This window comes from Setaria viridis, chromosome 1 (genome assembly GCF_005286985.2).
Source record: "Setaria viridis chromosome 1, Setaria_viridis_v4.0, whole genome shotgun sequence".
Classification (NCBI taxonomy): domain Eukaryota; kingdom Viridiplantae; phylum Streptophyta; class Magnoliopsida; order Poales; family Poaceae; genus Setaria; species Setaria viridis.
The window spans coordinates 10,846,514-10,917,453 of NC_048263.2; the positions used below are offsets into that span (position 1 = coordinate 10,846,514).

Sequence of the window (70,940 nt, forward strand, 5' to 3'; positions counted from 1 at the left end):
CACTTCATGATCCGCCCTGTGGCATCCTGATTCCGAATCACCTCGCCGAGAAGGAACGATGAGACGACCGTCACTGGGTGGGAGGTGAAGTAGTGGCGCAACTTCCTCTTCGTGATGAGGACAGCATAGATGAGCTTCTAGATCTGCGGGTAGCGAGCCTTGGACTCGAACAAGACCTCGCTGACAAAGTACACCGGGCGTTGCACCTTGAGGGCGTGTCCGTCCTCTTCTCACTCCACCACCAGGGCCGCGCTAACCACCTGAGTGGTCACCGCGATGTAGAGCAGGAGTGGCACCCCGTCGGTAGGCGGGACCAGGATCGGGGCCTTCGTCAGGAGGTTCTTGAGCCGGTCAAGCGCGTCCTGGGCCTCGGCGGTCCACACAAAGCGGTTGGTCTTCTTCAGGAGTCAGTAGAGAGGGATCCCCCGTTCTACGAGGCGCGAGATGAAGCGGCTCAGGGCTGCCAGGCATCCCGTGACGCGCTGAACTCCCTTTATGTTTTGAATCGGCCCCATGTCGCTGATGGACTCTATTTTCTCCGGGTTGGCTTCGATGCCACGCATGGAGACAATGAAACCCAGCAGCATGCCCCTCGGAACCCCAAAAATGCACTTTTCAGGGTTGAGTTTAATACGCTTGTCTCTTAGCCTTTTGAAGGCTAGTTCGAGGTCGGGAATGAGTTGGTCGTCCTTCTTGGACTTGACTACGATGTCATCTACGTAAGCCTCAACGGTTCGCTCGATGAGGTCCCCGAAACACTTAAGCATGCATCATTAGAACATAGCCCCCTCGTTTTTAAGGCTGAACGCATCTTAACGTAGCAATAGGGGCCGAAAGGGGTGATGAAAGAGGTCACGAGCTGGTTGGACTCTTTCATCACGATTTGATGGTAGCCGGAATACGCGTCAAGGAAGCTAAGGGTTTTTCACCCTGCGGTTGAGTCGACTATCTGATCTATACGTGGCAAAGGAAACGGATCCTTTGGACACGCCTTGTTGAGACCGGTATAATCAACACACATCCTCCATTTCCCATTCTTTTTTCGTACAAGAACAGGATTAGCTAGCGACTCGAGGTGGTACACTTCCTTGATGAATCCGGCCGCCAAAAGCTTCTGGAGCTCCTCACTGATGGCCTTGCACCTCTCCTTGTCGAAGCGTCGCAAGCCTTGCTTCACCAGTTTGGAGCTGGCCTTGATGTTCAAGGAGTGCTCGGCGACTTCCCTTGGGATGCTGGGCATGTCCGAGGGTTTCCACGCAAAAACATCGCTGTTCGCGCGGAGGAAGTCGACGAGTGCGCTTTCCTATTTGGGAGATAGGGTAGCGCCTATCCATATGGCCCTGCCGTCGGAAGTGCTGGGGTTGAGGGGGACCTCCTTGATGCCTTCGGTGGCCTCGAAGGAGGTGGCGGACCGCTTGGAGTCGGGCGGGTCCTCGGCGCTCTCCGTGAGCTGGACCGCGGGATCCTCCGCGCAGGTGATGGCTGCGGCATACTCGCAGCACTCTACATCGCACTCGTATGCCTTCTGGAAAGACGTGCCGACAGTGATGACCCTGTTCGGCCCCGGCAACTTGAGCTTGAGGTAGGTGTAGTTGGGGATGGCCATGAACTTGGCGTGGTAGGTTCTGCGGAAGCCCACCACCTCAAAGGTGAGGATCTCCTTCCTGTAGTTGGAAGGAGTCCCAAAAGTGATGGGCAGGTCGATCTGCCCGAGAGGCATCGCCCGTTTCCCCCGTATCATGCCGTGGAACGGCGCCTCGCTGGGCCGAAGGCGGGAGCAGTCGATCCCCAAGGCGTCGAGAGTCTCGGCATAGAGGATGTTGAGGCCGCTACCCCCGTCCATGAGCACCTTGGTGAGGCGCTTTGTGCCGATGATAGGGTCGACGATGAGTGGGTAGCGTCCTAGCTGCAGGACGCGATCCGGGTGGTCGGATTGGTTGAAGGTGATGGCGGATCTCGACCAGTCGAGGAAGGTTGGTGTAGCGGGCTCGGCCGCATAGACTTCGCGGTGCTCCAGCTTTCGGCGGCGCTTGGAGTCGTAAGCTGCAAGCCCACCGAAGATCATGAAGCAGCCGTCCACCTTGGGAAAGCCATCTTCTTTCTCCTCACGGTCCTTCTTTTCTTCCTCGGGCTTCTGGCTCCGGTCGCCCTTCACTGGGTTGCCTACAAAATAGCTCTTCATGAGGTTGCAGTATTTGTAGGCATGCTTAGCAGGGAACTCGTGGTTCGGGCACGGTCCTTCGAGCAGCTTGTCGAAGAAGCCGGGGGTGACCTCAGGGGGCGGCTGTCCCCGCTTGCGGTCAGCAACAGCCACAAGGGGGGCCTCGTGCCACTGCTTGTTCTTCTTCTTTTGCTGGCGGTTGGAGGTGCCTTCGCCGGCATCCTCCTCCCGCTTCGCCTTGCCTTTGGAACGATCAAAGATCGCCCTGACGGCCTCTTCGCCCGAGGCGAAGCTGGTGGTGATGTTGAGGAGCTCCTCCATGGTCCGCAGGCCCCTACGTCCCAGCTCGTGGACCAGGGGCCGGCAGGAAGTTCCTGCCAAGAAAGCTCCAATGATGTAAGCGTCCGCAATGTTGGAGAGCTCGGTTCGCTTCCTGGAGAAACACCGAATGTAGTCCCGGAGGGATTCGTCCGACCCCTGGCGGCAGCTCCGGAGGTCCCAGGAATTGCCAGGGCGCATGTACGTGCCCTGGAAGTTCCCCACGAAGATTTCCTTCAGGTCGTTCCAGTTACAGATCTGACCCGAGGGGATGTGTTCCAGCTAGGCTCACGCCGAGTCGGCCAGAAACAGAGGGACATTGCGAATGATGAATAGGTCATCATCCGCTCCACCGGCCTGACATGAGAGCCGGTAGTCGCTGAGCCACAGCCCGGGGTTAGTCTCCCCGGAGTACTTGGCCACATTCGTGGGCTGCCTGAAGCGCACCGGGAATGGCACGTTCAGGATGCATGCGGAGAAGGCCCTGGGCCCTGCTGGGTTGGGGCTCGGGCTGCGATCTTCTTCGCTGTCGTAGCGGCCACCACGGTGGACGTGATAGCCATGATCCACTCCATCTTCTCTATCCGCGCGGGAGTGCCTCCGCGTGTCCAGAGTGTCGCGGGTGTCGCGAATGGGGTCGACGCGTTGGTGGACGGACTGGGCTCTGCCTCCTGCTGGCGTTGTGCCCGCGTTGCCGGGATGCGAAGCTCTCCATCGGCTGGACGGTGGCGCACTCGAGCAGGTTGTGCACCTCTTGGTGCGCCTGACGCTCCTCGAACGTCGCCAGCTCAGTGAGTTGTCGGAGCAGGGCCACCACTGCGGCGATGTTCTGGCTGGCGCGGGCGAAGAGCTGAGGGCGATCTTCATCCGCGCAAATGCGTCGCTGGACGTCGCGCGCCAGTTGTCGTGCTCCGTCTTCGTTGCGGGGGCGCTCGACCTCTTGGTGGGGCGCCGCACGCGCCTCCGGCTGTCGTGGCCGCACCGGGACCCTGGCAAGGGCCCCTGTCGTAGTTGCACCGCACGGTGGAGGAGTGCGCTGCCTCCCTTTGGCGCCGTCGTCGTTGGACCCCTCGGAGCGTACGTCGGCCATGAAGTACTCGCGCGAGGGGTGGTGGCTCCCATTGTCGGAGCCGGCGTCGGAGGCTGTCCTCGCCACGCCCACGAGCTCATTGCTCATGGGTGGCACGGTGGGTCGCCGTGGCATTGCGCAGCCCGAAAGGCCACTCCTCCGAAGGGGGCCCCATGGCGCGCGCCCGGCCACTCACCACTATCCCGGCGGCGGAGCCGGGGACGACGGGGCGAGCGGGCAGGACAAGTAGAGGGATCAGCTCAACTCCCTCCCTTGTGGTGAGAAAATCCAAGCTACCGAAGCAGATGAGGGAGCCGGGAGCAAAGCCGGCGTCACGGCTGGCCATCTGAAGCCGGTGATGTACGCGCAAAGGTCCCCTACCTGGCGCGCCAACTGTCATTGTCGAGATTAGCAGATCAAGACTACGGCTAGTACATTTCTTTTATGCACGTAAGGCTTCGGATGGTGGCGTGAGAGGACATGGGGTTAGACTGGTTCGGGCAAGGAAAGCCCTACGTCCAGTATGGGGAGCTGCTCGCGTTACTCACGCGTGGTCTGTAGTAGGGGTTACAAACTAGCGAGAGAGGGAGCTGGTCCCAAGTCTCTTGGGTGTGCACTGATGCTCGAAAGGTGAGTGTGTGGGTTCTGTTGGCTTGAGAGAGTCCCCCCAGTCTCGGGGCCCCTGGTTCTCCTTTTATAGTGCAAGGAGGGTACCCGGGTTACAGGTGAGTCAGGCGTGTGGAGAAGTAAAAGAGATAACCTAAGTGAAATAAAAAACTAGGAAAAGGACAAGTCACCGGGTCGCCGCCTTCTGCCCCGGCCTTCGTCCCTTGTCAGCGCGACCATCGGAGGAGGGCGGCTGTCGACAAATCCTGTCGACGATCCTTCGGTCGACCGCCGCCACCGAGCATGATGATGGTGTTCGGCTGTGGCAATTGTGCACGTTGGGGAGACGGCTGACCCTTGTTGTCCTACTTATGACCCGTGGAACACGGACGTCGGGTCCCTGCCGCCAGATGGGCCGAGCACGAGAACGGGCGGCGCTCGCTCCTGTGCCGGGCGGCGCATCCAATGAGTGCCCTATGGCGAATCAGGGGGAGCTGCGGCCACTGTAGCCTGTGCGGTCGTGGCTACAGTGTTCCGCCCGGGTACTTGTGGCAGGTCACGTCGAGGGGCGCGAGCGCCTTTCTGCGCGCTAGAGCCGCAACGCATTTATGGCAAGATCGGTGGGGGGCCCATGAGATCTGTGCCCTCGTCTACCGGTCTGCACCCGAGGCGGACCCTTGTCTTGTGGGCTCGGATGAGTCTGAACCCCTACGCCCGGGGTCGAGCGAGGCGGAGCCATGCAGTGAGGGGTCGGGCGTACCCGACTCTGGGACCGTGGGTCGGGCGAGGTGGAGTTTCTCCATCGAGTGGTCGGGCGTGTCCGACCCCGGGACCCTGGGTCGGGCGAGACGGAGTGGGATGCTCCTTGCCCATGCCGGGTCGGCGGTGATCGTCATTACCGCAGGTGGGCCTGGGCCTTCATGATTATTGTTTTAAGGGGTATAAGGAGGTCGTTAATATTTCCCCTCAACAGATAGCTTGGATGGATCGATTGCCTTCCGCGAAATCGCATTGAGAAACGCGCATAGCTTTACGAGCGGCAACCGAACATTTTCTGGTAGAACACCCATTAGTGCAACCAGAAGCAACTGGGTCATCAACATGTGGCAGTCATGGGCCTTGAGATTTGTAAACTTCTTTTCTTTCATATTTATTATTTCCTTTATATTCGAGGAGTACCCAGACGGGACCTTCATATTATTCAAGCATTCAAACATGGTATCCTTCTCTTCCTTGCTAAGAGTGTAACTAGCAGGATGTAAGTAGTGCTATCCATTATCTCTCTTTTTTGGATGTAGGTCATCTCGTTGCCCCATGGCATTCAGGTCCTGTCGTGCTTCCAATGTATCTTTCGAGGTCCCATAAACACCCATGAAGCCTAGCACGTTCACGCAAAGATTCTTCATCAGGTGCATCACGTCTATTGCGTTGCGAACCTCTAGGATTTCCCAATAAGGTAGCTCCCAAAATATTGAATTTTTCTTCCATATGGGTGCACGTCCGTTATCGTCATTCGGAACAGGTTGGCTACCATGACTCTTTCCAAAGACTACATTTACATCCTTTATCATCTCGAAGACACGCTTTCCATTACAGTGTGCAGGTTTTTTACGATGGTCTTGTGGCCCTTTGAAATGCATCCCGCTCTTTCTCAGCTGGCGGTGAGCAGGGAGAAATCGATGATGACCCATATAGACGACCTTCTTACAGTGCTTCAAATACATGCTGTCTATGTCATCTAAACAGTGGGTGCAGGCCCGATATCCCTTATTTGTCTATCCTGAAAGGTTACTCAGTGCAGGCCAATCATTGATGGTTACGAACAACAATGCTCGTAGATTAAAGATCTTTTGTCTATCCTCATCCCACACACGTACACCTTCTTCCTTCCAGAGCTGCAAAAGGTCATCAACCAACGGTCTTAGATACACGTCAATGTCATTGCCGGGTTGTTTTGGGCCTTGGATAAGCGCCGGCATCATAATGAACTTCCACTTCATGCACAGCCAAGGAGGAAGGTTGAACATACATAGGGTCACAGGCCAAGTACTATGGCCACTACTCAACTCACTAAATGGATTGAATCCATCAGTACTTAAACCAAACCTTATGTTCCTTGCTTCATTTTCAAAGTCTGGGAATGCTCTATCAATTGATCTCCACTAGGCCCCATCTACGGGGTGTCTCAGCATCTCATCTTCCATATGTTCTTCTTTGTGCCATCGCATCAACTTAGCATTCACCTTGTTCCTGAACAAGCGCTTCAAGCGTGGTATTATAGGGAAATACCACATCACCTTCGCGGGAACTCTCTTCTTGGGAGACTGCCCTCGACATCACCAGGATCATCTCGCCTAATCTTATATCGCAGCGCTTCGCAGACGGGACAAGCATCCATTTTCTCCTATTCATCACCACGATAGAGGATACAGTCATTAGGGCATGCGTGTATCTTCTGAACATTCAATCCAATAGGGCAAATAATCTGTTTAGCTTCATATGTTGTGGACAGTAATTCATTATTCTCAGGAAGAACCTTCTTGATAATGTTCACATCCCCTGAAATGCCTTATCGGACACACCATTTTTCACCTTCCATTGCACAAAGTCTAGTGTCGTACCTAGTTTTTTATGGCCCTGCTGGCAATCTGGGTACAACAATTTTTTGTGATCATCTATTATGCGCTGCAACTTTGCTGCTTCCTTCTCAGTTTTGCAATCTCTGTCTACAACTCATAGCACCAGACCAAAGTCATCAGTAGGGCCATTTTCTGCAAACTCATCTTCATCAGCCTCGTCCATTGTAGTATCTGCAAAAGCTTGGCCTGCAACCCAGTCCGGAATGCTGTCATCCTCCTCCTCCTCCTCACCATCTTCCATTACAACCCCTCATTCAAATAGTTAGGCATGAAACCGTATCTAAACAAGTGGCTGTGAATAGTCCCCCAGGAATCCTTTGAATAGTCCTTCTTGTTATTGCATTGGAAGCATGGACAACATACGAACTCATTCTCTGGCTTGTTCGCTTTGGCCACTTTGAGAAAATAATGCAAGCCATCAATAAACACCTTGCTCCGCCTGTCTGCATTATACATCCATTGCCGGTCCATCTGCATCGTATTACGCATGAAAATGGATTACAATTGACAATGGATTATGCGTGAAAATTGATTACACTTGAAAATAGATTAGGCTTGAAAGTTGATTACACTTGAAAATGGATTACGCGTGATAATTGATTACACTTGAAAATGGATTCACGATTGAAAGCATGTCAAACGTTGTAGTGCAAATAATGCTGAAAGTTTAGATATAGATACAAATACACATATTTAAATTAAAGATCCAAACAACATGATACAATATAACAAGCCATCCACTGGTTATTATCTAGGAGGACTTTAAGCATCCTTGGGTGGTGAAGATGAAGGTTCCGCTGACCCAGCCTCATCCTGTGGTTTATTTGTGCCACCTGAAACGGTAGTACTAACTGGACGTGAAACACCAGGGACTGAGGGTGGAGCATAACGACCACCAAAAGGGGGTTCCTGACTCGCGGAAACAGCTTCTTCATGACGTTTCTGCAAATAATGAAGCATTGCTTTTTCCAACGCGCTCATTTTCTTCGGCTTATGCTGAGGGCCAACTATGATTTTCCCCTTGCCAAAATAGGAACGACGATCGTCTCCACCATCGCCACTTCCTCCAGTAGCAGAAGCCATCTATGTACAAAAATTCTTACCTTAGCACTGCAGAAGTTGTTGAACTTGAAGACCGTAATCATCTCGCGAGCATGTCCTCAACTGGGTGGCATCGCACTTTGTCATGAAAGAGCTTTGATTTTACGGAAAAGGGGACACGGTCATGATGTCCGTATCCACTCTTTCTCGTAAAATCGAACCTCCTTCTTGACATATGTTGCTGCTCGGCGGAGAACATCCTCGTAGAGATGAACACGGTATGCAAGTTCAACAAGTATGGATTTGAAAAATCATATTGAATTTGATAAGATAAACCGTCTAGACAAGGTAGCATCATTCTTAACCCACTACAAGAATACATACTATATATAACACATCAATCTCCCTCACATTCCAGCTCAAAATACCTCTCCATTTTCTACTTCATCACATTCTAGCAAATAAACTTTCCATCTCCAAAGCATAAATCAAAGCGTAACAAGAGGATGAAGTAGCAAACCTTCACAACACTTGTGTTGGCTGAGTGAAATTCCCACGAAAATAAGGGAAAAAAATTCGGGCAGCACCTCCCTTGCTTCGGCACCACCGGAGAGTGGTGAAACTCAGCTCTCTGTCTATGTGGTGGACTGGCTCGGGCTGGAGGAGGAAGAAAGGCCTCTGTCTTGGTATATAATAGGGATGAGTTTTTATCCCGGTTAAAAACTCCAACCGAGACAAAAAGGAACACCTTTTATCCCGGTTGAAAGTTTACTCCCGGTTGAAATTACCAACCGGGAATAAACTATTTGTCCCGGTTGGTGTTACCAATGGGACAAAAGGGTGGCCCTTTTATCCCGGTTGGAGCCTCCAACCTGGACAAAAGGGTCACCCTACCGACGCTCCGGAATTAGCTGTTGCAACCGGGACTAAAGGGGGGCCTTTAATCCCGGTTGCAAATATCAACCGGGAGTAAATCTCCCCTCCATTTTTGCGTACTGTGGCGCACCCCGTTTGTCCTGGGCCAACTTTAAACCGGGACAAAAAAGGACGCATTGAAACTCAGTTCTCTACTAGTGACACGTGCTGGCCGGAAGATACGTGTACGCGTATATGGCCGCATAACCCGTCCTCGTGCATTAGCTAAACACCATGACATGCTAGTAGGCTGTACGTGGGCTGTTGCCAAATTATGGGCCGCCATGCACAAGAGGCACCAAACGTGCTGCTTATCTTAAACACAAACACATTACTATATTAGTGGTAAGTGTGATCGGCAACAGAAAACTATAAGGCTTGTTGAAAACTAAAGGCCCATGCATACTCATATTTTCAGCTTTGCCTGACTCGTGACTCATGATGACTCACGCAAGCATGGCCGTCTAGTAGGGCCCAATAGAGAACGATGTCATCAATATTTTGATTCAAAGCTTTATGCACGTTTAGAGAAACATACCAATATCTCGTGCCCGTACATTAAAGAAAACATGTTCATGATTGAGGCACGCATATTTACAAGCAGTGTATAAGCTATATTTTAATATGTGGACACAAACAATAGGCCCATGCGTCAATTGTTACAAAATCTCATCAGGATGATATTTTCATTTTGTGTAATTTTTTTTCTGTTCAGAGATATGGACAGAATATGGATGTAAGAAGAACGGACGCCTATTTCTGTGGAGAACTTAACAAATTCATTAAAACTGCGGAAAATAATGCAATGGTCAATAAGACAAAAATGGTGGCTTGTCCATGCAAAACTTGCAAAAACATGAGAGTATTCAGCAAGCGAACTACAATAAGATTGCATGTGATGGTTCGAGGTTTCATTGAAGACTACATGATCTGGATATATCATGGTGAGAAAACAACCCCTCAGGATCCGCTCGATGAAATCATGGAAGATGTCAAGTTTGATAGAATGTTTGATGCTTACGATTCTTTTGATGGGGGTGGCGGTGATGATGATGGTGGTGGCTCCAATGGTGATGATGACGTTGATGAGGGTGGCGATAGTGATGGTGGTGACAATGGCAGTTATGATAGTAGTGGTGATGATGAACTTGATGATGATAGTGATTTCCTAAGCCAGTTGTTGTGTCACACCAAAGCGTAACTATTGGTTGGTAGTGTAAAGGGGTTAACAAACTTCGAAACGATGAAGAAATCAGCGGAGGAGAATGTGTACGAGCGTTCAAAGGGATGTCCAAAACACTGGACCGTGCTTCAGTTCATACTTGAGTTGTTGATTCTAAAGGTTAAGCACAGCTAGTTCGACGATAGTTTCAATGATCTACTGCGTATCATTGCTTGGTTGCTTGCAAAGCCAAATAGAGTGGCACCCGCCAGCACATATCGAGCAAAGAAGCTTGTCAGTCCATTCACGATGGGTGTGGAAAGAATTCATGCATGTCCAAACCATTGTATCTTGTACTGTGAGGATACTTTCAAAGGCTTGAACAAATATCCTGTATGTGCAAGTCGGTAAAAAACAATTCCAGTTATTGTGATGACGACAAGCAAGGTCCAACCAATGGGAATAAAAGGAAGAAGAAGGGTGCAAGGAATATTGTGGTCATTTCTGAGCAAGAAGACACTACTTTAGGCATTTCTGAGAAGCAGAGTAGAATTCCTGCCTTGGTTATGTGGTACCTCCCTATTGCTGATTGCCTTAGGCGTTTCTTCTCAAATCGAAAGGACGCTGAATTGATGCGATGGTGGGATTTAGATAAGCGGAGGAAGGGTGATAGAAAGCTTCGACATCCATCCGATGCTCACCAGTGGAAGAAGTTCGATGAACGGTATCCACAATTTGGAAATGATCCAAGAAATGTTCGATTTGCATGAAGTATGGATGGAATGAATCCATTCGGTGAAAGGACCAGCACTCACAGCACATGGCCAGTGATCTTGACAATGTACAACCTACTAACATGGTTGTGCCAAAAGACAAAGTACCATTTGCTATTCATCCTTATACAAGGACCAAAGCATCATGGCATCGATATAGATGTATAGATGTTTTCCTTGAGCCTTTGATGCAAGAGATGGAAACTTTATGGAAGGATGGTATTGACATCATTGACGGTTTTACACGAAGGGAATTTAATCTAAGAGCAACTATCTTCGTCACCATCAATGATTACCAAGCGTTGTTTGTCTTATCAGGACAGGTGAAAGGTAAGAGAGGATGCATGGTGTGTATTGGTGACACTGTATGGTCTTTCCTAGAAGGTTCTACAAAGGTAGTGTTGACGCCAGATTTCGTCACTAGTAAAATCGGCGCCAAGAAGAGAGGGAATCGGAGAAGCACAGTTGGGAATCGGTCGAATGGTGCTACAGTGCGAGATCGGCCGATGACTTTTTATCTCGCTTCAGGTCGAACGTGCCGGAGTCCCAATCGGTTGCCTTTTGCCGATAAGGAATCGGCCGATTAGGAGGATGGGTTAATTGGGCCTGTATGGGCTTGGAAAGGAATAAAAGGATGAGGTGAAGATCAGCCCATGAAGCGTAGAGTAACCAACCTAGCACGAATTGTGCTTGTAAATATTCGTTTTCTGTTTGAATTAGGGATAGAGTTCTAGTCGGTTAAGAAGTCATCTGTACGGGGCTATAAATAGCTACCTTTGTAAATCTGTAATCATCAACCAATCAATACAACAAACTACTTTTTCCTCGTACTTACTTTCAAGCAGGCGACTCCGCCAATACTTTCCTCTTTTTCACGAGTTCGTGCGGGTTGGCAGGGCTGCATCAGTTTGATCTCCGGCCGATTCTGTAAGTTTCGCTTATCGAGTAACATCTAAGCTTTAACTTCGGGCGTATCGCTGTTGTTTCGTTTAGATTTATTCACTAGTTATCGATATTCACTAGAATCATAGGGTTTTACCTGTTTTTCTAGTTTTATCACCAGTTATCCAGCTAGGAATCGGTAGTGTCGGCTTCCTTTACGTTCTGCCATCAAATTCATCTATTGCCGATTAGATCTGTTCCTAGTGTTGTTATCATAGCTTTGTAGTTTTCTGTCTACAAGGCTACAATGATCGGCTGCTTTATAGCCGATTCCTTTATTAAGGCAAATCGGCCGATTCGCTGATAAGCTCTCTTGAGATCGGAAACTTAGCCGATCGTGATTTCTGAACCTGACACGTATCCTTCCTTGCCAATCAACAGGTCAGATTGGCTGGCACGCCGCGCGAACCGCACCAGGGCAATCACCCGAACAGGAGCTAAGCAGATTCTCCCGGGTCGTGTGTCGGACGTTGGGATTCGGTTGACCGATTTCTAGCGCCAACACACTTTTGGCACGCTCGGTGGGACAAATACAACCGCCATCATGTCGAAAGCTGCTGAAGTCTTCGAAGAAAACGTCATCGAGGTGACGGAAGCAGATCTGAAGGACGACCAGAAGGAAGAACTGGATAAGTATACGGCACAGTTCCGGAAAGCTTGCCTACAGTCTTTCAGTCGCTCCAGAAGCGGGGAGACTATCAAGAAGACTCTGTTCCCTGCTCCCCGCCAGATCACAATTTCTGAGGATTCGGACAAAATGGCCGATATGATTCAACAGTCCATTTATCACGCCTTCGTTGATCAGTCCCCAGTACTTTCAAATATGGTGCACAACGCCGTTGTCAACTCCTTCGCTGGTGGGATACCTCAAGGATACAGGGGACCGGCATATTTTCAGCCGATTCCACCAAACCAGAATTATTCGAATTCGATTTCACAGCCGATCCAATTTTCTGTCGGGGGTTCAGGTGCTTCCTCATCATCAGCTCCTATGGGGTATAACTCCATCCAACTGTCTTCTGCACCATTCCCTCCAGTTAGCCCATCACCCTGGGGGGCACCTTCAGCCACGGCCGGTCAGAATCAATCGGCCAGTCAAGGAAGCCCTCCATTCCAGGCATCTTTCCAGACGGCCACTCGGCCGACCGTACCGCCATACCAGCCTGTCGCTCCAGAGGTCAACAAGACAGCAGAGCTCATGCTATATGATGAAACGAGTGGCCCATTCAAACAGCCGACCTTTACTACGCAGCCGGCTTTCACTCAGATGCCACCTGCTTTCACTCAGCCTCCGTTTATTCCGCCTCCGGTTTACCAGCACGTGCCAATACCTCAGCCAACGGTCCACTAGCAACAGCCAGATTGGTCGGCACGTATTGCGGAGGTGATGCAAGAACAATTCGGCTTAAAGCCGAAAGTACAAACTTACACCTACAGAACACCATACCCGTCTACATATGACCTATTGCCGTTCCCCCATCGGTATAAAGTTCCTGACTTCACTAAGTTTTCGGGGATGGATGACACTTCGACCGTGGAGCACGTGAACAGATTCATCATCTTCCAATGCGGAGAGGCAGCTACGCAGGATGCCCTACGGGTACGGTTGTTCTCATCATCTTTGTCTGGTTCGGCCTTTCAATGGTTCACGACATTGCCGCCAAACTCGATTATCACATGGGCCGATTTAGAAAGACAGTTCCACAAATACTTCTACGCCGGGGTGCATGAGATGAAACTGTCCAATTTGACCAGCCTCAGGCAAAGAAGTGACGAGCCGATATCCTCGTATGTACAGAGGTTTCGGGAAATCAGGAACAAGTGCTATTCCCTGGCGCTAAACGACGCGCAGTTGGCCGATATAACTTTTCAAGGCCTTCTGCCCCACATCAAAGAAAAATACGCCTCACAGGAGTTCGAGAGTTTGAGCCAGATTGTCCACCGATTGTCTGGACAGGAGGTACGCTCCTTTGACCCACGGAGGAATTTCTAGAAGAAAGTGGCATTCCTGGAAGAGTTAGAGGACGAAGAAGACATTGAAGTCGGACTTGCGGAGTGGATCAAGGGGAAGAAGCCGATATCATGCCCATTCGGCAAAAAGGAGCCGGAGGTTTTCGGCTTTGACACGACTAAGGCCGATAAAATCTTCGACCTTCTCCTCCAGGAAGGACAGATTATGCTCTCGCCATATCATACAATACCTTCTGCCGAACAACTAAAAAAGATGAAGTACTGCAAGTGGCACAACGCCACATCCCATGATACTAATGAGTGCAAAATCTTCAGGCAGCAGATACAGTCGGCCATTGAGCAGAGCAGACTTAAATTTGAAATGCAGACAAAATCGGCCAAGCCAATGAAGATCGACCAGCACCCCTTCCCCACCAACATGGTTGATACGGGAAAGAATTCACTCCAAACAAAAGTGCTGACGTCCGAATCGGCTAAAAAGAGTGGCCTCGTCGACCCCAGAAATCAAGCTACGCCTGAAGATGTCAAAGGGAAGCGGCGGATGGAGGATGATAGTGGCGAATCAGAAGAGCCACGCATTACTTCCCAGTTCCTGCTCCAGAAGTACCAACGGCAGCATGAACGCTCAAGGTCCCGGGAAGAAGCAATGCGACGGCATGAAGATCATTGGAGGTGCCCGTTTTTCATCCACTGTTGGGAAAACAACCTCAGGCTACCTTCAGCCGATAATTGCCCAGAATGCAACGGTCCATATCGTGGCAATCGGCCGTTCAACAGGTCTCGCTCCAGAGACGGAAGGCCAGAACCGATCAGCAGGAATTGGCGTAACCAAGATGACCAGCGCCCTCCCGTGCGTGATCGGCTGGGGGGCAGAAGTGACCGATATGATCGGTCGGAAGATAGACGCCATGACAGGCAGGGGGGCAGGACTGATCGGCATGACCGGTCAGAAAACAAGGCCAACGTTCACAGCCGGCTCGAAGAGATGGCCGATACTCGGGTGACAGACGAAAACCCGTTAGGACGCGAACCGGAGTGGGAACGCACCAAGTCAGGGGGCAGACCAATAAACCCCAGGTGGTGTCCCGAAGGATTGACCAAGTCTCAAAAACGAAGAATCCAACGTCTCCGCCAATGGGAACAGCAAGAAGAGGAAAGCGCGACGGACAAGAAAGAAGGAAGGCCTCGGGTGTGGCGCCCCAAAAGAAACGATAAAGGGGACGACGAATCGGCGGGTGACGAATCGGCAGCCGAGATCGGCATGGTTTTCATATTGCCGATGGAATTCATGACTCCCGCCGATCAACAGGATATATCGGCGATAGAAGAACAGACAGCACAGTTGGCTTTGGAGCCAATGATGGCCATGTTCGAAAAGCCCGAAGATGACGAATGACAACACATGAAGGCGCTGTTCCTTAAAGGGCATGTTGACGGCCGCCCCCTCACTAGACTGATGGTAGACGGAGGAGCTGCAGTCAACATCATGCCATACGCCGTGCTCCGGAAGCTTGGAAAAAGCGATGACGACTTGACCAAGACGGACATGATGCTCAAGGACTTCGAGGGCAACGTGTCAAACGCTCGCGGCGCTCTCTGCGTTGACCTCACTATCGGCAGTAAGACCCTTCCTACCACCTTCTTTATTATTAATGGCAAGGGGTCCTACAACATGCTACTCGGCTGGGACTGGATACACGCAAACTGCTGCATCCCGTCAACAATGCATCAATGCCTCGTGCAATGGGTCGGCGATAACATCGAGGTGGTCAACGCCGATTCCGCGTACAGCTTCGCGACAGCCGACATGCAGCAGTGGAGCTGCGAAACCGTCAGGTGCATATCCGGCAGAGTATGGGAGACCGATTTCCTGAAGGTCACCGATTTTGGCCTACAGCCGATCCGAGCAGTCGGCTCCGAAGACTCAGAGTAGATGGACCAGTTCGCCCGAGAAGATGGGAAGCTAGGGCACGGGTTCACGTCGGCCGATTCTTTAGAGATGATAGACTTAGGTGATGGTACCAAACCAAGGCCGACTTATATTAGTGCAAATTTAGACCCAGAATACAAGTGTAAATTGACAAATTTGTTAAAGGAATTTAAGGATTGTTTTGCTTGGGAGTATCACGAGATGCCCGGTTTATCGGCCGTACCAACAACCCGCACGGCGCTGCAATCCTAAGATTCTACCAGACATAAAAGCTGAAATAACTCGGCTAATCGAAGCAAAATTTATTCGGCAATGTCGTTATGCCGAGTGGATCTCCAACATTGTACCAGTGTACAAGAAAAATGGAAAGCTACGCGTTTGCGTTGATTTCAGGAATCTTAATCAGGCCACGCCGATGGATGGTTACCCCATGCCGACGGCCGATGTACTGATCGACGCCGCCGCGGGGCACAAGATTATTAGCTTCATGGACGGAAACGCTGGGTACAATCAAATACTTATGGCCGAAGAGGACATACCCAAAACGGCCTTCAGATGCCCAGGTCACCTTGGCTTGTTCGAGTGGGTGGTGATGACTTTTGGCTTGAAGAACGCTGGCGCTACATATCAGAGAGCCATGAATTACATATTTCACAAACTCATTAGCATTCTAGTAGAGATCTACATCGATGATGTCGTAGTCAAGTCCAAAGGTCACGAAGAGCATCTGGCCGATTTACGAAGAGTGCTAGAGTGTACCAAAAAACACGGTCTTAAGATGAATCCCAATAAATGTGCTTTCGGCGTATCCGCCGGACAGTTCTTAGGATTCATGGTACACGAACGAGGGATAGAGATCAATCAGAAGACCATAGCGGCCATCAACAAAGTCGTAGCCCTGCAAAACAAAACCGAATTGCAGTCCTTAATCGGCAAGGTGAATTTCATCAGAAGATTCATATCTAACCTATCTGGGCGGATTCAGGCGTTCACACCACTGTTGAAGTTAAAGCCTGACCAGGAATTCATATGGGGGGAGGAGCAGCGCAAAGCATTGGAAGATATCAAGATATACTTGATATCGCCACCAGTACTGGTTCCTCCTCAAACTGGTAAGCCGTTTAAGCTATACTTATCAGCCGACGAAAAAGCTATTGGGTCGGCTCTAGTCCAGGATTTTGAAGGCAAGGAACGAGTAATTTATTATGTCAGTAGACGACTTCTGGACGCTGAAACAAGATATCCTCCGGTGGAGCGTTTGTGCCTGTGTCTTTACTTCTCATGCACCAAACTCAGGCACTATCTACTGTCGGCAGAATGCGTGGTCGTTTGCAAAGACGACGTAGTAAAATACATGCTATCGCTGCCGATCTTGAAGGGACGAATCAGCAAATGGATCTTAGCACTGTCAGAGTTCGACCTGCGGTATGAATCGGCAAAAGCTGTTAAGGGTCAGGTCATGGCCGATTTCGTCGCTCACCACTGCGGACCGGAGATTGCCCTCGTAGAGCCGGCACCTTGGACATTATATTTTGATGGGTCATCATGTGGGGTCGGATCAGGAATCGGCATCGTGCTCATATCGCCTCGGGGGGCAAGCTATGATTTTTCTCTACTGATAGAAGTCGCCGCTACTAACAATCAAGCGGAGTACCGAGCTGTGTTGAAAGGCCTACAACTTTTAAGGGAGGTCAAGGCCGATTCTGTTGAAATCTTCGAAGATTCCATGCTTATTGTGGATCAATTGACCGGAAGGTCCGAGTGCAAAGATGACGTATTAAGAATTTATTATGAAGATTGCCTACAGCTCTTAAAAGAATTTAGATCGGCAGTAATCGAGCACATCCCAAGGGACCACAATGAGGGTGCCAACAAACTCGCCCAGCACGCATCTGGATATCGGCCAATTCTAGGCGCTATGGCTCTAGAACTCGCGGCCGATGACTGGCGAAAGGAAATTGCCGATTACCTGAAAGATCCGTCTAAAAAGGTGGAACGACGAGTACGTTTTCATGCTACTAAATACGTACTGCTCGAAGACGACCTATTCTACCAAACGATCAACGGTGTTCTACTCAAATGCCTTGGGACAGAGGAGGCCAAGACTCTAATGGGAGAAATCCATGAAGGGGTATGTGGGGCACACCAATCGGCCCATAAGATGAAATGGATGATCAGGAATAATGGGTATTACTGGCCAACGATCCTCGAAGACTGTTTCAAATATTATAAGGGTTGTCAGGATTGCCAAAAGTTCGGAAATGTTCAACGTGCACCCGCATCGGCCATGAATCCTATCATCAAGCCATGGCCGTTCAGGGGATGGGGAATAGACCTTATCGGCCAAATTTACCCACCATCAAGCAAAGGGCACAAATTTATTCTGGTGGCTACTGATTACTTTACCAAGTGGGTAGAGGCAATTCCGTTAAGAGCCGTGACATCGGCTATCATGGCCGACTTCGTAAGGGATCACATCGTCTACCGATTCGGCATCCCTCAGACTATAACGACCGATCAGGGAACAATGTTCACATCAAGGGAATTTGAGGAATTTACGACCGATATGGGGATCAAATTGTTGAATTCGTCTCCGTATTACGCCCAAGCCAATGGTCAGGCCGAATCCTCCAACAAAGGGATAATCAAGTTAATCAAAAGGAAAATCGAAGAACAGCCAAAGAAGTGGCATCTATGTTTGACTGAAGCCTTATGGGCGTACAGGATGGCTTGTCATGGGGCTACCAACTTATCTCCCTATCAGTTGGTGTACGGTCACGATGCAGTGTTACCATGGGAGTCAAGGGCGGGATCGAGGCGCATTTCGCTCCAGGACCAGTTAACGGCCGAGGACTACTCGTCACTTATGAAAAGGGAACTTGACGATTTGGCTGGCCAACGATTAAGAGCTCTGATAAGCATTGAAGAAAACAAAAAGAAAGTAGCCAGGTGGTACGATAAGAAGGTCAAAGTCAAACAATTCTCCCCTGGGGACTTAGTATGGAAGTTAGTATTGCCGATTGGGTCGAAAGATCCTAAATTCGGAAAATGGTCCCCTACATGGGAAGGGTCGTATAGAATCGGTAGATGTGCTCCAGGGAATGCTTACATCTTGGAAACAATAGAGGGAGAAGAATTTACTAGAGCTTTGAACGGAAGGTATTTAAAAAGATACTACCCCAGTATATGGGTCGGAGCATAAGGGATTAACTGTAATGCAATCACACATAGCCGATACAAAACGGTTCGAATACATAGTCGTCCAAATCAACCGATACATTCATTCGGTACGGGCGATGGGTTACACGGCCGACAAAACACGAGTCGCCCTTAGAACAAAAAATACAAATAACTAATTGTTCTTCTTCTTGTGCACCTTCCCAGTCCGATCCAACTCATTCATGATGCGGAGGTATGCTTCTTCTATTTCTTTCATTGAAGCCTCCGCTTCAACTTGACGAGGGAGAGGATGGCTCCGATCCATGGGCGGGCGCGAAGTTCCTGCCACTGCATCTTCAAGGACGACTCGCGGAGGAAGCGGATGGCTCCTGTCGGTTGGGGAGCACCGGCCGCCATTACTCTCCACAAACTCCAGGACCACACGAGCCTCCGCGGTGACGTGGTCTCGAAGTTCATCACGATGAGCCCTAATCAGCTCCATATCCTCTGACGACAATGGGTCCTCAGAGTGTATGAGCTCAATGGCACGTATGAGCTCAGGGCTAAGACGTTGGGGCTGAAACAAAGAAAGGTTAAAAAGGGGCGTCCTCTTCCTAAGATCTAAAAGGAGAAAGGGGAGTCGAGGCCAAAGTTTCACCTGGTTGACAGAGGAGGAAGAAGCCGATGAAGACATGACCGAAAACGCGCCGACGAGAGGAGCAAGAGAATAAGACCGAAAGCCAAACTGGTGCTTTCAGAAGGAAGTGCCTAGGCCGGTACTTATAAGAAAAAGAGGTGTGGAAATTTGGTAGGGATACGTCCCATCGGAAACGAAAAAGGTAATAAATAGGAAGGGCGTCACGAAGGATGGTCAAAGCAGATAGTAAATGTTCGTACAAAATAGTCAGTGTTTTTACAGATTGCCCAGAAGGGTATCGATAGCCGTGATTGCCCGATGCCGGATCTGATCGGCAGAGTCAAGGACCCGTTGGTCTTCATCCGCCGATCCGGGGACTTCTGATGCACTGTGGTGGAGTTTTAGGGCCTCGTGGGCGAAGCGCTGCCTCTCTCGTGTCAAATCAGTAATGACAGAAGGGAGTTCTTGGAGCCTTTTCTCTTCGGCACTGATTGCCTTGGTCACTTGCTCCATCTCCTTGGCGAGCTCCGCCCTTCGACGCTTGAGACGGTCTATTTTACCGATGATCCCCGGGCGGGAGTCCTCCAGAAAATGGATACGTCGGTGCGCCTCTTGAGCTTGACGCTTGAACGCGTCCTCCTCTTCACGAGTCTTGGCCAGCTTGGCCCGATCGGCCATGTGACGAAGGGCTCTAAAGACCGGGATCCTCATAGACTCAATAAATGCCGCCGGTGCCAAGGCTTCCTCCGCCTCTTCTGGTACTCGCCCGCTGACGTCACCGAAGAGCTGCCGAATCGGTGAAGCGTCTTCGACTAATCGGCCGATGTCCCCTTGAAGGAGGGATCGGATACTAGCAAGTTTGGCTCGTACGTCGTCAGGAATGGAGCTCAAGGTAATTTTGCGGGAAGCGACTTCTTCATCGTCGGAGAGGACAACCGCAAAAGAGAAGAGGCTGTTGTCGGGGGTGTCTTGTTCCTGAAGATAATAAAAAGGAAAAATGAATCGGCTGGGAGTAAGAGCAAATCGGCTGAGCAAAGCCGGAATGTAACTTACCACTTTGAAACGAATTTCTTCATGCTGCATTTGGGAAGTCGTCACACCTTGCTCAGGGGCTTGCGCCATGGGTTCGTCAGAAGAGGAAGACTCCACAACAATCGGTGCGGTGCTTGGACCAGCTCCCCGAGAAAAGACCGGTGGTTGGGGAGCGTTTGGTGTGCCGATGACCTGTGTTAGAGAATTGAATAAGTGTATTATGCAAATATCAGGGAAAATCGGCGAAATAGTGCTATACCTCAACGGACGGAAGCGGGGGCGCGTCAATGGCCGATTGGGCTGCTGCCGATTGTTGAGTGTCCATGGGAATACTCTGTACAGTCTAAGATAAGGAGGGTTAATATCAGAACAACAATCGGGAGAAATGAAGCTTGGGTTTACCTGAATGGCCTCTAACAACAATGATGCGGCGGCTGCCCCAGCTTGTACGACGGCTTGGGTATCGGCATCTTGGATGACCTGAGAGGGTGGTGCAGCCGGAGTCTCTGCCGATACGAGCACAGGAGGATCCGCCGATTCTATACGAGCTCGAACTCAGCGACTGGTCTTCTTGGTGATCCTCTTCTGGACTTGTTTCGATCGGCCGGCAATCACGTCTACGGACGGAGCATCATAGCCGATGAGAGGATAAGTGGTGTATGGATGATGATGCTCTATTATCCGACCACTCCGGCTGTGTGTTGGGGGCGTGCGATTCTCGGCCTGAAAAGAATAAGTAGAACCATTAGTATTCAATCACGTTGAGAGGAGTAAAAATCGGCTAAGGAAAATACCTCGGCGTTCGGGTCAATGTTGGCTGGATCCAGGAGGTTGCAGTATGCCGATGCTGAATTGCAGAAGAGAAATTGCTTCCAATCGGCCCACGAGAGTTTGAACGGCTGGACAGCGAAGGGAGCTACTAGCCAGTTGTTCAGGTCAATGGTACTGGAGTCCGGAATCCGGTCTCGTAACCGACTGTAATCCAGACCAGATGTGAGCTCATCTCTAAACTTGATTCGGCCAGCATAATACACTTGAATCGGCAGCTGACCCATGCCGAACTGACGTGCTGCAGTGGAAGGGTTGTAGAACTCATACGTAGGGGCATCCTTCCCCGAGAAGAAGTTGGCTGGCAAGATTCCTGGCTTGATTAACTCATCATAGAGCTCTTCATCAAATCGGCCAGTGGTCGAATCAAAGTAGGTTGGGAGTTCAAAGACCGGGTCATCCCGCTGATAAGGAAACCAAATGGTTACATCCTCATTAAAGCCGTTATAGAAGCATCGAAAATACTCGGCTACCTTTGTAGCAAAGTACGTGCAGCCTGGGAAAGCTGACGCTGCTTCACCAAAGGACATGCATCGGCGACGTTCGGTAGGGTCTTCTGCCGATTCGATGTTGGGGAACATCATACGGTCCACCCTTTGCTGAGTGATCTCGCTCATGTAAAGGTTCAGCCACAAGTTGATGAACCACCAGGGTCCGCCTGGATTTCCGATCGGCTCTCCCTTGGATAGTCTGATGCCGATTTGATGGAGCATGTGGTACGCCGCCCCTAGCAAATGTTTCCCAAGAGGGACATGGTTTCCCCTGGACAGTGCTTCAGCTAAAGCCTGGGTATTGGTTGACGGGCCGGCGGCTCTTCCACAAAAGAAATGTTTTTCTAACCACATCATCAAGAAGGCCGTATGCTCCCTATTCTCAACAGACCCGGTTCTTTTATTGCTTCGGATGAATCCCTTCCACCCGCCAATTCCCCTTGTGTCCAGCCGATGTGACGTTGCGGCTAAAAGGTGGAAAGGTGTGTCCGGGGAAGAAATGTCAAGGCCGGTCAACAGGACCACATCGGCCAGTGTTGGGGTCATAGGTCCGTGCCCAAATAAGAAGGCATTAAGTGCATCAGACCAAAAATAAGAAGCCGCTATTACCAACGGCTCATTTTTCTCCATCTGGGACAAGGACAGGTTGATGCACTGGCCGATTTTGAGCTCCTCCCATGAGACGCTCTTTGACGCGGCTACCCGTTGGTACCATTCCCTCCAACCTGGGGTTTCATTCGGCCAGGACCTAAAAGTACCCAACCAGTGGTATAAGTCCATGTCGGACAGTTTGAAGGGTATCCTGTGGGTTTCCAAATTGATAAGATCTATTGGATCTGGGTTCCCCATAGGTCCGAGACAAACAAGGCCGGGATTTCCCGTAAGATGGATGGTAATGCGATGCCTAACTGCCTAAAAAAGGAAAGGGGAGTGTAAAAAAAAGTAAGAAACAGATCTAAAGTAAATGCATTACCGATAGAAGAAGGATTCGGTATTTACCTCTGGGATGAAGTTCTGAGTGATCGGCGTGGTCGCCGGTGCAGATGCGGACGATGGGGCCGCGATGGGGATCGCCATTGGGATCTCCGATGAAGCTCCTTCTTCTGTGGATGGAGCAACGGCCATCGCCACTACCGCCGGAGACGCTACTTCTGGAACGTCGCGCGCTGGAGAGCTGCCGGAAGGAGCCACCATTGGAAGAGAAGGGGAAAAGTAACAGGAGGATGGCGCTAGAAGGCTCCGGCGGCAAGGGAAGGATGCTGAAGAAAGAAGAGGGCGCGCGCGCTGGGAAAGAGAGACGTGAGCTTGAAGATGAAGTGCGAGGTGAAGCGCTATTTAAAGGATGCCTGAAGGAGGGTAAAAACGGAATTTTCACCACGCCGGCGTTTCGAGTTTTTTGGGAGTAGTGGCTGTCGTGGGCGCCCGTTTCGAAAAGATTGCAATCATCAGCTGGAAGACCGCGAAACGGAAGGATATTTTCACTGCGGCCGTTTCGGAGAGGAGGTTATAAAGAATTTCGAAGTAAAAGACTATGTTTTACTCCGAAACTAGGGGGCATGTGTTGACGCCAGATTTCGTCACTAGTAAAATCGGCGCCAAGAAGAGAGGGAATCGGAGAAGCACAGTTGGGAATCGGTCGAATGGTGCTACAGTGCGAGATCGGCCGATGACTTTTTGTCTCGCTTCAGGTCGAACGTGCCGGAGTCCCAATCGGTTGCCTTTTGCCGATAAGGAATCGGCCGATTAGGAGGATGGGTTAATTGGGCCTGTATGAGCTTGGAAAGGAATAAAAGGATGAGGTGAAGATCAGCCCATGAAGCGTAGAGTAACCAACCTAGCACGAATTGTGCTTGTAAATATTCGTTTTCTGTTTGAATTAGGGATAGAGTTCTAGTCGGTTAAGAAGTCATCTGTACGGGGCTATAAATAGCTACCTTTGTAAATCTATAATCATCAACCAATCAATACAACAAACTACTTTTTCCTCGTACTTACTTTCAAGCAGGCGACTTCGCCAATACTTTCCTCTTTTTCACGAGTTCGTGCGGGTTGGCAGGGCTGCATCAGTTTGATCTCCGGCCGATTCTGTAAGTTCCGCTTATCGAGTAACATCTAAGCTTTAACTTCGGGGTATCGCTGTTGTTTCGTTTAGATTTATTCACTAGTTATCGATATTCACTAGAATCATAGGGTTTTACCTGTTTTTCTAGTTTTATCACCAGTTATCCAGCTAGGAATCGGTAGTGTCGGCTTCCTTTACATTCTGCCATCAAATTCATCTATTGCCGATTAGATCTGTTCCTAGTGTTGTTATCATAGCTTTGTAGTTTTCTGTCTACAATGCTACAGTGATCGGCTGCTTTATAGCCGATTCCTTTATTAAGGCAAATCGGCTGATTCGCTGATAAGCTCTCTCGAGATTGGAAACTTAGCCGATCGTGATTTCTGAACCTGACACGTATCCTTCCTTGTCAATCAACAGGTCAGATTGGCTGGCACGCCGCGCGAACCGCACCAGGGCAATCACCCGAACAGGAGCTAAGCAGATTCTCCCGGGTCGTGTGTCGGACGTTGGGATTCGGTTGACCGATTTCTAGTGCCAACAGGTAGTTTACCTTGGGTACACACGCTTCTTAGTGGAAGGACACAGGTACCAAAGTAAGAAGTGCTATAATTTTTTTTGGCCGCAATCGCATGCCGATTAAACGGTGCTGCAGCTCCGACATTCCTTTCAGGTAGCTTCCGCAACTTTTGAGGAACAGGATCCCATGTTACCTTGGAAAATGATCCTACAAGATTTGGATTTAGACGAGCAATGTTTGGAATTAGTTGGTTTATTAGCATACAGGACAGAGAAGAAAGCGGAGGTAAGTTAATGGAAATCTAGGAATATAATTGTGCATGGCTTTAAGATTAATGCTATCACATTCCAACTGTCAAGGTCTAAATGTTAAGGCCATGCTAAGTTCAAGATTATCACAAGTTATGGTTATTGTACACTGAGTCACTTATGCAGGAGATCATCGCAAGCTAGAACTTCTATTATGTGCAATATACTTTGTTCGATAATGCAATTATGCAAGGTGGTCTAGTATGCAGTCCCCTCCGGTTACAAATTTAGCCATTTAAGTAGACTTATAACAAAAAATTAATTTCCCATATTAGAGAATATTATTGGTAGAGATTTTGTGGCCATTTGAGGAACTTTATTACTGCCTTTGTTATCACAAATATAAGTCCTTTTAGGACATTAACACAGTCTCCAATATGGTACTTCAACTAAAAATATCTATAAAATATATTATCATTAGAGTAAAGTGCATGACCGACTGTGTCACTTAGGTCCCTACACTCTCAAATTGCTTATATGAGGAACTAAATATAGCCCCAGGTGTAATTTAGGTCCATATCCTCCCAAAATGTAGATATGATTCCTAAGCTTGGCTTTAGAGTATCATCTAGGTCCTCATACTTTGAAAATGCAGTGTCATCCCACCTAAAAGATATGATAGGATTAAGTATTGTGATTTCAAGCACGACATTACTTTCATTACCTCCAATTCTAACTAGTTTTGTAGCCCCTTCAGCTTATCCTCATATTTTTTTGCCCCTTCAGCTTCTCCCCATATTTCATTTGGTAATTCATGGTCTCCAAAAATCTCTAGTTCTAGTTTGGCAAGTTTAGCTATAAAGTTAAGTTTGAATAATCTTCCAAAAATCTAGTTTGGCAAGTTTAGCTATAAAGTTAAGTTTGAATAATCTTCTAAAAATAGAGTACGACTTTCATGTACGCCTAGAAAGCTAAGATGTTGCCTCCAAAGTGAAATATCGTCAAGCTTCCTGGATTCAAACCCATAAATATTCTGTACACATGGCAAGCTAAATTCACTTTAATTGATTATGATTAACCTATATTTATAAAAAATAACTTCTATCAAATTGATTGGGATGACACCACATTTTGAGAGTATAGGGACCTCGGTGACACCCAAAGTTATGTTTAGATATCTAGATCTGCATTTTGAGAGTATAGGGATCTAAAGACGGAGTCAAATCTACAATTTGAGAGTATAGGGACCTAAGTGACACAGCCGAACAAATTTAATGACTGATCATGCATTTTACTCTTATCATAAATAGAAGGAGTTGTTTATTATTAAAATATTATGATAATAAATCTAGTAATGTCAATCTTCTATTTTTATTCTATAAAAAATTTAAGATATTGATTGTTGAAAATTTACAAGTTTGACATAAGACAATCATAGATGGACATACATTTGTGATAAAAAATGTAAGTTTGTATAAATGATTTAGCTTGCATTGACTTGGTATCCCTTGTTTTGCTTTGCACATTCCACAATAAGTGTGTCTTTAAATGGTGTGATTGACACAAAAGGACTTTAAATGTGTCGCAACATCATGGAGTTAGTGTCTTGGAGTAGTAAGATCTGTTGAGCTTCAAAATCATCAATTTATATTTTTTTTTGTTTGGAAGTAGTTGATTAAAAAAGCAACGTAAATAATTCTTATTCAAAGATAAGCATACAAAAGAAAAGCAAACCCCTCTTTGCTATAATAGTAAAGTAACATCAAACGAAGCTACAACACGATGACTAGCACAAGTCATACAATGTGTCCTCCTAAGTGTGCAATGGCAATCATGGATGTGACACCTTAGTTTCCTATGTATTGGAAGGACAACACTTTCCATTGAAATTCCTGTTGTTGGGGCACACCCCACACAAATGTGTGGTACTTGCCGACCTTCTTGTATTCATCTGCCATTTTCAGCACCAGGAAGTAGTTGTTTCCAATGCCAGCAGGCATCATGCTTGCCCAAAGCACATCAACGAGATTAAGGTATTGGTTATTCTTTGTCAACTGCTGCACAACAGATTTCCCAATCTGCCAGTACAAGGCATCATGGAAATTGTATATTTGTTGCCACCCTTTAGTCCAATCTGGGACACTATATGATGGTGGTGCTTGCCCTTGAGTTTGGCCTGTTGGGGGTGCACCAGGGGAACTAGGTGATGGTGATGGTGGTGGCTGGTTGTACCCTGGTGAAGTTGCAGGTGTGATGGAGCTCATTGGTGGCGATGGCGGTGGTTGGTTATTAGCTTGATTGGTTGGAGGTGAAGCAGACGGACTAGTTGGTGATGGAGGTGGTTGGCTATAGGTTGGAGATGTAGCAGGTGGACTCAAAGTTGGTGAAGGTGAATAATTGGTTGGAGGTAAGGTAGGAGGGCTAGATTGTGGTGGCGGTCCAAATTGTGGAGGAGACAAGGTAGGAGGGGTTGAGGGTGGTTGAGGTGGCGGGTTATTTGGCTGATATGTTGGAGGTGTTGTTGGGGTATTTGAGGATGGTGGAGGAGAACTAGATTGTTGTGGTGGTGTTGCAGGGGGGCTAGATACTGATGGAGGTGATTGGCTGTTGGTTGGAGGTGTAGCAGGTGGGCTCAAAGATGGTGGAGGCGAATAGTTGGTTGGCGGTGTGATAGGGGTAATTGAATATGGTGCGGGAGAAATAGATTGTTGTGGTGGTGTTGCAGGGGGGCTAGATTGCGATGGAGGTGGTTGGCTATAAGTTGGAGGTGTAGCAGGTGGGCTCAAAGATGGCGGAGGTGAATGGTTAGTTGGAGGTGTTGCAGGAGGACTAGATTGTTGTGGAGGTGTGGTTGGGGGACTAGATTGTGATGGAGGTGGTTGGTTATAGGTTGGAGGCATGGTAGATGGATTTGAAGGTGGTGGTGGCATAGAGGGTGATTGTGCTAGCGGCGGAGACTGCTGTGGTGGTGTGGCAGGAGTACTAGATGGTGGTGCTGCAGCAGGGGTGCTTGTAGGTGATGGAGGTGGACTTGATTGTTGTGGTGGTGGAGATTGTTGTGGAGGTGCAACAATGGGACTTGGTGGTGATGAAGGTGGTTGACTATAGGTTGGAGGTGTAGTAGGTGGACTCAAAGTTGGTGGAGGCGAATGGTTGGGTGGTATGCTAGGAGGGCTTGATTGTGGTGGTGGCGATTGCATTGGAGGTGTAGCTGGGGGACTAGATTGCGATGAAGGTGGTTGGCTATAGGTTGGAGGCGTGGCGGATGGATTTGAGGGCGTCGGTGGTGTAGAGGGTGACTGTGGTTGCATTGGAGATTGTTGTGGTGGTGTGGTAGGAGTATTAGACGATGGTGGAGGTGACTGGTTATTTTGCTGATATGTTGGTGGTGTGGCAGGGGTGCTTGAAGGTGATGGAGGTGGACTTGATTGTTGTGGTGGTGGAGATTGGTGTGGAGGTGCGGCAACAGGACTTGGTGGCGACGAAGGTGGTTGACTATAGGTTGGAGGTGTAGCAGGTGGACTCAAAGTTGGTGGAGGTGAATGGTCGGTTGGTGCACTAGGAGGGCTTGATTGTGGTGGTGGTACAGATTGGGGTGGAGGAGTGGTAGTAGGGCTAGAAGGTGATGGAGGTGGCTGGTTATTCGGCGGATATGTTGGAGATGTAGTAGGGACACTTGAAGACGGTGGAGGAGAACTAGATTGTTGTGGTGGTGTTGTAGGGGTATTAGCTACCGGTGGTGGTGGTTGGCTATTGGTTGGAGGTGTAGCAGGTGGGCTCAAAGATGGTGGAGGTGAATTGTTTGTTGGAGGTGTGGCAGGAGGACTAAATTCTTGTGGAGAAGGAGATTGTTGTGGAGGTGTAGCTGGGGGACTTGAAGCCGGTGGAGGAGTTTTGTCACTTGGAGGTGTGGCTGGTGGGCTAGACATTGGTGGTGGTGGTGACTGTTGCCCATAGGTTGGGGTTGTGGCCGGGGGACTGGATTCTGATGGTGTGGGTGGCGAGCTTGGAGCCACTGGAGGAGGTGGTGATGGGTGGTCATTACCTGGATATGACGGAGCCTCTGCTGAGCCACCGGATGGTGATGGTGGCGAGTCTTGCTCATCATCACAGTCGGTGTTCTTCGGAGGTCCATGACCATCACCATGCGGGTCCGGACCATGGCCTGGCTTTTTGCAGTGTGGTTTCTTCACCGGCCCAAGCCCATTATCACCGTCACCTTTGTTGGAGCTTTGCCCGCCGTCACCTCCGTGGTCGTTCTTGTCACCTTTGCTGGAGGTTTTCCCTGCATCGCCTCCCTGGGAGTCCTGATCACCTTTCTTGGAGTCAGAACCATGCGCCTTGTCCCCAGACTGCTTCTCGTCAGCTCGGGCTATGTGGACGGTGAGGAGGAGGGTGAGGAGGAGAAGAACTACTATCGATCTCATGGCGTAAGATCGCTGTCCTATAGGCAGGGCAGCAGTTAGCTACCAAGAGAGGTTCTTCTTACTGGCTTGTGTTGCATGGGCAGGGCGATACCTCTATTTATAGTAGTGTGGCTGGCACTTACCTATAGCTTGCTAGGGTTTGCTCGATCCAATACGACCGAGTTACAGAATCTTCTCTCTTCTCACCGGCCTTGCTTTTGTTAATTCAGTATCAGCTGCCCAGCTTAATACAATCACCAGGAGTTCACGTCGATCACCGTAGAAAAGGAATCTTAAACTTAACAATGGCCTTCCATTACATGATAATTTATCTGCTATTTCCGTTGACATTTTGCAGCGCGCACTGATCTCCGCGCGCACAGAGCATCTAACCTAAGGGATCGTGCCAGTCAATTGATATTTTCTGACATGGCTAGATCAGAAAACTGAAACTATCTATGCACCGGCTTCCCAGTGAGCAGGTTTACCTCCAATACAATTCACTGAGCAAGATTTAAGTTTGCTTCAGAAGAATCCTTGGGCGATCTAGTGTGATATACTCCTAGATCTGATCTTAAGTTGTTAACCTTGGAAGGTCGAAATTAAAAACTTAACCTGGAGGGATCAAGATGTAATTAGTATAATATATCTGTAGCATAGATCAGCACACGAACCCAGAATGGACGGCACAGTGAAGTCGCCTCCCTCTCCATGAATCATCCCATATCACGTGAGGCACTGGATCTTGTAGCCATTTTGCAGGTAGAGATAGAATCTATCGAACTCAACACCTAATCCTTTCTGACAGTTGAAAATAACTCCCTCACGTGAGGCACTGAGTATGTTTAGGTTGCACTGAGTATACATCATATCACTTGATCCTCTTAATACCGAATTGGTTTTTCCTTCCATCCCTGTTGATTGAATGAATAAAGCCCGCAGGAAATGGAAACATGGGCAGTGTTTGATCAACTATCAGGCCATTATATTTCTTTACATCTTTGCAGGGAAAAAGAGATGAAAAATAAGGGAGAAAGCAGCAACGATTAATATGGAAAATGGAGCATGTCACCATTTCTTGGAATCAATCCATTGATCTTTCAGGCACACTTTGTCTTGACTGTATCTACAGTTATGCAAAGGTGCAGATTCCAAATGTTCGAAGAAAGACCAGGTAATTTACTCCCTCCATCCTAAAAAGAGAGCTCTTTTAGTTTTGGCCTAAGTCAAACTTGATCAACTTTATATAAAAATGTACCAACATTTATGATACCAAATAGTGTATCTATTTGGTGTCATAAATATTGGCACTTTCTTGTTGATCAAATTTAAGATGGTTTTACTCAGAATAAAACTAAATGAGCACTTACATCTGGAACAAGAGGCGTAGTTTTGGAGTGTGAAATCTAGAATTTCTAGGGAAACAGCCTACCTTGACCTTGGCAAGGTTCAATAGTTACTGACGTCATAGTCCACATGAGGTAAGTTAGCTCTGGAATTAAGCATCTTTGCATCGGGCTCACAACGATGATGCATGTACATGTGGTTGGATTCGTCCAAGCATGGTATTCGGTAACTATTCAGCGGTTAAAAATGACAAGCCTTAGAGACCGAACAAGAGACACGGACATACGGCCAAATGCGTAAAAGAATATAGCATGAAAGTCATACGCAACAGCACTGGGGCTGGTTCAGTCTCAAACGCGGGATCATAATTCACAACTAAATACAACAATTTGGAAAATGAATCGATTTGAACCAACACTTTTGCATTGTGTTTCAGCCCAACTAAAAGGTGCTAAAAATCACAGTTTTATTGTCGTAAATTAATCAACACTTTTGCATTGTGTCTCAGTTCAGGTCCCAACTCCGAAACTACTGATCCTTCAGCTCGTCAAGGCATCTGGGTTGTGTGGGCTCCTGAGCACTCTCACCATGCTCAGCAGGTTCTCACACGACGAGCCGCCAGGGCTGGTGCTCGCCGTCTCCGCCGTCTCCTTCCACTCGGCCGCCATCTCCTCACTTCCCATCACCTCCTGACGTGCATGGCAACCTGCACCCTTGTAACACTGGTAGAGAAATGACCTTCTATCCAGCTACATATGTCTCGGTCATTTTTAACCCGGGATTAAAGGAGTTTTAGTTCTAGGTCAAACGGCCACCACCGACGGAGGCTCTTTAGTCGCGGTTGGTAATATCAACCGAGACTAAAAAGTCCCTTTAGTCTCGGTTGTAACGGCCATATCCCACGAGGAAATTTGGTGGGGCATTTAGTCCCTGCTGGTAACACCAGCCAGGACCAAAGGCCATCCATTTAGTCCCAGTTAGTATTTTCAGCCGGGACAAAACATTTAGTTCCGGTTGGAACCAACCGGGACTAAATGCTCGCCCTATAAAAATCAGCTTCTTCCTCCCAGAGCCTGAGCCACTCGGACCGAGAGCTCGGGCTCCTTCTCCATAGCGACCAAGCAAGCTTACGGAGGTGCTATCCGGTTTTTTCCCTCAATTTTATGAGGATTTCACTCGTCCAAAATATTATTATAAAGGTTAGCTACTTCATCCTCCCTTCATTTATTGTTATTATGCTTTGTTTTATGCTTTAGAGATAGAGAAAATTGAGTTTTTTAGAATGAGGGAGAATGGAGAGATTTTTTATTTATACATACTTTTGAGCTAGAATTTTATGGATAGCTTGCTTGTTATCTATGCTTCATATTAGATAAAGAACTTGATCAATATTAGGTATGAGAAAAATACTGTAAATGTGTTTATAATATTTAGTCTTTGCAATAAACATAAGGTAAATAAATTAGGTCAAAGAAATATAATTTTGTCCTTGCTACAATTTTTTCGATAGTTTGCATGTTAAATTAGAGTGATATTAAAATTACACCAGTCAACCTTCATATCATTCACTAGTTCGATAAAAAAATGTTAGAATTCTGGAATAAGACAACAAAGATACACTAAAATCTACAGACGATTCATAGTAGACTTTATGGAGTTAAGAATTCTAAAATAATGGTAGAATAAAAGAACTTCGTGTCCATAAATTCTGGATAAATATCATAAAGGAATCTTGCAATTGTAATAGTTGTCCAAATACTTTTTGGAACCATATTTTCATAAGGCTTGTCCCAGTGGAAGGTTTCATTGCACTATTTCCAAGGATGCCACATCATCCCATGAGGTGTATTCTCATGAATAAAATAGGGAGTCCCAGTGCACAGTTTCATTTCACTATTTCATAGGATGCCCATGACATTTAATTGTGAGGCATGTGATTGGATATGATTAGATAAAATGAAACTCTATAGCTCCCAATGTAAGTTTCAATAGGTTTCATAGTCTTGGAAACCGTGTATACACAGTTTCATCCTGATGAAACTTCTTGCCTCTCTCACTTCATAACTACCATGCCATATCATCACCTATGCTGATGTGTCACCATATTTAATGTACATGAAACATCTATGAAACTTCCACTAGGATTAGCCCAGTACTTGGTCCGAGAAGCTCGTCGTCCAGCCGGAGGCCGACGTCCCACACCTCGCAGGAGTACATGCAGTTGGTGTACTGGTCCGAGACCCTCGGCCAGCACACCATCGGCACGCCGCCGGCCATGCTCTCGGTCGTCGAGTTCCACCCGCAATGCATCACGAAGCACCCCACGGCCGAGTGCCGCAGAACCTGCTCCGACGAGATTCTCCCTGATGCACCATAGGAATGGTTGACCGCTCACCGCGAGGCCCCATGCGAACTCGCCAGCTGCTCTGGCGTCACCACCGTGAGGCTGCCGAAGTTGACGTACGGAGTACACGACGGAGCGCCGCTCCTGCGTGTCCTCTGTCCAGCCAGGCCAAGCACTCGGTGTCCTGCTTCCAAAGGCTCTGATCTGAGGCCGGTCGAATAGTCGTCGCTGTTGAGGTTCTTGTTAAGGATGGAGCCTAGGGGGCCGATGGTGTAGATGCGCGGCTACTCGGCTCGGAGCGCGGCGAGGACATCGGCCTCGAGGCCATCGAAGGTGTTGAGGATGAGCGCGCCGGCCTGGGTGCACTTGTTGGACTCCTCGTCGTAGAAGCGGAGACGGATCGAAGTCGTTTGGGTCGGTGGTGCGGATGAAGCTGGAGAAGTCGCCGAGGCAGATCGGCGGCAGGCCAGGGATCCAGTCGATGACCGTCTTCTCGAGGTAGCCGTTCGTCAACAAGCTCTCATCTGCAGGTGATGAATCAGGATTATCAAGTACTATATTCGTATTGGTGAAAAGGCTACTACAGATGCTTTGCTTACCCTTGAGCGGCACGTATCCTCTTTCCTGCAGCTCCCGGAGCCTCATGTGCGTCATCAGCGACGCCACGCTGGCTGTCCAGAACACCATGGTCGGGATCCCGAGCTCCTTCGCCACGCCCACCGCGAAGCTCATCAGCATCGTGGGCAGCACACGCAGGTTACCGGCGGCACGCCCGGCGTGGCGTTGAGCCGCGTGATCAGGTCCCTGAACGGCGCCGCGCAGCGCGTGCTCGTGGACAGCGCGACGCTGCGGCCGTAGTCCTGCTTTTTGCCACGGTCGGCGTCGGACAGGCCGTCCGGGAAGGCCTCGAAGCGGAACCCATCTTGGCCACGCACGGCGCCGGCGCCTTCGGTGTCCTGGACGCGGCGGTGGTTGTGCTCGGTGTTGACGAAGGTGACGTAGGCGCCGTGGCGATGGAACAGCTTGGCGAGCTGCAGCGGCGCCGGGTTGATGTTGCCAGCGCCCGGGTATGGCACAACCACGACGTGCGGCCTCGCCATGCGGCTAGCTAGGCATTGATTGGTGGCTTGGTGCGTACCTTGCGGTGGACTTAATCAAATGGAATGGCCCGTCCGATCCCGTCGCTGGAAGCCGAGGAGAAAGGAAGGATACTTAGTTATGCTTGTTTTTGAGCAGTCTTAAACTATATCAAGATGGGCTTCGTATAAACTTTTCAATTGTTACACCTGCCGGCCGCTTGATTGTAGTCTTGAGCGAGCTTGTATGTGAGGTCCGTGATCATACCTTTTGTCCTCACTGCTGTCTTGATCAAACAGTGTCGTCTGTTTCTGTTTAATATAATTGGCAGCTCTCCTGCCGGTGCGTTTAAAAAAACAGTAATGCTTGTGGACCGGAATATATTATTATGTTCAAATTTTTCCTTTGAATATATTATGTTCGAATTTTCTTTGTATCTAAATTCCCTTCATTTGAATCAAAAGACTTCACCGATAGTAACGCACGGGTATGCACAATATATAGCGGTGATACTCTAGTATCAATGACCACACTTCATTGTTAATATTAGTATTTCACGCTGCATAACGAAGCATCAATGACCATTTCTTCGTAACTTTGTTTTCTACTAATGGAGGTGCACGTGCCATAGGCATGTGTATAACTAAAATATGATAAACAATTGTTACAAATAAGACAATCAATTGTCAAAGAAATTAGAGTAATCAATAAATTTATTATATTTTATAACAGATATACATATCAGTGTCGGCGTTGTCTAGCTCAATAGCATATACCCTGCTGCCGCAACCTCCTCTACCTCGAGCAACTCTTTCTCAAGCATGCCTAGCTAGGCTTCCCTCCCGATCCAATCCAGAAGCCATCACAAAATACATCAGCCATTAGGGCTGGTTGATGTGCCTAGTCACTTTATCTGGCAACAGAACTATGATCTAATTCAAGGGTGAATGAGTTTTTTTTTTTTTTTTGCAAAATAGAGATGGGTGAGGGTGATAGGACTAGGGGTTTATTCAAGTAAAATAGAGGGATTTTTTTATAAATTAATATGATGGTTGGAAGAAGCACTCGTCCCTTTAATATTATATTATATAGATATTATCTCCTCCATTTTGATTCAACTGTTCAAGCAATGCCCAATTTATTTAGTAATTTAAAATCTTAATAGTAGTCTGTCAATAACTCAAACATCAGATAGACCAATGCTCTCATATTATTTATGTTAGTAGCACTTGTGTGTTCTAAAAATTTAATGAAACTAGCAAGAGGAAGAAATTGCACACGAGATTCATATTTGCCAGAAACGCTCTATGGGACCGGTTCAATAATGTCTCCTGGAAATCATGTTTGTAGTGTAGTAATCACTTGATGCCTATGAGGCTATTCTTGGTGCTAGTTTCATTGGGATTTAGTGCACATTAAATAATATAGTGATGCAGCAGTTAATTTAATTGGTGATATGGCAGAAAATCTAAGAGGAGAGAGAATGAAAGGTCAACGCTTTCTTCTCATGAAAATTAGAAATTATGCTTTCCTCCCATTGTCTTGAAATACAGGCATTATAGAGATTTTCAGGACAGATTAGTAGAAGTGTCAAAAAGACGTATGTACCCTAAGTTATACATGGGGAGTTATGATGTTTGTATATTTTAATGAGATAATAAGGAAACTAATTCACCAATCAGCCACCCTTATTTCAGCAATTCCGAATGAGCAATCATCCAAATATTGTTATGTATTCAGGGTTTGTAAGTAAGGACAAATTCTGAACGTTAGGATGTCTTGTATTTAGGGATGGAAGAGGTATGTGATCATGAACAGTAACGCTATCTTCTCATGGAGATCGGAATAGAAAATAAACAAACAATAATAGAAAGAATCTACGAAACATCAAAGAACTCCGTTGTTTTCGAACCTCTTCTAAATGGTAAAATGTGTCCCCACAGCATTCTAAGAGATATTTTAGCGAATTCGACGCTTCATTGACACAGAAATCTATAGTATTAATTTCGTTCAGAAAACCATGAAAGCTAATATTTCAGATTTTCAGATCAACACATCTTGCTTCTCGACTAGTCGAAGAAGCGTAGTCTGATAAGCTCTTCAGGCTTGTGAGCAATTGGATGAGCTCCTGAGCGCTGTCACCATCGCCAGGAAGTTCTCGTACGACGACCCGCCGGGGCTGGTGGCCGCCGCCGCTTCCGTCTTCCACCTCGCCACGTTCCTCCGCATCTCCCCGCTCGCCATCACCTCCCTGACACGTTCAGCGACCTGCTCCCTCCTGACCTCCGCGTCCAGCCGGACGCCGATGCCCCATGCCTCGCATGCGTACCTGCAGTTGGTGTACTGGTCGGCGAACCCCGGCCAGCACGCCATCGGCACGCCGGCGGCCACGCTCTCGCACGTCGAGTTCCACCCGCTGTGCGTCAGGAAGCCGTCCACGGCCGGGTGCCGCAGCACCTGCTCCTGCGGGCACCACGCCGTCACGCGGCACCGCCCCGCCGTCTCGGCAGTGAACGCCGGAGGCAGCGCAGCGAGGCCGCCGCCGCCGCCGCGGACGAGGTCGTCCCTGATGGACCAGAGGAACGTGTGGCCGCTCGCCGCGAGGCCCCACGCAAACTCGGCCAGCTGCTCCGGCGACAGGACCGTGTGGCTGCCGAAGTTGACGTACACGACGGAGCGCGGCGCCTGCGTGTCCAGCCACGCCAGGCACTCGGCATCCTGCTTCCACAGGCTCAGCCCGGGCGAATCGTCGCCATCAGTGGAGTTGTCGTCGGTGGCGGCGGCGCCACGTCGCAGCAGGGAGCCCAGGGTGCCGATGGTGTAGATGCGTGGGTACTCAGCACGGAGCGCAGCGAGAACCTCGGCCTCAAGGCTGTCGAATGTGTTGAGGATGAGAGCGCCGGCCTTGGAACAGTTGTTGGCCTCTGCCTCTATGAGCCGGAGGCAGAAGTCATCCGGATCCGTGGTGCGGAGGAAGCTGGACAGGTCGCCGAGGTTCATCGGCGGCATGCCGGGGATCCAGTCGATGACCGTCGTCTCGACGTAGCCGTTGGTCAAGTAGCTCTCATCTTTGAGTGGCACATAGCCTCTCCCCTCGAGATCGCGGAGCCTCATGTCGGCCATGAGCGAGGCGGCGCTGGTGGTCCAGAACACCATGGTCGGGATCCGGAGCTCCCGCGCCACGCCGATCGCGAAGCCCATCAGCATGGTGGCCAGCACGCACGTGACACGCGGCACGCCGGGCTCGTCGCCGTTGAGCCTCTCTACGAGGGCCCTGAAGGGCGCCGCGCAGCGAGTGGTGATCGACAAGGCGAGGCCGGTGCCGTAGTCCTGCTTGCCGCGGTCCGCCTCCGACAGACCATCCGGGATGGTCTCGAAGCGGAAGCCCTCGCGGCCGCGCACGGCGCCGGCGCCCTCGGTGTCCTGCACGCGGCGGTGGTTGTGCTCGGTGTTGACGAAGGTGACGTAGGCGCCGTGGCGGTGCAGGAGCTTGGCGAGCTGCAGCGCCGGGTTGACGTTGCCGGAGCCCGGGTACGGCACCACCACGACGTGCGGCCTCGCCATTCTCGGTGCGGCTTGATTGTCTTGCCAAATCGGAATAATAAAGTGGCCGCCGGAAGGTTGAGTAGGAGGATCACGTACCGAGACCAGAGCGTTTGCGCGATCGAGATTCGAGAGATGCTCTGTGTAAAACATTGGCTCATTGCTGTATTTGACCATCTGGGTTGCAGTTGCAGTCTTCCCTTACCAACTAGACTATTCATTCGTTCCTACAACTATACTAGATAGTTTGTTAATTCTAAACTTGGATGAAGTACTTTTTATCCTGATAAGAAAGTACAGTCACTCATCGGGAACGACGGGATCATCGATCCATTTCGAGCCCTCCAATGCATTTTACTAGGTGGCACCCAGCGGGCTAAACCACACTCATCACGACCCCCACAAAGGAGTCGTCAAAAGCATGTGCCTATGGCCTATGAGTTTCTCCTTCAGATTGTTGAATCTGCCTTTGGATTATGGATCGTGGGAAGCTGGATTATAAAAGCTGAGAGTTCAAAAGCTGGTACCTGTTTCGCAACTTAGAATCTTGGTAGTAGTAGCTTAGATTGTTGAATTTGAATGTCAAAAAGTGTATAATTGCCTTAATTGTTCTTGGCCGGGGCTAACTAGATAGAGTCAACTGAGTAGTGATTAGTTCGTGGGTAGTTTGATGTGATAACAATACTTATTCCAGAATCCAGCAGTCTGGGTTTGAGACTTTGAGTATATTGTGAGATTGTTACAATCTCAAACCAAATGTTGTGTGCTGTTTTGTTATTACTACCTCCGTTCGTGAATGTTTGTTGTTTCTGACTTGTGTGTTGTAGCGGAAACAGGCCAAACTTCTTGGTCGGAATGTCATTTAAAAAGGAACGGAGGTAGTACTTAAACATTGCGCTAAGTTTCGGCAGGAGTACAGCATCATCCACACTTTCACTAACATGGTCGCATGAATCACTGGAGTTCAAGAGTGCAGACTGCAGACAAACATTAACACATCTTGTGTCTTAAATTAGCATAGGATGAAAACTAGAAATCTGCCCGCGCTCTTCAGGCATCGGGGTTGGGTGATGAGCTGCACAGAGTTCTGACCATGCTCAGCAGGTTCTCATACGACGATCCACCGGGGCAGATGGCCGCCAACGCCTCCGCTTTCCACCTCGCCGCGCTGGCCTTTATCTCCTCGCTTCCCATGGCCTCCCTGACGTGCATGGCCACCTGCTCCCTCCTTACCTCCGCGTCCAGGCGGACGCCGACCCCCACACCTCGCAGGCGTACTTGCAGTTGGTGTACTTGGTCCGCGAACCCTGGCCAGCACACCATCGGCACGCCGGCGGCCATGCTCTCGCTCGTCGAGTTCCACCCGTTGTGCGTCAGGAAGCAGCCCACGGCCGGGTGGCGCAGCACCTTCTCCTGCGGGCACCACGCCGTCACGCGGCAACGTGCCGCCGTCTCGGCCGTGAACGCCGGCGGCTGGCCGCCGCTGCGGATGACGTCGTCCCTGATGGACCAGAGAAAATGGTGGCCGCTGGCCGCGAGGCCCCACGCGAACTCGGCCAGCTGCTCCGGCTTCATCACCGTGTGGCTGCCGAAGTTGACGTACACGACGGAGCGCGGCTCCTGCGTGTCCAGCCACGCCAGGCACTCGGCGTCCTGCTTCCACAGGCTCAGGCCGGTCGAGTCGATAGAGTCGCCGTCAGCGGCGGTGCCGTGCCGGAGGAGCGAGCCCAGGGGGCCGACGGTATAGACGTGGGTGTACTCAGAGCGGAGGGCTGCGAGGACGTCGGCGTCAAGCTCCTCGAAGGTGTTCAGGATGAGGGCGCCGGCCTTGGTGCAGTTGCTGGGCTCAGAGTCGTCCGGGTCGGTGGTTCGGACGAAGCTCGAGATGTCGCCGAGGCTGATCGGCGGCACGCCGGGGATCCAGTCGACGATCGTCTTGTCAGGTAGCCATTTGTCAGGAAGCTCTCATCTGTATGCCGGAGTTAATCAAGTGTTTGTGGCTGATGAACTACAGAAGCAAGATTTGGGTGCTTACCTTTGAGTGGCACGAAGCCTCTCTCCCGGAGGTCCCGCATCCTCATGTGCCGTGCGCCATCAGCGAGGCCGCGCCGGCGGACCAGAACACCATGGTCGGGATCTCGAGCTCCCGCGCCACGCCCAGCGCGAAGCTCATCAGCCCCGTGGGCATCACGCCCGTCACCGGCGGCACCCCGGGCGTGCCGTTGAGCCGCGTGATGAGGTCCCTCAGCGGCGCGGCGCAGCGCGTGGTCGTGGAGACAGGCTCCGCCCGTAGTCCTGCTTGCCGCGGTCGGCCTCGGACAGGCCGTCTGGGATGGCCTCGAAGCGGAACCCGTCGCGGCCGCGCACGGCGCCGGCGCCCTCGGTATCCTGGATGACGCGGTGGTTGTGTTCGGTGTTGACGAAGGTGATGTAGACGCCGTGGTGGTGGAGCAGCTTGGCGAGCTGTAACGCTGGGTTGATGTTGCCGGCGCCCGGGTACGGCACCACCACGGCGTGCGGCCTCGCCATTCCCGATCCACGATCCATCACGCTCCCCAACAGCGTACTCCAGGGCTTATCCTTATCTAGCGAGGTAACGCTACCAGAAACCTTAAATTTGCCGAGTGTTTTATATTTACCGAGTGTATTCTCTCGGACACTCGGCGAACAAGTTCTTAACCGAGTGCTGCGCTGAAAACACTCGGCAAAAAAAAAACACTCGGAAAAGAGGAGGTTTGCCGAGTGCCAAATAAAGACACTCGGCAAAATAAATAAAATATTTTTTCTGGAAAAGAAGGCGAAGAAAAAAAATTGAATTTATTTTTTGCCGAGTGACCAGACCTAGGACACTCGGCAAAGAGATTTTCCCGCACCGCCCGGCCCCTCCTCCAAATCCTCGCGCCCGGCCCCTCCTCCCTCTCCAACCGCCGCCCCAGCCCCTCCTCTTCCTTTCTCCAGCCGCCACACCGCCCTTCCCCTCCTCTCCCTTTCTTCGGCCGCCGCCCCGCCCATCTTCCCCGGATTCGACCAGATCCGGCCGCCGCACCGCCCCTCCTCCCCGGATCCAGCGGGGACCTCGCCCCTCCTCCCTGGATCCGGCGGCCGGGGCCGCCCCCTCCCTCCCTCCCTCCCCCAACGGCGAGATCCAGGGAGGAGGCTCGGCGACAGCGCACCCCAGGCGGCAGAGGGGACGGCGCCGTGGGCTAGGGGCGAAGGGGACGACGGCGCAGGCCAGTGGCGGGGCACGTGGTGGCGGCCGCGGCAGCGTGGTGCGGGCGGCGGTGGCGTGCTTGGTGGAGGTGCGGGCGTGGCTGGCGTGGTGCAAGCGGCATAGGAGGTGGAGCCGGCGAGGAGGCCGACTTGATGCTGGCGGAGCAGGATATGGTGGTGGAAGCCGGTGGTGGTGGCGACGGCAGAGCAGGATGTTTTTTTTTCTTAAAAATAGTTTGCCGAGTGTTTTTAGGGCACTCGGCAAAGTTTTCGCCAAGTGCCTAATGATTGACACTCGGCAAACAACTCTTTGCCATTAAACTCTACACCGAGTGTCGTTTGCCGAGTGTTACACTTGGCAACCGCTTTTGTAACGACTTAGGTTTTATCAGTCGAGTTAATCTTAAGACAAGTCCCTAATCCGGTTGATTCAGCTTTTCTCGAGCCATATCCGCTAAAGTCCAGTTATTAGCCCAACCCCTGAAACCCAACAAACAACAGCTTTTCTCTAAGTCCCGAAACAAATGTCTTCCCAACTTTGGGAGAACCAGAGACCGGAGGATGGACCCAGAAACAGATCCCACGGATCTCTCGGGTCAGGTGCGCCAGAGCCAGTGTGCGCCCTGTTTCAGAGCCTCTCCACCGTGTGGCTTAGCGTCCCTAACGAGCACCGCCTCGCCCAGTCGCCAGCCATGACAAGATGGATCAGCGCGCCTCCTCCCCAATCACGCACGGAAGCGCCCTGCAGCCCTTTCCGCCTCGTCTCGTCTCGCCCGCAACCTCGCCGGCCGCGCCAGGCGCCGTGTCGCCGCTGCGACCAAGGATTGGCCGCTGCCGCGCCAGATCGCCTCGCCTCCCGCGCACATCTCCTCACCGGATCCCCGGCCGTGTCCCAATGCCTTCCGGCTTTTCCGTCGCCCCCTCAGTTGTGCTGCCCACGCGCGCGCCCCGTAGGAGTATGTCGTTACACTACCATTGCAGCAAGAGCACGAAACCAGGACATAGATCAAACTGAAAACTCGCATATCTCCATATGCACACATCCCGAATCCAAAACTAAACAACCTGGCTCTGATACCACTGTAGGGATACGAGGTAGGCTACTCTAGTGCAAATCAAAATTTCTACCGCGTAAGACCAGGAAGAACTGCCGTATAAGGATCACGGGATTACCACTCGACGCACTACTGGTACGGAAGATGTAGATTTGTGTCGATGCAGCGACGACGATCAACGTAGTCATACGTAGTCGATCACGTCAACATCCAGCAGCTCCTCAGCAGCTCATCCACGTGCAGCAAGATCGCCCTCGTGCCGCGGCTCGTCGTCGGCTCGTCGTGGCTCGTCGGCGGCTCATCCAAGTGCTGCAGGCGCAACACCTCTAAGGTATCCACATGTGCAGGGAGGAAGCGTCGCAAGCCGGACTGCTAGATCCACGAGTTGCAACAGGCGAGGGCGTGGGAGGCACGACAGATGTGTTTCGCCAAAAGGTGTAAACACTAGGGCGCCCCCACCCCTCTATTTATAGAGGTTCCTAACGGGCCTCTGGGTCCGAGGCCCATTAGTACTTCTAAACCTAATCCAACTTGGATCACATCCGAATTGGGCTTCCAGCCCCTTAAGTGTGTGACCCTATGGGTTCGGATACGTATAGACATGGCCCGAGTACTCCTACTCGGCTCAATAGTCGGTAGCGGCCTCTAGCAAGACATGCCAACTCCTATACGCACACGAAGATCATATCAGACGAACTATCACAACATAATATACATGCTATTCCCTTTGCCTCGCGATATTTTGTCTAGCTTCAAGCCGACCGCTCTTTCTCGATCCTGTGATTCGGAATCCTTTTGTAGGTTAACTCTTAACCGTACGTAGCATGGCCATGCATTTTCGGATCCGATCACTCGAGGGGCCCAGAGATATCACTCTCAATCAGAGAGGGGCAAATCCCATCTTGATTGACCATGTCTCATAGCATGCTTCTTGACAAACCCAAAAGCTACCTTTATAACTACCTTGTTACGGCGTAGCGTTTGATAGCCCCTAAGTAGGTCGATCCACATCTTGAATACATGCGACAATCTCAGGTCTAAGGACAAAGCGTATATGTTGTTTAAAGAGAGAACTACTTCTCGTGTTGGGTCAGTCCTAGCACATGTCTCCACATGTGACCACATTATTAGTTCAACATCTCCATATCCATGACTTGTGAAACATAGTCATCAACTAATACATGTGCTAGTCTAATATTCATGTGTGTCCTCACATGAACTCCGACTAGGGACAACTTTAGAATAACCATACAAGTAAAGAGTTTCACATACAATTCACATAATTGCAAATCAATTCAAGTAGCCTTTAATGGATATTCAATGAACACAATATACAAATCATGGATACAAATGGAATATCATCAGCTCTATGATTGCCTCTAGGGCATACCTCCAACAAGCCGTGCCGCCACCCCCCCAATCCGCCGCTTAACGCGACCAGACCCGCGCTCGCCATCACCAATCCTTCCTTTCGGCAAAGCCGCGCCTGCACAAACTCTGTCTCCAGTGCCCAATGACCGAAGACCCTATCCCTAAAGCTCCGCTTCGCCGGCCAATGGAGGTGTCGACCAATCGCCGCCACGGCCGAGCACTCCATCCTCTTCGACCTAATCCTCATGCTGCCCGAACTCCTTCTCTTCCATGCAGCTATAAAAGGGAGTACCAGAGCCTCTACCGGAGTTCCCTTCGCCCTCGCTACCCTTGCCGCACCTTCCTCTATTCGCACTCAAGCGCTGCTGCATAAGCTCTTGAGGAACTCCCCCTCTACGCTCAACACCCACTTTTCCCAACCCACCAGCCGCTTGTTTTCCTCCGCACGGTGCTAGAGCTTGCTTGTTGTTGACAAGGAGCACCGCCGCCGCCGGAGCACCGCCGGACCTCGCCGCCGCCCAAACCTTAGCGCCTTAAGTCTTTCCGCCTGAGTTTGTTCTTTCCCGACCCCAAAACTTCACCTTTCCCGACCCCTTTTTTATCTCGCCCGACCCCTTTTCCGCCTCGCCTGAGGGCTCGGCTGTATCCTTTCTTTTGACCAAGGGTATCTGTGTAAAATTTTGAGGACTTCTCTGTATTAAGTCTGAGGACCCCGGTACCGTTATTCCTTAGGTCTGAGGGTCAGATCATAAGTTTTTCCCAATCCGACCCTTTTATCTTGTTCTCTATCACCTGAAGTTGGAATTTCACACCTTTCCTGTAGTTTTGCAACAAGTTTCTGGGTTAAAGCTCGCAAGTGTTGTTGAATAAACCGTCTAAGTGTTTAACCCCTGCATTGCATTTCCGTGTAGAACTAAACCTCGCCGATGGCACGTACGAGCTGCACCCGGTGCTAAAAGACGGAGTGGTAGCTGAGCTGCCAACCGAAGGAGCTGAAGCAGAGCACCCAGAAGATCAGTTTGCCTCCACCCCGCTCGAAGGGAAGCCCCAGAGCATAACCCAATCTTTCTAAACTTGTGCATGCCTTCACTTGTATGTATGTGCATTTACGTTACAGGAGTTGTTTGAAGCCATAAGTGCATGACTTAGTTCCCTTGATCTGAACACTAGTATGATAAGTCCGAGTAGTTGCAATGCTTAACAGGACCCGGTAAAAGTCGAGTGATTCCCTGTCACTCACGAGTTATAGGAGTTGCTTGTTTTCCTTCTGGTTACAACTATAAAGACGGTGGACGGGGCAGGGCCTTGTGAACTCTTTTGGTGGTCGGTGGATTGCCCCGTCTGTCTACTTGAAATTGGACTAAGGTCAAGATGTGATAGTGTTCGTGATCAAGTGTTTGAAAGTACTAATCTCATACCTAGTATGGGATTGGGAAGCCTAGTACCTGATTGAACCTGGACGTGAGCGGTCCGATCCACTGTCTCTGGAACGGAGTTTTCCCCTGCGGCCGCATGTGGTGGCAAGTGTGATCACAGAACGGCAGAGGCCGGGTCTGTGGAACATTGCACCAAGAGAAGTAGGCCCGAAACGGGTTAGGGGATCGATGGGATGGCCGACACAGGAAACGACCCTCGGTGGTGTGTGGATGTCGTGAGATTAGGTTCGCCATGCATGGTTAAGAAACTCGAATCAATTCGTCTGCCTCTCACAATTTGAGACTGCTTGATCGCTATGCTACACTGCGTAAAGATGAAACAGGATGATGACACGAACTTGATGCTTGTAACTATGTTTGTTAGCATAAGTACCAATGTAGACGGGTTAACAAACTTAGAATCGGAGCTAAAATATGAAAGTAAGGACCTACTATAGTCGCTTTTGGCAAAACAAACCCCTCAGCCAAAGAGCCTTGCATGTCTAGAAGTTGGTAGAGTAGTTTCCCACTGGTCAGTTAAGTCTTGTTGAGCTTAGTAGCTCAGCCTTGTCTGTGGCATCTCTTTCAGGTGAAGTTGAAACTTCTGAGTGTGCTTCTGTTGGCACTTGGCCGCCCAGCTTCCTCCTGGGTGGAGGGTCGAGTGGGTTCCCTCCTCGGACGGCAAGGAAAGGGATCACTGATGTCCTGATCAGCCTCTTCAAGGACACCCGACCCGGCGCTAGCTTCTGCGATTTATCTTTCCGTTGCTTTTGAATCTTGTTAAAACTTTGATTTTTGAACCAGTGTTGTAATAAAATTTGTACTTGTTTAAGAGGTTGATCTGTTGTATTCTCTGGAACCACTCACCTTCGTGTGAGCTATGCTAACTCGGTCCTGTAAAGTGGTTTATCGGATGAAATCCGATGGTTCGCGAGTTAACTTGATTAAAGCATGTGAATCGCGTGTTAGGTGACTTAAATGTGCTTTAGTTAAGTTAATCCGAGGTGTTCCGTCACAGCTTTGCCGAGTGCCCCTGGCACACGGTAAAGCCCCTGTATCCTGTAGTGTAATCAAATGAAATGGTTGGCATCAGGATTGACTTCACATTTGCTGCCGTCCTATCGATTGTAGCTTTTGACTATCCAATTTGAATCCATTTGGGAGATTAATGTAAAGAACTAACGGTGCAGTTGGCGCGCTTGTAGAAAACTCCACCTTATCCCAAACAAAGGAACTATAGTATTAAGCAAGACTGTGACGTCTTTCCGTCTACAGTTGGTGCTACTACATTGGCTACTGTAGTCATCGATCTCAACCAAATTCTTTTTTAGATTAAGGAAATAAATCTAATCTCAGCAATCAACATTTTCAAAGCTTACGACCGAGGAGTAACCGAGCACTTAGGCCCTGTTTGGCATGGCTCCAACTCCGGGTGGAGCTGCTCCACTCCAGAACTCCACATGGAGCCAGCTCCGCTCCAAAACTCCAGAACTAAAATGGGATGTTTGGCTAGATGGGTGCTCTCAGCTTCAAAAAAGATCGATTTCAGTGTGGATTGCCATTGTTGCCCCCCAATTAAGACCCCACTTGTCATCCTCTCTATCCCATCTTCTTCTTCCCCTTTCAATCTGTATTTTACATCCATCCATCCCCTTTCAATATCCCAACATATGTTGTAAATGAATGGATGAACATGGTCAGGAGGAGTGAAACTCAAAAGACTTTTGCAAATGTTTCCCTTGGTCTGTCAAAATATTCCACTTTCAATATGCCAACGGGCGGCAGGGTGGGCGGCGGACGGCGGGACAGGCGGCGGGGCTGGGCGGCGAGCGGCGGGATAGGCGGCGGGACGGGCGGCGGGGCTGGGCAGCGGGCGGCGGGGTGGGCGGCGACGGGCGGCGGGGTAGGCGGCGGCGGGCGGCGACGGGCGATGGGCGGCAGGCGGCAACGGGCGGTGACGGGCGACGGGCGCGACGTGGGGCGGCGACGGGCGATGGGCGCGGTGCTGGGCGGCGACGGGCGCGACGCGGGGCGGCGACGGGCACGACGCGGGGCGGCGACGGGCGACGGACGCGGTGCTGGGCGGCGACGGGCGACGGGCGGCGACGGGCGACGGGCAGCGGGCGGCAACGGGTGGCGACGGGCGACGGGCGCGACATGGGGGCGACGGGCGACGGGCGGCAACGGGCGCGGTGCTGGGCGGCGACAAGCGGCGGGCGGCGACGGGCAACGGGCGGCGACGGCGACGGGCGCTGGGCGGGCGACTGGCCTTGACGATGGGGAACAATAGAATAGAACGAAATATTTTTTTTCCATAACCAGTGGCATTGGTGGGTAATTATCCACCAACTCCACGAGGAGGTTGAAAAGAGAGGTTTCTGGAGCAGCAAAAGAGGTGCTCCAAAACTCCACCTCCATTTGCACTACAGCTCCATGGAGTTGGCAACTCCATGGAGTTTTGGAGTTGGGATGTTTGGCTGAATTTTTTGATGGAGTTGCTGAAGTTTAGGAGTGGAGCCGTGCCAAACAGGGCCTTAGACTTAGACTGCTTACAACTCAAATGAACCAAAACAAAGTTCCAAATGAAGGAGAACAGAGACTTAAAAACGAAACAGCTGTCTTTGATTCTCTTCCTGAGATTCCATCCAACCTTACTAAAGACTTTCATGCTTGTGATCTCCAAACTTTGGTATCCTTTCTTCGAGTTGTTTCTACTCTTCCTCTTTGAAAAGCAGTGACCAACTCCGTATCGAATACGTCCTCCTAAAGATGACCTGCAAAAGCGAGTTAGCTAGGTTTCGATCGTTGGAAGACAACATCATTTCTACTCAATCACAAGGCCCAAACTAGGGTTGCAACACCAATTAAAATTTGATATCTACTTAATAAAATATTATTAAAGTAATCATCAAATAGTCATGTCCTACGAAATGAAATATGCCTTATATGAAAAAGACTTAAATGCATAATTATAACACAAACTTGGTAGGTGGATGCACTTAGCTACATTATCTCTCATTGCTCATTTGGAAGGAGCAACTTGGTAAGTTGGTGGCTTGGTGCACCAGGGTCACCAAGAAGACAGCGTGTTTTTGGTGTTTTTTTAGAAGTCACCATTAATTTTGCAATTTAGTCGGCACTTGTCATTTTCATTCTTCCCCTTCCCCATTTGTTCCTAAGCTACCAATCCTTGGGCCCAAAATCACGGATTGAAATTCCAAAATCCGGACCTCCATGTCCCAACTAAATCCCTAGTGGACTCATAAGAATTCAATACTCAGTGTTCTATTTTGTTGGTTCTTACTCTCCGACACGGGCAAGGCAAACCATAGGGGCTGGGTTTACTGTAACAATCAGTGTTCTATTTTGTTGAGTTCAGGAAGGTTCCGCTTCATGTACCATTTCTCAAAAATTTCCTGGGCAGAAATGTTGTGAAAATGTTTAAAAACAAATGTTTATGGAAAATGGTAATTTTGGGAAAGGTTGAATAAAAATAAGGCAAAGAAAAAAGTATATGTTTCTTGTTGACCGCGCGCAAAAAGTTGAATATCAATTTTGCATAATACCACCGCATACACTAGCCCTAAGCAAATGTGACCTTTTTCTTATCATCAATGTAAGAGAAAGACCAAGAGTGTGAGACATAGAAGATAGCTGAGAAAAAGGAGAATCGATGACACTGACATGAGATGGGTTGCCATGTTGCATTCGCCTTGGTCCCAACATATATATGGCGAAAGATCGTCGATGGCATCGTCCGGTTACTGACGCATCGCTAAAACCATCTCGGCTCTCATGTGCAGCACAACAAGCTTGACTGATCGGTGAGGAAATTAACCGCCGTGTTAGATATTTGCAACGCTTCCTCAACTTCACCTGCCCTTCATGTGTTGTGCCACCGAATGTGGGAGTATAACATTTGTTTAGAATGCTTGTCTTCGCGGTGATCTATTTTCAAAAGTTGATGCTTTCAAATGAGCAATTAGAGAGATGATGTTTTTAAGTACACCCACGCCGATTGCCCATAGATTACCATGGTCCGTTTGATGGCATTAAGATGTTAATAGGGTTGTAGTTTGAACGAAATGGGTTGCGCAATCCATGCCGACCGGGGAAGTGGTATTTTAGCAGTGCTGCTGAGGCAATTTGCCCTTTATTTGACATCTCTGGCTCTAATATACCACACTATATTGAAGTACTACTCACCATTTAGGTAATTAGTCTGCTTCAATAAAATATCACGGATTTTGCCATAATAAAAAAAGCTCAGCGCTCAGTAGGTGTGCAGTCAGTGGAGGTTGTGACTCTAGCGGCAGGCGGCAAAAGAAAAGTTGGCCCAAGGGCATCTTTCGATGGCGTAAGCGCTCTTGTCTGCACCGTGAACGGCCATTTTCTCATCAGACTTCATTCATCATTCGGCGTCATGCCCTGCCATCTCCTCTGATTTTAATATCCTTTGCAAGATAAGACTCGATCCTATCGAGGTCTACTTTGTCATCAAGCGTGCAACTGCAAGATCCCCCGCTAGATAAGGATAAGCCATACGGTGAGCGTGAGGGTCGTGGATCGAGAATGACGAGGGCGCACGCCGTGGTGGTGCCCTACCCGGGCTCCGGCAACATCAACCCGGCGCTGCAGCTCGCCAAACTGCTCCACCGCCACGGCGTCTACATCACCTTCGTCAACACCGAGCACAACCACCGCCGCGTGCAGGACACCGAGGGCGCCGGCGCCGTGCGGGGGCGCGAGGGCTTCCGCTTCGAGGCGATCCCCGACGGCCTGTCCGAGGCCGACCGCGGCAAGCAGGACTACGGCCGCGGCCTGTCCGTGTCCATGAGCACGCGCTGCGCGGCGCCGCTCAGGGACCTCATCGCGCGGCTCAACGGCACGCCTGGCGTGCCGCCGGTCTCGTGCGTGCTGCCCACGATGCTGATGAGCTTTGCGCTGGGCGTGGCGCGGGAGCTCGGGATCCCGACCCTGGCGTTCTGGACTGGAAGCGCCGCCGCGCTGATGACCCACATGAGGCTCCGGGAGCTCGAGGAACGAGGATACGTGCCACTCAAGGGTAAGCAACGCATCACCCAAAAATCTTTCACACTTTCACAAACATGCTAACATGAACATACTCGATCCATCAATCCCGGCATGTAGATCAGAGCTTCTTGACGAATGGCTACCTCGAGAAGACGGTCATCGACTGGATCCCCGGCATGCCGCCGATCCGCCTCGGTGACTTCTCCAGCTTCCTCCGCACCACCGACCCGAACGATTTCGGCCTCCGCTTCAACGAATCAGAGGCCAACAAGTGCACCCAGGCCGGCGCCCTCATCCTCAACACCTTCGACGGCCTCGAGGCCGACGTCCTCGCCGCGCTCCGAGCCGAGTACCCGCGCATCTACACCATCGGGCCTCTAGGCTCCATGCTCCGGCGTGGTGCCACTGCCGCCGCCGGTGAAGACGATGGCGAATCGACCGGGCTAAGCCTGTGGAAGCAGGACGCCGAGTGCCTGGCGTGGCTGGACACGCAGGAGCCGCGCTCCGTCGTGTACGTCAACTTCGGCAGCCACACTGTGCTGACGCCGGAGCAGCTGGCCGAGTTCGCGTGGGGCCTCGCGGCGAGCGGCCACGTGATCCTATGGTGCATCAGGGACAACCTTCTTCGCGGCGGCGGCGGCGGCATGGCCGTGCTGCCGCCGGAGTTCACGGCCGAGACGGCGGGTAGGTGCCGCGTGACCCCGTGGTGCCCGCAGGAGCAGGTGCTGCGGCACCCGGCCGTGGGGTGCTTCCTGACGCACAGCGGGTGGAACTCGACGTGCGAGACCGTGGCCGCCGGCGTACCGATGGTGTGCTGGCCGGGGTTCTCGGACCAGTACACGAACTGCAAGTACTCCTGCGAGGTGTGGGGTGTCGGCGTCCGGCTGGACGCCGAGGTCAGGAGGGAGCAGGTCGCCATGCACGTCAGGGAGGTGATGGGGAGCGAGGAGATGCAGAGGAACGCGGCCAAGTGGAAGGAGGAGGCGGAGGCGGCCACCGGCCCCGGCGGGTCGTCGTTTGAGAATCTACTGAGCATGGTGAGAGCGCTCAGTAACCCACCCAACTCAGAAGACTGATGAGCTCAAGGATCAGTACTAATTACAGATTTACACTTCGACTGAAACACAACCCTAAAGTGTTGGCTTTGTCAGTAAAAGTGTTACTCTGTTGCCTCAAATAAAATTGGCATGCTAGCTTCTGTTGGTCGATATTCCACAATGTTGGGTTAATTTGGTCGTGATTGAGAATTATGTGCCAGCTGCGCCATGCCCGCATTTGAGAGATCATGACAAATAATAAAAGGATGTGTTGCTTCATGGGGGGCATCATGATTAACTATAATCCTTTATCAAATACTCCCTCCGTTCCAAAATTGTAAGTCATTCCAAGAATCTTGGAGAGTCAAAGTATCTCAAGTTTGACCAAATTTATATGATAATATAATAACATTTATGATGTCAACTAAGTATCATTAGATTCTTTATCAATTATATTTTCATAGTATATCTATTTGATGTCATAAATCTTTATATTTTTCTCTATAATTTTGGTCAAACTTGAGATGTTTTGACTCTCCAAGATTTTTGAAATGACTTACAATTTGGAACGGAGGGAGTAAATAGAAGGGGAACTAGCGTCAGTTAAAGCACACAGCACACAAGAATACATAAATTAGCTCATGTATTGCATTAATAATGCGTAATCTTATTGTTAGATATGAGCTCAGTGAATACGTAGCCCATAGTGTTGTTCTTTGAACATTGAGGGAACTTGACTTCAATGTCCCGCATAATAGTATTCTCCATCTTGTGTGTCCATCTTTTGCTTCTTTTGGATCGCTGATCGCTTTCCGAAGGACAAATGACCCCAGTCCTCGGAGGTGATAATAGGGCACACTTGTTCGGCACTTATTATTTGTAAGAGCTTTTTGTATATTGACAGGTTGAGGCACAAAGACAAAGGCCTGCAATTCCCTATGCAAGCTTCTTGTCACGTACCACGCAAGCTGGATGGTCGATGAACATGGTTGTATTTCAGTCGCCTGCTCATTAACACGTCGTATTTTCTACTCTGTCTTTACATTCATGCTTATCTGGACTACAACAGCTGTTTTATCGTCAACCCCATTAGATCATCATGGTACCAAATTTTTTTAGAATTCCCCAAATGCATCTCTTATAAGCTTCAAGTATGAGAAATATAGTAAGATAGTGATTGGTTCTTGAACTAGCTCAAGCCTGGATAGAAGTTATGCATGGCAAGCCCAAGACAGGCTTAAAGCAATTATAATAGGCTCGCGTTTGGTCCAGATAACTTAAGCTAGCATGTATAGATAAGATTATATTTGGTTAGGTGCACAATATGCTAGGATACCATTGTATTTGTTGAACGTGAAGTTACCCCTATTATCTCTCCTCCAGTGCCCAAGCCGTCCTCCTCCACCAGTCCACCCAACCACCTCGATGTAGTTAACTGAATCGAGCTCGGGCATGGACGAATTGAGTATTAATCGAGATCGGGCATGGACAAATCGAGCTCGAGCATGCTCCAATCAAGCTCCAACGAACATGGCCAGATTGGTCGCTCCATCTTCTTCCCATTCAGCCCAATGTGCTCGGTCCCACATAAACGTTGTAACACTATAAATAGGGGTGCCCAAGTAGAGTCAAGTAGAGGCCATATGGAGATGGCATAGGTAGCCACCATGAAGAGTTAAGTGATATGGCATGGTAGTATGGCATGAGTAGGATAGCCAAAAAAGTGTTAAGAGTCGTTGTGTTGTATCAAGTTGAGTAGTGAATAAAGCGTTCAGTTCCTTAGGGCAACTCCAATGGAACTCTCAAATTTGAGCTCCTATTCCCCCCTACAAGGATGTCTTATCCAGATTTCAGCCCCCTACTTTCCTTCACACTCCAACCGAACTCTCATATTACCTCCTTACATTTTATTCACCTCTTTCTTTATTGATACCATGTAACTAACAAACTAAGCATCATATATGTAAATGGTGTTATTTTCAACAATGATTTTATGAATAACTATATTCCGATGAATAATTTTTCAACATAGATAAGAATTAGTTGAGCATCAACACAAATAAGAATTAAATTGTAGCAAAATCCTTTCTATTTGCACTCTCTTCCCACTCTCAGCACCATTTTGTCTATCTCCACTCGTCTCTTCTCTCCCTCTCTACCGTTCTCTCCCTTTGTCTTGGTGATGGCTCTCCCTTTCCCTTCACCAATCTATGCGCTAGAGTGGGGAGGCCGCCGGCCCCCATGGGCACCGCCACGGGGCAGGCAAACAACAGGCCCCATGGGGGTGGCTGCAGCGGGCCACCACCAGTCCGCAAGGGCGCCGCTACTAGGAGGGGTGCCGCCGGTGAGATGAGTTCCATCGGCCCCCTGTTGACGGCTGTTAGCATGTGAATTTGTGAGCCATAAGCGTACGGATTAGTTGTAGCTCTTCCCTCAGAGTACTCCCCTAGGGTTTATCAATCCATGGAACTTACAATACAAGGTCTATTTCAACTAACATTGTTAGTATTAACTTGATGTTTATGAGAGATTCAGATCCAATCTACTAAGCATGTACAGACAGATAACAGATGGAGCAAAGGTAACCAATCTAGAGCAACCTAGACTATGCATATGTTGTAATTCTGAGCATAGATAACAAAGCAACACAGATATGATCTTAGTAAAAAGCATTTTTAAATCTACACCTCCGGTCCAGATCCTAAAACCTCCCACCTAACACAAGAAAGATCCTATCACGATCACCTCTATCAGTCCAAACAGGTTAAGGGCATGATCATAAGAACATGTCATACCCATCGATAGATCAGGCATGCAAATCTAGTCACCATGACCATAAGAACACCCTAGGCAATCTATCATCAATTCATAGATTGAAAAGCAAGCAAACCCGATAAAGCATAAAACCATCAAAGGAGATACTTAGATTCTTAAGAACATGAACATATCTATTACTTCACCATAAATGATTGTATATCACAAGATCACCGCTAGGATCCTACCTTGTTCTTGGTGACTTCTAACGCCAGAACTCCAGCTTGATCTTCCTCGTAGGGTGATCACACCGGTAGAGGTTCGCCTACGCTAGCCTCCGACAACCGCATGGCCATCAACTCTCCGAAGAGGTGTCCCACAAGCTCCTTCTGCTTCTGCTTCTTCACGTCGAGTACGTCATCTTGGATATCTAGCTTGATGGATTTTTTAGGATATTTATAGTCCAAAGAGCGTGTGGCAAAAATTGGAAGGCGAGAGGACGAAGGAACGCCCCAGGCCGATTGGCCTAGGCCTTCCTTTTGGCCCCTCGCATCCTGCTTCGTCTCGAAGTCTCCTCTGGTGCTCTAGAATCTTCTTTTCACTTGCATGTGGGCCTAGCACATTGGTAGCTTCGGGATGAAATTGATCTTCAATGACTTTCCAAATCTGCACTTGATCTTCTCCGATTCATCTTTGATCCTGAGCTAGTCCTTGCCATATCTTCATAAACTTAGCCCCTAAGTAACTTTGGAGGATTGCATGCCAAAGATAGGAACCAAAGGACGCTAGAGGGTGCTAGGCCGATCAGCTTGGATTTCTCTAGGCTGATCAGCCTAGCCCCTTCCTGAGCCCTTTGATCTTCGTCTTCGTCTTCTTCTTCCACTTCTCCATATATTGGGGCTTTTGGATTCAAACCTAGCAGTGTTGTGATTGCTCCATATGTAATAATCTTCGCTTCATCCTTTATTCTAAAGGATAGGCATGGATTTTCTTCATTTTTCTCCTCGTTCCATTGCATGACCTTTTTCATGGTCATGAACATCTCCACGGCCATATCCTTGCACACACTGACAGGGTCATTAAGAGCGAATTGCATCCACCCAATATTTCCCAGGAGCTGTAAATATCATTATGAAATTCAATATCCTGAAGAAAGTCATTGTCAAAGTCATGGTTGGCGACGATTCTCCCTTCAATATTCTTCAACTGCTCTTCCTCTTCCTTGCTTTTTATTATGAAGCCGTATTCCGACTTCTTTTCGGTGAAGCCTCCAGAGAGCGAGTTGCTCTCCTCGAAGTGTCCGGTGCGGCCTTAGGAATTCTGCGCGGTTCATCAAACCACATGGAGGACCTTCGTGTGGTCATCCCACCAAGCAACATACAATCGCTGCGTGGTGGTGCGTCGTCGACGTCCATGCCTCGCGGTGACTTGGAGACCGAGTGCCGCCGCGAAGGGCTTGATGTAGATGATGCTTCGGCCAATGAGTGAGACTTCTTAGTCTTCCTGAAAATTCTTCGCAAGCTCTTCATGGCTGCACACTCAGGAAAAACAGCTCGCCGGGGTTTCTTGCCGACGAGAAAATTTCACAAGAACTCGGAGTAGCAAGAGGTGATTGCTGAAATTTTTCTAGTGGTTGGAATTCTTTGTATGAGTGGAGTTTCAAAATTTTCAGAGGCTATTTAGAGGCATTATTGGTGTGTTGGATGAAAAATATGATGAACAAGTGAGAGGGGGTGCATACCAAGGGGGGCGCCTGGAGGCTTAAAAGACCTCAGGCCGATTGGCCTGAGGCACACTAGGCCAATTGGCTTGGTGGTTTTCCACCTCCTTTGATTGTTATTTTTCTTCCCATGCTTGCTTAGCCATTATTGCACTGAATTTTCAGATCCTTCACGTGAATGCACCACCAAGTAATCTCCTCCACTCCTTTGTGTTGTCACTTTGATGAAATTCATGCACCTATGTGTCATAGCCTTATTGTTTTCTCAATTTCACTCAATGCCGTGTACTTTGAGCTTCAACAAATAAGTATGGCAGGCCACTCTTTGTTTCTTTATGCATGTGTGGTAGGTGAGAGTGCCTTCATAATTGTTCCTGTGATCACAAAATCAACCATTAGTGTAAATGAAGCTCATAAACCCTCCAAATCATATTTAGATGCTTAATCCTCCTCTAATTTTGAAAATTAAAAATTAACTCAGAGCTAGCAATGAGTTCAAATAAATATTAGAGGAGTTTTGAAGCATCAAAAATATTTGTAGGTCGAAAGGATTTCCGACTACATTAATTTTGGTTGCACCAGAATCGTTCATCATCATGAATTGAGATGAAGCAATTTCGATTTCAATCGCGGGGTGAGGGGTTGAGGTTCTAATTTTGGCCAAAAGTGAGAGAGGGATTTTGAATGAAATAAATAAATAATGCTCAAAGAAATTATAATTCTAAAAAAACCGATGAGTTTTTCAAGTTCAAGCAAACCAAAATCCTATGGTCACGTGAGTCCTAGCATGCGTCAAAAATTTACAATGTAAAAACAACACAGCTGTACTCGTGTGTTTATTATGAAAACAAGTCAGGCTAAACATCATGGCCAAGATGAAAAGTCTAATAGGATACGGATATATGGTTCTAATTTTCCAAGAAAACTCAAATGACAATTAGGATGGCTCGTGTCATTGGTTTATGAAAAAGAGAGGAATAGAAAATGACTGAGCGAATAAAATTTCAAATATTGTCTTGACCGAAGGTTCAACTTATTAAATATTCACTAGGTATGATGTAGCAAAATCTGCGACTCGCTTACTTAGACACTTCAAATGACTTCAGGGTTGTCCTCCCAGTAGCTTATTCTTGACTCGATGATCGGGTTGCCTCCTACAAAGCGCTTCGTTTAAAGTCTATACCTAGACTCTTCAATTCTTCACTTCGGACCAGCGCTTGGTGTCGGCGCTGCAGTCTTCCGCAACCACTTCTTCACTGTCTTTGGCTTTGATGCAGGCATAGGCTTGGCTATCTTTTTGGTCTTCACAGGCTCGCGTTCTTCCTTCTTCTAAACAATAACAACTTTTTCTGCTAGCTTCTTTTCTTCTGCCTTCTTGTTCTTCTCGTCCTACTTGACACGCCAATGTGGCGGTATATACTTGCTAGAAATCATGTTGCATATCTCAAAGTGTGGGAGAAACTTGAACGCGCTCATAGTGCCATTGATGTCAAACTTGATCTCGCCCTTCCCAACATCTATATTTGCTCTTGCAGTCTTCAAGAACGGCGTTCCCAGGATGAGTGGGGATTTAGCTCCTCCTCCCATCTCGAGTATCATGAAGTCAACAGGGACAAAGTGATTCCCGATCTTCACAGGTACATCTTCAGCAATGCCTTCGGAATAGCGAACGGTGTTGTCCGCCAACTCCAGGCACATAGCCGTTGGTTCTGGCTCCAGCAGGCGTACCTTCTCAAACACAGCTTTAGGCATGACGCTCACACTTGTGCCAAGATCACATAATGCCCTTTCGAATATTACCGCTCCAAGTGAACACGAGATGGTTGGACATTCAGGATCTCTTTTCTTCTCGGGAGCTTGATTAGTGATTGCAGCATTGCACTCTTCTGTCATCTTGATGTGATCTATAGTGAACTGCGGAATCTCTCGCTTGTTTGTCAAGATATTCTTGAAGTAGCGATTGTAGGTTGGAACTTGTAAAGTGTCCAGCAGTAGCATATTGATGTTCAACATGCGCACAACTTCAACAAACTATTCGTCAGTTTTACCTAGATGATAGCGTAGTTTCTCTAGTAGAATCTTTGTGTCATCTTGATCGACCATCTCAAACTCTGACTTTTCTATTTCAATCTTTAGGGCTAGGGTATGTGTCTTCTCCTTTGAAGTTATCTCTACTTCTGCAGCTAGTTTAGGCTTCCTAGCTCCCGCCGGATATTTTGGATCTTCTGTTTCCTTGCCTGAGTGAGTTTGAATAGCTTTAGCTGACTCTAGATTCCTAGCAACTTCCCTTGATTGCTTGTAAAATGGACAGCTAACTGTGTAACTTGAGTCTCTAGCATCTTCATCATGTTCATCACTTGGTGGTTCGAACTTCCAACTTATGTCACTTTGTTGTCAATATTTTCCAATCTCCGCTTGATCTTCTCCGATTCCTCTTTGATCCCGAGCTGGTCCTTGCCATATCTTTGTAAACTTAGCCCCTAAGTAAGTTTGGAGGATTCCTTGCCAAAGATGGGCACCAGGGGGCACCAGAGGGTGCCAAGCCGATCGGCCTGGGCTCCTCGAGGCCGATCAGCCTAGCCCCTTCCTGGGCTCTTTGACCTTCTTCTTCGTTCGGTTCGATGCTCGTTCAGTGCTTTATTCAAAAATATGCTTTTAAGCACAATTTTCATCAAAAACACAACATCCTCCAAAATACGTTGCATATGTGAAAATAATCGATTTATTAGATGTAATCAATAATTTAGGTATTAAATTCATGTCATTATTAAAGATAAATAGGGGTAAAGTGTGTCAATAGTGAGTGTCAACAATCCCATCGGCGGGGCACTGCCTGTCGTACATACATCTATAGGACCACTAGAAGGTTTTGACAGTCCTAAATATGGGGCTGGACACCGAGTCGCGTCTGACATGGAGACCATGGCGCAAGACAGCGTAGTCTACATGAAAAGATAGGAACTAGTCGAGGATTAGGAAAGTACTCATTGTAATAAGAGTAGAGCTCCTCTAGTCGTATCCGACTAGTATTCTTGTAACCAACCAACTTGTAACCCTGCCCCTAGCAATATAAGGCAAGGCAAGGATCCCCTCAAAAGCAATTCAATCTAACCAACACACAGGACCAGATCTCGACGAGCCCCACTAACCAAAACACTACCTCGGGCACCCCCATCGGTAGATTGTTGGGTCTAAACACCGACAGCTGGCGCGCTAGGTAGGGGATCTCGCTGAGAATCCACTGGCGAACTCGATGGCACAAGTCATCATCAAGCCAATCATCGCATTTGAAGCAGGCGTGACGTTCATCTTCGGCTCCTAGGTTTGCATCGCAGACGGCGCTAGAAATTTCCACCACCACATTGCGCCAACCCTGGAGAAGAAGCAGCAAGCCATCGTGAATTTCAGCAAATTTTCAATTTCTAACCTAGTCAAAGGTTGGAGGGACGAGTATGAGTACAACTCGACTTCTTCCCCTGGTCGGATTGACTTGCACGAGCTGACTCATAAGCTATCGTGCGAGTTGGATTACCACCAGAGTCGATTCCCGTTTGGACTTTGCAACACAACCACTTTTTATCAGGTGGCCCTGTCCAGATCACAATCCAATACAGATGCGATCGAGGACCTCTACTACTACTCGAATCTAGATGAGGAGACTCCTTTATCAAGTCCACTGTAGGGCCTAATAATCACATCAACTCCCCAAGGCAAATTCATCTACTAGCCCAACATGAAGCCACCCGCTCTTGCCAAAGACGACGATTCGCGCATCATCGCCTACCTCGACACTCTGCCGTACCAAAAGGGAGCTCCTCTGTCACCCATCTATGAGGAAGGCGGCACCACGGAGGTCATCACTTCAAGCTCGGGAAGCCACTCTCCAGAGAGAGAGCTCTTCACCCTCATTACTGGACAAGAGGATGAAGAAGAAGAGCAATGGGATAGAAACCCACGACATGAGCGTCACCCAGACGACGTCTCGCAGGACGAGCTCACCACCAATGTTGTTGGTGAAGAGACTGAAGCTCAAAGAACTCGACAACGACCAAGAAATGTCGCAAAAGCAGAGCGTCGCTACCGCCTTGCAGTGGACCTACCAATCCAAAACTTGGATAACGCCTTTGAAGCAGTTCAAACACGTCACCATTGTACTCCCCTGGCTACCGTTGCGTCTATCGATCTCATCACCCGAGCGATGCCGTAGAACAAGTACACTAGACAATTGGGCGAACTGGTGGAACTCGCATACGAACAACTCGATCAGCAGAATCCGTTACAGTCAGTCCAATGCACCGCATCCCAGCGAAGTCAACATGGCAGTAGCCATAGAGGCCCTCCATCCAGACCATGCCAAGACGCAGGTACGATTTCCCCTCTCTTCCCTAGACTGCATGGCCGTCGGAGATGAGAAATCGGCATACTGGCAAGGGAAATCTCTGTGGAAGCGCGAGAGCACCGGTTGTTGGTGCCTTTGCCTGATGAGAGCTCGAGAGAGGACCTCCTAGGAGTGAGAGTCGAGAGGGGGAGAATGAGGTCGCCTCATCGCTCGAGGGCCAGATGAGAGATCGGTTGGAGAGGATTTTTTTCATTTTAACCCTCATAGATGAGGTAGGGGCTCAAGAAGGGTCTCGGTTGAAGTTGCTCTTATGAGAGTTGGTCTCCCGTGTTGGTGTCGGTGTGAAAGTTTCCTCGGAGTAGTATGGGTAAGCGTCCACATAAGTGTTATTATAGTATTTTGGTGCTACTTCTAGGAAGTTGGTGTCAAGGTCAGTGCGCCGATTTATCAACAACTAACATCGATACAGAGTCAGACAGCATACATGATCACTGGGCATAACGGCAGCACTATGATGGGAACATTTTTTGAACTGAAGTACGAAAATTTTAAAAATATATATGTATCAATGTATGTATCATGTTTTGAAGAAGATAAGTCAGTTGGATTGGGATTTGTCATTTGAGACTCAAATATGATAGTTTAAGTTTCAGGTGCTGGGAAATTGTCATCTGGCCTACTTCTGTCGGAGGACTGAGGCTTGCTTGTATTTACCTAGGCTAGGGCTTAAATTCTTTGTTTTGCAAACTCTTGGTGTCCAAAATGTCCCTCTATTCTTGAGTTTGTACCAAGGTTGCTGGCTTGGCTGGCAGACCATGAGTTTGTAACATGATTTGGCTGCACCTTTTGTTTAGTGGAAGCTAACTCTTTGTCTCTTTTTATCTTATCTAAAAAACAATAGCTGGCTGAATATCTGAAACAGGAGTGGAAAATCAATTTTATTTGGAGTGGTTAATGAACAACAAGGTCTAAGCTGTGTTTGCTGGATATCCTTTGGTGAACCCATCATATTAATTTATCCCTGAAATATTGATATAGCCTGATCTCGGCTTGGTGAAGGTGATGGAGACAATTGGGTTCCTGTCAAATAGTAATCACTTCCTATGTTCAAAATGATGAGGCAGAGAGGGTCTGTGTTAATTGAAGTTGTACTCGCTGGTACTTTGTTGGCTAGTATGTGTTACCAATACATTAGGCACAGAATTAAAAATCCGATGATTGACGGGAGAGAAGCACAACAATCAGCCATGTCCATTCTTAAATCTAATACCATGTGTATCGCTTTGGCTTACACATGTAGCGGCACATTGGAGCAGAGGGGATGCCTTGCCTCCCAACATGAACTTCCAGCGCCGGCCCCACGGTTACCGTGTCCAGTGTCACGTAGCAGCACATCATACGACCAAACGCCGGCCGGGAGGTCGTCTGCCTCGATCCAGCAACAACCTTGTTAGAATCGCTTGCCGCTGGTCGAGGCAGGAAAACGACCTAGTCAGAGGCTTATCCTTACGGCATTCAGGGACTCAAAGGGGTGGACGGTGCCACCGTGCCATTGCCCGAGTGCCCCAGGCCACCAGCGTCCCCACGACGAGAGTGTCGCCTGCATGGCAGCCGTTGTCGATGTTGGGCAATGGGCATTGGAACGTCCACGCTAGCTGACGACGTCGTCGCCGTGCATGCTGGCTGCTGACGAGGCTTCATTCGTCCAGCCCCTGTGATGCCCTCGACGTCGCAGCCGTGAAGGATAAGGATTGCTTGAGGCGGCGTGCGGACGCAGGCGCGCCACTAATGGGTAAGGACACAGATCATGGTGTGGTGCCGTGGCATCGGACACCGCGGCGTCCACGGCACAAGGCAAGATGACGTACAATGTCCTGATCGACCAGAACCAGGCGTCCACGGACATTGACCTTGCTCGGCGCGGGCGCTCATGCAAGGATACCGTTCCACGGGTAGCGTCCTGGCAGCCGGATCGAGTTCATGCATCATTGCATCCTGCGACGCGGTCACCATGGCATGGAACCTTGCCGGCTTGCCGCTGCGGCATGCTGACTCCGCGAGTAACGGTGCTCGGTGCCGACACCAGCCGCGGCGGTGCGCTACGCCTGGCTATCAGCGTAGCATTGGTGGAGACATCCTCTTACTAGCCTCTCTCGCCGTCCCCGTCTCCCGTCTTACCAGCGGGCGGCGTTGACCGCCATTCCCAACGACCAGGGGGTGGACGGGATTTCATTTACCGTCCACCCCTTGGGTACGTGGCAGTCCTCGAATCCGTCTCCTACGGTCAGGATTAAGCAAACGACACCTGATGCCAACGCTCTGTGAAGTGTAATAAGGAGGGCTTCAGTTCATCGCCCTTTTGCCAGTTAGTAATCATAGGAGTGAGAGATTCAGAGAACTCCTGAAAATATTGCAAATTTGAAACCACCATTTTCAAAGTGATCAGCACTGTTGTTAACAGAGATCAGTTTGGTCACGATACCAATTTTAAATATTTTGTATGTTCATAAGGCAGATCAACTTTAAACAGCATTCAGATGCAAATTGTGTTTTCGCCTGAGCCAGTGAAGTTGGCGTAAGAATCTGGAACAAGGCGTCCTCTAAACTAGCAAAGAGAGAAGTGACGCAGAGAAACTGGGAATGTGGGCACTTATCTCTGCGTTAAACTGAACTTTCTCCCCTTGTGGCTTCACTCGTAGAGTTCAGTCTTCAGTTTCTAGCGGAATAAGAAGTTTCAGGAGCAAATTCCTGCTAGTGTCTGTTGTAGGATCAGGTCGACTTTAAAGTTTGTGCTAATGTATCTGGTGCAGAAGCACATTGTCTAATGGGCCGCCATAATATTCAGAGACGATATATGCCGAGCTTAGAGTTCAGAATTTCAGACATTGCAAAGAAATTTCAAACATTGATCACTGAGGCCGAGAGGAAGAACGATCTGCAAACTGAATGTGAAAGCTTCCCGAATCTGCAAACTGAACCTTCTAATTCGATCGGCCATGTGCCCGCTCCTGGTTTCGCAGATCATGCACACCAAGAGAGATGCGTCACGGGCATGCCATGATCCGATGCGAAGCTTTCCTAGTTAGGCTCGAACATCAGCGGATCGCATCCGCAGTTGCGACGATATTTTTGGCAACTCCAGTCGGACTCACTCCTATCGTAAATACTCGACTTGCCTCGCCCTCTCGACTTGCTAACGTTGCCTCTCCCCTAGCCTAGTAGACGAGCAATCCATCCGCCGCCTCGCCTTCCTACCTCTCGCAATGGCTGCTTGCGTAGAGCCCGCCGTCGCCGTCTGTAACCACGCCGCCGCTGGGCCGGCTTGCCTCAAAAGGAGGCGCATCGCCGTCGGAAGCGCGGAGCAGTACGAGGACATCGGCCGCCTCGGCGAGGGGGCCTTCGGCGCGGTCGTCAAGGCACGCCACCGCGCCACGGGCCGGATCATCGAGATCAAGCGCATCGGCAAGGCCCAGGGCAGGCACGCCGCGCTGCTGCGCGAGGCGCGCTTCCTCGAGGAGGCGAGCGGCGGCGGCGCCAACCCCTTCGTCGCCGGCTTCCGCGGCGTCGTCCGACACCCAGACACCTTTGACCTCAGCCTCGTCATGGAGAGCGTGGGCCCAAGCCTCCACGACCTCCTCCGCCAACGCGGCTGCGGGAGCCCGCCGCTGCCCGAGGCAACGGTGCGCGCCGCTATGTGGCAACTGCTTAGGGGTGCCAAGAAGATGCACCACTGCCACATCGTGCACCATGACATCAAGCCCACCAACATCCTCGTCGGCGATAGTCACCACGTCGTCAAGTTCTGCGACTTTGGGCTCGCCATGTCCACCGACGAGCGGCCGCCGTACAAGGCGGCCGGCACGCTGTGGTACATGGCGCCGGAGATGCTGCTGGAGAAGCCCGACTATGAAAGAGCTCATCAACAACGGGAGTCCTCTGTTCCAGGGCTTCTACAGTGAAGGACAGCTCTGTGCAATCTTCGACGTGCTGGGCACGTCTGACGACACCACATGGCCTTGGTTCTTATCCACGGCATTCGCCACTGTGGTGATGCCGGAGCTGGACATGCAGCGGCCAAACAAGCTGTCAAGGAAGGATTCGAGATCCTCAGCGGCCTCCTCGCGTGCAACCTGGAGAAGAGGCTCACGGCAGCCGCGGCGCTCAAACACCCATGGTTCGACAAGATCGACGTGCTGGAGCTTCCAAAGAAAGAAGAGTTGGCATCGCCGATGCTCTTACGGCCCAAGAGACGGAGGATACATGCTGTGTGGGCAACATGAACTCCTTTTGGTCTTTGTATGCAGTTCTTCAAAGCAGAGCATGTAAATCTGTAATTTTGTATATGCTATGTAAACGTTGATGTAATGTAAACTTAGTTTCTTCTTGAATCTTAAGAGCAGAGCTTTTGATGGCCCTTGCAATGTTTGATGTAAATTGCACTGTATATTCAAATTTAATCCCTTTCTATGTGCTATTGAATGATTTTGATTGATCGTTTCATAAGCATCTCACCTGGTCCTGACGTTAAGAAATCTGAAATTTGGTACGCCGTAACCGAAGCAATTGGTACATGGCCAAATAGAAAATGTATATTGGTTTAACATGCACGGACATAGATACTTCAATCAAACAATAAACATAATGATATCTTATATTAGTAATTGAATACTCCTTTTGGAGTCTTCACATTAATCCTCACGGGACATGTTAGAAAAATAGATAAATTCATAAACTTCTAAAAAAATTAGAAACATGCGGCCATCAATCTAGTGGACTCTAATAATAACCAATTAGATCTATTATGTTTTTCAAAAAATTATCCACCTCTTCCATTATAAAAAAATTCTAAAATAACCCCTAAATCTATAGACAAGGACATGCATCTTATTATTGTGTTAGAATATTTAACAAATGAGAGAATAATAAGGTAAGAAAAATTTTATTATTAGCTTGGGTCCTAAGTTTTCCATGAGCCTTTAATACTTATTTATGTGAAACTTCCTTCCCATGCAGAATGACGAGTTGATGGACTAGTATAGCAAAAACAAGATGATAGAAAATTCCACGCCCAATATTCTGTGGACTGAGATATGATTCATTAGTGCAACAAAAACGATCCCCACAAATCCTTTTTGGAGAAAAATTTTCAAGAGAAAAGCAGAAATTCAGTGCTACATAAGTCTGCCAAAACCTTTATTTTAGTGACATATCTCATAAAGCCGAGGCAGGGTAAGAAATGATCTTCATTCTTTCATTGGTTCAGTGTACTAAATTTAGGTAGCTGGTACTGAAGCCGGTAGATGATTAGTGGATCGCATGAGCTTCACAAGCCTTATTTAAACTATGGTTATCACCTATCAATAATATCCCTCCTTGCGTTTGGGTCAGTCACCACGGACTGCTTTTTCATAAATTAACACCAAACTGAAGCTAATGGATTTCAGTACTACATAATTCTGCTGAATGTAGCTCAGCTTGTGATGTTGTGGTTACTTTGGTAGTTTGGTGATGAGGCTTAGAACTATGTTGTTACTTTGGTGATGATGCTAAGTTTGTGATGTGTTGGCGCTAGAAATCGGTCAACCGAATCCCCAGCGTCTGACACACGACCCGGGAGAATCTGCTTAACTCCTGTTCGGGTGATTGCCCTAGTGCGGTTCGCGCGGCGTGCCAGCCAATCTGACCTGTTGATTGGCAAGGAAGAATACGTGTCAGGTCCGGAAGTCGCGATTGGCTAAATTTCCGATCTTGAGAGAGCTTATCAGCGAATCGGCCGATTTGCCGTAATAAAGAAATCGGCTATAAAGCAACCGATCACTGTAGCAGTGTAGACAAAAACTACTGGAGTAATTGACACAATGCTATAGTAACAACACTAGGAACAGATCTAATCGGCTATATGTAAAATAAGTGAATTAAATAGCAGAATATAAGGAAAGCCGAAACTGCCGATTCCTAGCTAGATAACTGGTGATAAAACTAGAAAAACAGGTAAAACCTATGATTCTAGTAAATATCGATAACTAGTGAATAAATCTAAACGAAACGACAGCGATGCGCCCGAAGTTAAAGCTTAGAATTTACTCGGTAAACGGAACTTACAAGATCGGCCGGAGGTCAAGTTGATGCAGCCCCGCCAACCCGTACGAACTCGTGAAAAAGAAGAAAGTATTTGGCGAAGTCGCCTGCTTGAAAGTAAGTACGAGGAAATAGTAGTTTGTTATATTGATTTATTGATGATTACAGATCTACAAAGGTAGCTATTTATAGCCCCGTAAGACGACTCCTTATCTGACTAGAACTCTATCCCTAATTCAAATAGAAAACGAATATTTACAAGTATGATCCGTACTAGGTTGGTTATTATACGCTTCACGGGCTGATCTCCCCTTCATCCTTCTATTCCTTTCCAAGCCCATACCGGCCCAATTATTCCAACCTCCTAATCGGCCGATTCCTCATCGGCAAAAGGTAACCGATCGGGAACCTGGCGTGTCCGATCCGAACCCCAAGGGTTAAGCGAGGCAGAAGTCATCGGCCGATCCCGTACTGTAGCATTGGCCGATCTTGGACTGTAGCGCCAACCAACCGATCTCGAACTGTAGCGCCATTCGGCCGATTTCCAACTATACTTTCCTATTTCCTCTTCTCCTGGCGCCGATTTCACTCGTGACGAAATCTGGCGTCAACACATGCCCCCCAGTTTCGGAGTAAAACATAGTCTTTACTTCAAAATTCTTTTCAACTTCCCCTCCGAAACAACCGCAATGAAAATATCCTTCCGTTTCGCGGTCTTCAACCTGATGATTGCAATCTTTTCGAAACGGGCGCCCACGACAACCACTACTCCCAAAAAACTCGAAACGCCGGCGCGGTAAAAATTCCACTTTTACCCCTCCTTAGGCGCCCTTTAAATATCAGTTCACCCTGTTCTTCTTTTCGAGCTCACGTCCTTCTTCCTCAGCGCGCGCGAGCCTTCTTCCTCCTCCAGTTCTTTCCCTTAGTTCCAAAGCTTGCTAGTGCCATCTTCCTGTCGCTTTTCCTCCTCCCATCCAATGGCGGCACCTTCAGGCAACTCACCCGGGCGCGATGCTCCAGAAATGGCGCCTCCGGCGGAAGTGGCGACAGCGGTTGCTCCATCGTCAGAAGAAGGAGCTTCATCGGAGATACCAATGGCGATCCCCATAGCGGCCTCATCCTCCGCAGCTGCACCGGCGGTCACGCCGACTACAAAGAACTTCATCCCAGAGGTTATTACCGAATCCTTCCTCTATCGGCAATGCATTTACTTTAGATCTATTTCTTACTTTTGCACCCCCCCCCTTTCCTTTTTAGGCGGTTAAACATCGCATCACCATCCATCTTACGGGAAATCCCAGCCTTATTTGTCTCGGACCTATGGGGAACCCAGATCCAATAGAGCTCATCAATTTAGAAACCCACAGAATCTCCTTCAAACAATCCACCATGGACCTGGATCACCGGTTGGGCACCTTTAGGTCTTGGCCGAATGAAACCCCGGGTTGGAGGGAGTGGTACCAACTGATAGCCGAACCGAAGAGGGTCCAATGGGACGAGCTCAAAATCGGCCAATGCATCAACCTGTCTTTGTCCCAGATGGAGCGAAATGAACCATTGGTGATAGCAGCCTCTTACTTCTGGTCTGACGCCCTTAATGCATTCTTGTTTGGGCATGGACCTATGACCCCCACACTAGCCGATGTGGTTCTACTGACCGGCCTTGATATCTCCTCCCCGGACACACCTTTCCACCTCTTAGCCGCAACATCGCATCGGCTGGACACGAGAGGAATCGGCGGGTGGAAAGGATTCATCAGATGTAACAAAAGGGCCGGGTCTGTTGAGAATAGGGAGCACACGGCCTTTTTAATGATGTGGTTGGAAAAACATTTCTTTTGCGGAAGAGCAGCCGGCCCATCAACCAACACCTAGGCTTTAGCCGAAGCGCTATCGGCAGGAACCCCTGTTCCCCTTGGAAAACACTTGCTAGGGGAGGCCTACCACATGCTCCACCAAATTGGCATCAAACTCTCCAAGGGGGAGCCGATTGGAAATCCAGGCGGACCCTGGTGGTTCATCAATTTGTGGCTGAACCTTTATATGAGCAAGATCTCTCAGCAGAGAGTGGAACACATGATGTTCCCTAACATAGAATCGGCAGAAGATTCTACTGCTCGACGCCAATGCACATCCTTTGGTGAAGCGGAGTCGGCCTTCCCGGGTTGCCTGTACTCTGCTACAAAAGTGGCCGAGTACTTTCGATGGTTTTACAACGGCTTTAATGAAGATGCAACCGTCTGGTTTCCTTATCAGCGGGACGACCCAATCTTCGAACTCCCAACTTGCTTCGACTCGACGACTGGCCGATTCGACGAAGAACTCACCGATGAGTTAATCAAGCGAGGAATCCTGTCAGCCAACTTCTTTTTGGGGAAAGATGCCCCTACATATGAGTTCTAAAATCCTTCTGCTGCAGCACGCCAACTCGGCATGGGTCAGCTGCCGATTCAAGTATATTTTACTAGCCGAGCCAAGTTCAGAGATGGGCTCACAACAGGTCTGGACTACAGTCGGCTGCGAGACCGGATCCCGGACTCCACTACTATTGACCTGAACAACTGGATAGTAGCTCCCTTCGCTATCCAGCCATTCAAGCTTTGGTGGGCCGAATGGAAACAATTCCTTTTCTGCAACTCCGCATCGGCATACTGCAATCTCCTGGACCCAACCAACATCGACCCAAACGCCGAGGTATTTTTCCTTAGCCGATTTTTATTCTTCTATCAACGCAGCTGAACACTAATGTTTTGCCATTGTTTCAGTCCGAGAACCGTGTCCCCCCAACACACAGCCGGAGTGGTCGGTTAATTGAAGATCATCCATACACCACCTACCCTCTCATCGGCTATGATGCTCCGTCTGTAGACGTAATTGCTGGCCGATCGAAGCAAGTGCAGAAAAAGGTCACCAAGAAGACCAGTCGCCGAGTCCGGGCCCGTACAGAATCGGCGGATCCTCCCATGCTCGTATCGGCAGAGACTTCGGTCGCACCACCCCCTCAAGCTACCAGAGAGATCGACACTCAAGTCGTCGCGCAAGCCGGGGCAGCCGCCGCATCACTGCTGTTAGAGGCCGTGCAGGTAAACTTATGTTTATCCCTTCCGATTGTCGTTTCGATATTAATCCTTCTTATCTTAGACTGCACAGATTACCCCCATGGACACACAACAATCGGCAGCAACCCAATCGGCCATCGACGCGCCCCCACTCCCATCCGTTGAGGTATAACACAATTTCACCGATTCCCCTAGTATTTGAATAATATGCTTACTCAACCTTCTGACACTGGTCATCGGCAAGCCAAGCGCTCCTCAACCACTGTTCCCCTCTCGGGAGGCTGGTCCAAGTACAGCGCCAATCATCGTGGAGTCTTCCTCTTCTGATGAACCCATGGCACCAGCCCCTGAACCGAGGATGACGGCTTCCCAAATGCAGCTTGAGGAGATCCGATTCAAAGAGGTAAGAAACCTTTCAACTTTATTTAGCCGATTTGCTATCACCATCAGCCGATTCATTTTTCTTCTTTACTATTTCCAGGAACAGGACACCCCTGACAACAGCCTTTTCTCCTTTGCGGTCGCCCTCTCTGACGACGAAGAAGTCGCCTCCCGCCAGATCACCTTGAGCTCCATCCCCGACGACGTCCGGGCCAAGCTTACCAACATCCGATCCCTTCTTCAAGGAGACATTGGCCGATTGGTAGAAGATGCCTCGCCGATTCGGCAGCTCTTTGGTGACGTCAGTGTTGGGATACGAGGTAGGCTACACTAGCGCAATTCAAAAATTCTACCACGTATAACCAGGAAGAACTGCCGTATAAGGATCACGGGATTACCACTCGACGCACTACTGGTGCGGAAGATGTAGATATGCGTCGATGCAGTGAAGACGATCACGTAGTCGTACGTAGTCGATCACGTCCAGCAGCTCCTCAGCAGCTCGTCCACGTGCAGCAAGATCACCTCCGGTGCCACGGCTCGTCGTCGGCTCATCGTGGCTCATCGGCGGCTCGTCCAAGTGCTGCAGGCGCAACACCTCCAAGGTATCCACACGTGCAGGGAGGAAGTGTCGCAAACCGGACTGCTAGATCCGCGAGTTGCAACAGGCGAGGGCGTGGGTGGCGCGGCAGGTGTGTTTCGCCAAAAGGTGTAAACCCTAGGGCGCCCCCACCCCTCTATTTATAGAGGTTCCTGATGGGCCTCTGGATCCGAGGCCCATTAGTACTTCTAAACCTAATCCAACTCGGATCAGATCCGAATTGGGCTTCCAGCCCCTTAAGTGTGTGACCCTATGGGTTCGGATACGTATAGACATGGCCCGAGTACTCCTACTCGGCCCAATAGTCGGTAGCGGCCTCTAGCAAGACGTGCCAACTCCTATACGCACACGAAGATCATATCAGACGAACCATCACAACATAATATACATGCTATTCCCTTTGCCTCACGATATTTGGTCTAGCTTCAAGCCGACCGCTCTTTCTCGATCCTGTGATTTGGAATCCCTTTGTAGGTTAACTCTTAACCGTACGTAGCATGGCCATGCATTTTCGGATCCGATCACTCGAGGGGCCCAGAGATATCACTCTCACTCAGAGAGGGGCAAATCTCATCTTGATTGACCATGTCTCATAGCATGCTTCTTGACAAACCCGAAAGCTACCTTTATAACTACCATATTACGGCGTAGCGTTTGACAGCCCCTAAGTAGGTCGATCCACATCTAGAATACATGCGACAATCTCAGGTCTAAGGACAAAGCGTATATGTTGTTTAAAGAGAGAACTACTTCTCGTGTTGGGTCAGTCCTAACACATGTCTCCACATGTGTCCACATTATTAGTTCAACATCTCCATATTCATGACTTGTGAAACATAGTCATCAACTAATACATGTGCTAGTCTAATATTCATGTGTGTCCTCACATGAACTCCGACTAGGGACAACTTTAGAATAACCATACAAGTAAAGAGTTTCACATACAATTCACATAATTGCAAATCAATTCAAGTAGCCTTTAATGGATATTCAATGAACACAATATACAAATCATGGATACAAATGGAATATCATCATCTCTATGATTGCCTCTAGGGCATACCTCCAACAGTCTCCCACTTGCACTAGAGTCAATCTAGAAGGTACCTAATACTCATAGCTCTTACATGCGCATCATGCTTAGCCTGCGGGAGTGGTTTTGTCAACGGATCAGAAATGTTCAGATCCGTGTGTATTTTGCATATCTTGATCTCACCCCGGTTAACGAAGTCTCGAATGAGATGAAATCGCCGCATTACATGTTTGTTCTTCTGGTGGTTCCTTGGCTCCTTTGCTTGCGCAATTGCCCCATTATTATCACAGTAGAGATTCAATGGGCTGGACGCATTCGGGAACACACCAAGCTCAATGAGGAAATTCCTTATCCAAACACCTTCCTTCGCGGCTTCCGAAGCCACGATGTACTCGGCTTCTGTCGTAGAATCGGCCACCGTCTCCTGCTTGGAACTCTTCCAACTAACAGCACCACCATTTAGCGTGAACACAAATCCTGATTGTGACTTTGAATCATCTCTGTCGGTTTGGAAACTAGCATCGGTGTAACCTGTTACAACGAGCTCCTCCTCACCTCCATAGACGAGGAACATATCTTTAGTCCTTCTCAAGTACTTAAGAATGTTTTTCACCGCTGTCCAGTGACTCTCA

General features: G+C 49.2%; 5 protein-coding genes and 2 pseudogenes across 5 annotated transcripts; 2 read left to right on the forward strand and 5 right to left on the reverse strand.

The window, feature by feature from the left end:
* Positions 1 to 26,179: 26,179 nt before the first annotated feature.
* Positions 26,180 to 29,013, reverse strand: LOC117844739 (uncharacterized). Its single transcript, XM_034725512.2, has one exon. It carries the CDS (start codon positions 28,929 to 28,931, stop codon positions 26,352 to 26,354), a length of 2,580 nt encoding a protein of 859 aa, XP_034581403.1. The 5' UTR covers positions 28,932 to 29,013; the 3' UTR covers positions 26,180 to 26,351.
* Positions 29,014 to 30,796: 1,783 nt separating this feature from the next.
* Positions 30,797 to 33,701, reverse strand: LOC117853887 (7-deoxyloganetin glucosyltransferase-like; annotated as a pseudogene).
* A 1,859-nt stretch (positions 33,702 to 35,560) lies between these two features.
* On the reverse strand, positions 35,561 to 37,555 carry LOC117864472 (7-deoxyloganetin glucosyltransferase). The gene has a single exon (XM_034748592.2). The coding sequence runs from the start codon at positions 37,396 to 37,398 to the stop codon at positions 35,779 to 35,781; it is 1,620 nt and encodes a 539-aa protein (XP_034604483.2). The 5' UTR covers positions 37,399 to 37,555; the 3' UTR covers positions 35,561 to 35,778.
* A 578-nt stretch (positions 37,556 to 38,133) lies between these two features.
* On the reverse strand, positions 38,134 to 39,782 carry LOC117864480 (7-deoxyloganetin glucosyltransferase-like; annotated as a pseudogene).
* An 8,897-nt stretch (positions 39,783 to 48,679) lies between these two features.
* Positions 48,680 to 50,622, forward strand: LOC117836613 (7-deoxyloganetin glucosyltransferase). Its single transcript, XM_034716113.2, has 2 exons — positions 48,680 to 49,337; positions 49,424 to 50,622. Exons 1-2 carry the CDS (start codon positions 48,845 to 48,847, stop codon positions 50,380 to 50,382), a joined length of 1,452 nt encoding a protein of 483 aa, XP_034572004.1. The 5' UTR covers positions 48,680 to 48,844; the 3' UTR covers positions 50,383 to 50,622.
* A 5,584-nt stretch (positions 50,623 to 56,206) lies between these two features.
* LOC117853896 (uncharacterized) lies at positions 56,207 to 56,830 on the reverse strand. Its single transcript, XM_034736181.1, has one exon. It carries the CDS (start codon positions 56,828 to 56,830, stop codon positions 56,207 to 56,209), a length of 624 nt encoding a protein of 207 aa, XP_034592072.1.
* Positions 56,831 to 62,419: 5,589 nt separating this feature from the next.
* Positions 62,420 to 63,449, forward strand: LOC117853905 (putative cyclin-dependent kinase F-2). Its single transcript, XM_034736188.2, has 2 exons — positions 62,420 to 63,111; positions 63,163 to 63,449. Exons 1-2 carry the CDS (start codon positions 62,420 to 62,422, stop codon positions 63,434 to 63,436), a joined length of 966 nt encoding a protein of 321 aa, XP_034592079.2. The 3' UTR covers positions 63,437 to 63,449.
* The last annotated feature ends 7,491 nt before the right edge of the window (positions 63,450 to 70,940 follow it).

What these genes read in the sequence shown, in the direction of transcription:
- LOC117844739 (XM_034725512.2), bottom strand. Translation starts at nt 28,931, where the DNA reads ATGAGATCGATAGTAGTTCTTCTCCTCCTCACCCTCCTCCTCACCGTC.
- LOC117864472 (XM_034748592.2), bottom strand. Translation starts at nt 37,398, where the DNA reads ATGGTCAAATACAGCAATGAGCCAATGTTTTACACAGAGCATCTCTCG.
- LOC117836613 (XM_034716113.2), top strand. Translation starts at nt 48,845, where the DNA reads ATGACGAGGGCGCACGCCGTGGTGGTGCCCTACCCGGGCTCCGGCAAC. An exon ending in AGGATACGTGCCACTCAAGG is followed by an intron (nt 49,338 to 49,423) that starts GTAAGCAACGCA and finishes CCCGGCATGTAG; the next exon opens with ATCAGAGCTTCTTGACGAAT.
- LOC117853896 (XM_034736181.1), bottom strand. Translation starts at nt 56,830, where the DNA reads ATGTTGAACATCAATATGCTACTGCTGGACACTTTACAAGTTCCAACC.
- LOC117853905 (XM_034736188.2), top strand. Translation starts at nt 62,420, where the DNA reads ATGGCTGCTTGCGTAGAGCCCGCCGTCGCCGTCTGTAACCACGCCGCC. An exon ending in TCTGTTCCAGGGCTTCTACA is followed by an intron (nt 63,112 to 63,162) that starts GTGAAGGACAGC and finishes CGTCTGACGACA; the next exon opens with CCACATGGCCTTGGTTCTTA.